The sequence below is a fragment of the Lycium ferocissimum genome, chromosome 2 (assembly GCF_029784015.1).
Source record: "Lycium ferocissimum isolate CSIRO_LF1 chromosome 2, AGI_CSIRO_Lferr_CH_V1, whole genome shotgun sequence".
Taxonomy (NCBI): Eukaryota; Viridiplantae; Streptophyta; class Magnoliopsida; order Solanales; family Solanaceae; genus Lycium; species Lycium ferocissimum.
This window is the reverse complement of record NC_081343.1, coordinates 57,077,325-57,148,718: the sequence shown is the minus strand read 5'-3', so window position 1 is coordinate 57,148,718 and position 71,394 is coordinate 57,077,325. Positions and strand designations below refer to the sequence as shown.

Genomic DNA, 71,394 nt, shown 5'->3' with positions numbered 1-71,394 from the left:
AGAAAGTCAATTCAGTTTATTTGTACATCAATTGAAAGATAAATAAAATCTCTCGCCCTCCCTCAGCTTCTTTGGCTATATCTTTTGTTGTTATGTACTTTTTAATATTATTTCATTACACGTTATCAGCACAAGACTCTGTCATTTTGAGCACTTACTTTGAGATTGATTTCTATTTCGTGAATAGGGTAGAAAGGAGAATCGCTCCAAAGACATTAAAACTCATGAGCACTTCTTGGGCTTACAGTTGAGATGATAAATTGTAGCAACCGTAAGTATTGATAACATCGTAGCTTTATGCGAGTGTTTCAGGTAAGCTTATTGCCATATTTGTTTATATCTCATATGAATTCTTCAAATTTGATTACTTGACTTTAATTATGAGCAAATCAATATATGTGGCTATTAATGAAAAGGATGGCCTCACAAAGAGTATATATGGCTATCACAAGTTGTTAGATTTATCGGGTCCATGGGAACCTAATTGGTTTTGGATCATTTATACCTCAAATTTGTTCCTGAAGAACAATAATGTTAAAAGGGATTATAATGTTAATTTCATATCCCTTAATGGCTAAATGAGAATTTGCAAGAAATATATGATCACCAGACGTGACAATATTTTTTATGTGTTGTTGTGGCAACGATTGAAGATTTGTTAGACGAAAATTCTCTACATCATATGTATACCTCGAATTGCTCCTGAAGTAGAAATATCTTAAAAGAGGTTTTAAGATATCACGATTTGATATGCTTAAGGCACATTCAAATGATTGTGTTCTATTCCTGAAGAATGAGAACTTTTGATAAAAGCTAAAAATATAGATCTATTCCTTGAAGTGAATGTGATAATATTTTGTAAAGCTTATCAATACAGACATGTACTTGGTTGTGAAGATATCATGACTGACCTCCGGAAGAGTTATTTGAGAAGAAATATTATGAATATTTTATGCTTTACTCTACGAAGTAGTAAGGCTTTAAAACTTACTCCTGAAGTAGTAAAACTCTGCAACTTACTCACGAAATAGTAAGACTCTGGATTCTACTCCTGAAGCAGTAGAACTCTTGAAATCTACTCCTGAAGTAGTAGATATATGAAATTGAAGTCTCTTGAAGAGGTTATATATGATAGCACCATTTATCCTAGATCATAATAGTTAGGATCGGAATACAATTATAGTAAACTTCAAGTTTGCTAGCGATAAAAAGGGTTATCATATCGAAACTACAAATGATTGGAAGATTGAATATCTTCAAGTTCCGAGGGGTACAAAATATGTATGTGATACGTTACCCGAGCATGATGGGATCACATGTCACAATAAACCAAAAGTTTATGACATAAAATCTCATGCAATAGTAAACCAGAAGTTTACTAAAATAAATAGCACACGTCATGGTAAACTTAAAGTTTAGGCGTACAGATAATTTTATCAGTTGATAAGACCATTTTGGTTGTCCTGATTTAAATCTGATGTGCTAATTGAGTATTTGAAATACATTGAAGAACTAGGAGATTCTTCAAGAATTTGTTTGTGTTGCTTCTTCTCATGACAAGTTGATTACACCAGGTAATCTTGAGATTGAATCCCCTAATTATGAAAAATATAAAAGGTGAATGTGGGCCCCTTCACTTGCAACGTGATGTCTTATATAGATGCATCTATGAGGCAGTAACATATACATTTATTGTCAACTGGCAGTTTGACATTTACGAAGTTGCTTGCTGAAAATAATTGAATTGGAAGCACAATTTTTAGAATATGTAATCAAGACAAGTCATCTTGATAATTCTGGTTTATATCTAAGCTGGTTTGGCATTGGATGCCTCCGTAATATAGCTAAACCATTGCTTATGTGAACAAAGCTTTAGGTGTTGGTATGAGATATGATATATTGCATACAACGACACTTATATGTGCCAGACCAATAAATTATGATAAATTCTTCCCATACAAATGGTTCAGGGTTAGGAACCAAATATTTCCATCTAATAGCTTTTGTTGTGCGGTATATGCTTAATGGATCTACCACGATGCACACCAATGGATTCTCCAAATAAGGTGGGGATATATGTTAGTTCTTCTAACATAAGAGGGTGAGATATAAGCAGGTAAGAAATATGTTGTGAATTATCATCAGTATGATCCTCAGATAATTCAAGTCAAATGCTGGAAGCATTTGCTGACCCAACGATTTCTTAATTCACTGCAAAATACTCCTATTGAATGTCCCTGAAGGACAAGTCTATAGCATACATGAAGCATGGTAGACGAATCGGTTCCAAATGCAATAACCCTTGAAAAGGGTGAGGAGCAAATGATTTAAGATCATAATAAAGAGGCAATGTGCTCTTGAAGAGCCTACGACATAACACTTCATGAAACCATATGGGAGGTTCATGTACCTGAAAATAATGAAGTGATTAGATCTTAGTAAGTTATGTCGAATTGCGACCCGATACAAAATGATATCTGGGTGTGATATCTTTGATACAATATGGTGTATGATATTGTATAAGATTGTGAGGATCTGAGTTATACGTCTTTTAAAGCATGCTGACGTAGAAATAATTACCAAGTGATATTATACATCTTGGTAAGCGTAAACCTTATTGGACCTGCAGTCCAGACATTACAAGTTCTTGGGGAACTTGTTCATAATCCTTATATGGATTAAATCAGGTAAGGTGAATGTAATTTAATCACCTTAGTGAATATTCATTGACGAAGGGAACAAAGATGATCTTGTTTACCCTTGTCTCTTTATGATAATCAGAACATTTCATATTATTATGCAAGTTGATGACTTGAATATTATTGGAGCTCTTGAAGAGTTTCCAAAAGCAGTAGATTATCTACTGAAAGAAGTTGAAATGAGAAATTAGATTGCTTCTAAAGTACCATACATTTGTGCAATTGCTGCGTTTATCTATCTTGTTGTAACTATAAGCATGATAGAATCTCTCTCTTATATAGAAATGTTGAAATAGGATCAATTGCATATTGCAAATGAAAGGCTTGACTTGAATGTATTTATCCTAACAAAAACTGTTAATATTTTTTGGGTATACATGGCATTCATTTGATCGATGTAAGAGTTTGATCTAGATATATTATCTATTCCCATGGGAGGTTTTTGTCATGCTATGTTGTTCTACATGACATTCAAATTATACAAAGATAAGAGTTAAAGCAAGCCAGGAATGTACTTGGCGTTATTCCAGCAATATTATATGGTGATGATGTAACTCTATCTAAGGAATGAAGATGCAAATGATCAACCAATTCATCAAATAATCATTTGACAGATCTGATCACAAATGCTTTGCCAACCTCAAGATATGATAAATTGGTATACAAGATCGAAGTACCTCTTCTTCAAAAATTATGTGATGCTTTAATCAGAGGGGGTAAAATACGCATTGTACTCTTTTTTACTTAACCAAGGTTTTGTCTCATTTAGGTTTTCCTGGTAAAGTTTTTAATGAGGTAGCTTGTAATGCGTATTACTAGATGTGTATTCTTTTTCCTTAACTTGGATTTTTCCCATTGGGTTTTTCCAAGTAAGATTTTAACAAGGCACATTATCCATTGATGAACGTGCCTTATCCATTGATGAACATTCAAGGGGGAGTGTTATAAATACACTGTATTTTGGATGTCCATTCAAATACACAGTTTCCTGAATAAGATTATAATCAAGCAGACAACTTGCAAGTAGCTTACACAATAGCTTGCAAGTAGTTTCTTACGGATAAGCTTACAATCAAGCAGGCGAACACTTACAAGTAGCTTACACAAACCTTGCAAGTAGTTTTGCAAGTAGCTTCTCATGGATAAGCTTACAATCAAGCAGACAGCTTGCAAGTAGCTTATACAGTAGCTTACACAATAGCTTCTTTGAAGTAGCTTACAGAGCAGCTTCAATTTCTTTATAAATAGGAAGTCAATTCAGTTCATTTGTACATCAATTGAAGGAACAATAAAATATCTCTCTCTCCCTCAGCTTCTTCAGCTATATCTTTTGTTGTCGTGTAATTTTTAATATTATCTCATAACAATTATGATTTAATGTTATTTTAAACAGATTGCATGTAATCTCACAAGCTTGAGAGCGGGGGGAAGTTTCTTGCAACTTCGATTCCAAAGTAAACCTAGTGATTACCATAAGAATATTATTGAAGTTGCTAAGCGATTAGTTTGTGACAACTTGACTTTGCATGAAATAATTAATCAAGTATAGTACGCAAATGGAAATCAAAAATAAAAATAAGTCAGCAGCCAATCGGTTGAGCGAAGGAATGACAGAAGAAAGTCTGGCACAACTCAGACTTTTACCGACCTACGCCCTTCTTACTCAATATGTCGTCAAAATAAACATTCATATCAATATCATCACTTTACTTGCTGGGATTATTTCTGGAATGAAACCAATATAAGTGAGAGGAAACCAAACATAAGAACGGAGCCCGTCATCTACATTCTGAAAATTATATCGAATTTTAAAATTTTCTGAGCTGTTATTTCGGATGAAATCGGTATAAAGCAGTCAACTGAAAGATCCAGACTGAGTAAAATTTGTTGATTCCATGGAGATGCATTCATTCCCCAATTAGAAACCCAAAGAAGATTGATGATTAAACAGAGTGGACGTAGATGAAGGAACTCTATGCGGGTCGGCCAAAATCCAATTTCTTGTTTCAGGGATTTCTGAGTTCCAAATCCAATTTCTTCATTCTTGATATAGTTTTGGGTCAAAAGATGTTTGAGAAACACACCTAATAGTGAGAGAGGAGAAGTATTTGAAAGTATACGTGTTTCGTAAATACAATATGCACGCCTCTGGAAAGTATTAGTTCAGGGCTATTTTAAAATTTGAACACCCTTCCATACAACTAATACTGCCTTATGTACAACTCATTAGAGCTGTGTTGGTACGCAGCCTTGTTGGCTTCTAACTATTGTAAATATGATAATCAGACATATACTTGTTAAGAAAATAATTAAAAATGTAAACGGATTATCATCTTTATTTAAGAAATACGTGAAAACATTTATTGACTTTAGTTGAAGAACACTAGAGGGAAAATTAGAGAAGGATAAACTTAGTCCCGCAAAACCTTTTACTAGCCATTATGACTAATACTTAATTAAGATGGGGAATGGCCTAAGGACATTATATTTTGGCGATTCAACGTTTTTCTTCAAGGGGTCAATATGAGTTTGCGAAGCACAGATGATACATACATCCCTTTTGAGAAAATGTTTCCTGGAGTTTCTTAACTAATTAAAATAAGAAGTCTACTCTCAAGAGCAGCTCCAGTTTCAAAAGTCTAATAATACTACTAATACTCATTAATTAAGAGTATTAACATAAATCATAGGGTCTGTATGAAAGAAAAATGCTGAAATAAGACAGCTTCTCGGCAATCAATTTGTCAATATCATGGCTAACCTAATAAAGAAAACTAGGAGTTTAAGTTGCGTGCACGAACAAGGCAATACATGCAGTGTGTGTGTACACACACATACATTTCAGTAGGTACAGAAGTTATAGCATATTACAACTATCCAGTAATGACTGTTATATATATATATATATAGGTTTTTGCACTATAAGGTCAGGGTGACGTGCTTTAAAATAACAAGTAGCTTGTCAAAGCAAGCTTGATATAATAACTTGAAATATTAAGTAATAATTTGATATAACCAATTATATATATATATATATATATATATATATATATATATATATATATATATATATATATATATATATATATTAAGTTTATAGCATATTACAGCTGTCCAATAAAATAACAAGTAGCTTGTCAAAGCAAGCTTGATATAATAACTTGAAATATTAAGTAATAATTTGATATAACCAATTAAATAAACAATGGATAATATAATAGGTACAGAAGTTTATAACATATTACAACTGTCCAATAAAATAACAAGTAGCTTGTCAAAGCAAGCTTGATATAATAACTTGAAATATTAAGTAATAATTTGATATAACCAATTAAATAAACAATGGATAATATAACTTAAATCTAAAAGGAATTGGCACACAAATCTTGGACCAAACTTCTCCTGATTCCATTTTGGGCACCGTTGCATCTGACCCAATTCTATTGAATGGGCCTTGGCCCAGATATTCGCAAAATACAGATCCTTTGCTTATTCTTCCTTTTCTGGGCTGATACATGTAAATGTACCTTTTAGGCCATCATTTAGTTTTGTCTTTATTTTTAAAGGGAAAACTACGTATATATACATGTTAAGGAGAAATATTTGGGAAAGGTGACGATAGTTTTCCTTATTTACAAAACATAACGATATAATACGAAACATGACGGATTTTCATAAATTTTTCATTTTTTTTTTCAGAAAATATATATTTTTTATAAAAAAAAATTAAAAAAATATTTTAATTTTTTTAAAAAAATAATTTTTATATTTTTTAAATTTTTTTTTTTTTTTTTTTTTGCTCAAAGGCTTAAAAAATTACCTCAAATTTTTTTGTATGAAAAATGTATGAAATGTGTATGTGTGAGCGAAATTTTTAATATAATTTTCATACACAAAATTGTGAACGAAAACTTTTAGCCTTGAATATTGTATGAAGTTGTTACAATGTTGTTGTAGTGGTATTAATTTTCCAGAATCCTAATATGAACTTTATATACGAAAAATGTGAATGAAATTCTAAGTCTTGAGCGAGATATACAAATTTCATACGTTCTTCATACATAAAATTTGAGCGAAATTTTTAAGCCTTGGGCAAGATATACACATTTCATGCACAAAAATTTGAGCGATTATTTTAAGTCTTGAATGTTGTATCAAAGTTGTATACAATGTTGTTGTGATTGTATTAATTTTACAGAAATCTAACATGAACTTTATACACGAATATGTGACCGAAATTTTAAGACTTGAGCGAGATACAAATTTCATATTGTTTTCATACACACAATTTTGAGCGGATTTTTTAAGCCTTGAACGAGATATACACATTTCATACACTAAATTTTGAGCGAACTTTTTAAGCCTTGAGCGAGATATACACATTTCATACAACTTTCATACATAAATTTTTGAGCGAAAAAAATATTTTAAAAAAATAGTATATATTTAAAAAAAAAAAAAAAAATTAAAAAAAAAAAAATATTTTTTAAAAAAATAAAAAATAATTTTTAATTTTTTTTTTTAAAAGCATATTTTGTATAGGGTTTGTAATGTTATGTTTTATAAATATAAAACTATCGTCACGTTTCGTAAATATTTCTCCTTAAGATGTATATATATGTAGTTGTCCCATTTTTAAAAGTAGTGCAAATATAGTTCTTGAAATTGACAAAGCATTAGACAATTGTCTAACATTTACTACATTTTAGATCGTTGTCTAATGTTTTTTTCATAATATTTTCAGTTTGCTCAAAAGAGATTTTCAATCGTGATTTAAAAGGTTCATAAATTGCAAGAAAAATAAAAAGAGATCATTTATTAAATAGTTTCCGCGAAAAAGGAAAAAATGGCGAAATTTCTATCTTTTCTTTACGTATCCACGTACAGAGGAAAAAAATTGATTGCGCCAGCCATTTTTTAGTTTGATATTCAAAGTTTAGCTCTTATTTAAAATGTAATAGAAAATTAATCTTTTTAATGTGCAAATAAATTTGGACAAAAATACCCCTAACTAAAATATGGAAACATTTAGAATATTTTAAAATATTAATTTAAGTTATATACTATTGTCACATCCCAAATCTAGAGAGGTGTAAGCGGCTCCCGGTGCCACACTCGGCTCGAGTGAACCACTATGACTCTGGAGGGATAACCCCCAGCTTAGGCCTACCTGCAAATAGATAATACTAACAAGGACGACAAGGCCGCATTCTGAAACATCTATGAAGACTAACTATCATATCCGAGAGGGCGCAGACACCCAAAACATATATACATAACTGTGCAGGCCGACGAGGCCGCCATGGGCGCCTACAATCAACAATATCAAAATAGACATATACAAAGGGCCGACAGTGCCGACATACTGATATACTGAACTGACAACACAAGTTTTCAAGCCTCTACAAAAGTGTAATTGTAACCTGGTTAGGACAGGGCCCCGGCCTACCCATGTTGTATCTACACAAAACTCTGAGCCTAGTAACTCCGAATGACATGGAGCTTACCACGGCCCAGGGCGGTACTCGGCGTATCCTACCGGTGCGATCCTCCCGCCCATGTCGAACTCGCGGGCATGAACACAGCGTCCCCAGGTGTAACGACCCTCCCGGTCGTTATGGAAAATTTAGGATCCCCCGACCAAATAGAACCTTTTCAAGGGTAGAACGAACTAATAGAAACTCAAACGTAGAAGTCTAAGAACTGAAAACTTGGCTTGTTTGTGATTATTGTTTTGTGGTTTCGAGTCCATTGGGGGGTGACGTAGGAAATTAGACTTCCATTGGGGATTCCGAGGCCACGGGTGAGTCTGTATGGTGTTTCTACATTAATGTGCATATTTTGTTTGTATTTGTGAGGACTCGGATGAAGTGTAGGGTGGTATGGTGAAAAACTGTGGAAATTAGCGAGCTTACTGGCTCAGTGGTACCGCTACGGCGGACGAAGTAAAGTTGCGGCGGGGCCGCTATGGCGGCGGATCTCTCGCCGTAGCGGCCAGGCGGGAATTGGGGTGTTCGCTATGGCGCGCACTGGACCGCTATAGCGGGACCATGCTCGCCACAACGGAGGAAAGCTTTTAGTTAGGTCCGCTACAGCGGGCACTTGCCCGCTATAGCGAGACCGCTGCAGTGATGGAATGACCGTTGCAGCGATCGACGGGGACAGAATCCCGGGTTTTAAACACTTAGTTCCGAATTCTTTATTCATAAAACTCCAAAACAGTTCCCAAGGATCACGTAGGGCGAAATTCTAAGTAGGGCAAGAATATTCTTGAGAGGTAAGTCTCAACCATTTCTTCCTTCTTTATGCTTTCATCTCTAAAATTATCATCATTCTAATGGGTCTATAATGGTGAATTGAGAATAGTAACCCTAGAACTTAATAGACCTTCAATAGTTGGTGGGTTATGAATATTATTGTGTGATTATCATCTAAAGGCTTGGGTTATCACTTTCTAATCAAGTATTGAACCATTAGAGACATGAACTAAGTGAATTGAGATTTAGGGTTTCATAAAAATGGTAGCTTGACTATAGAAACTGCTTGTAAGAGATAACTTGATTGAATAACTTTATATATTGATAGTTTGTGGTTGCTAAGGCCAATGTGAGGATGATTTACAGCTAGTAAGCATTCACCCATTAGAAAGGGGTAAAGTGGAAGGGTGTTCATTGTATTGATATTGTTGACTAGAGTGTTTGTGACTTGTTTAGCATCTTAATTACTAGACTTTGAGCGTTCCGAGGCATTACGGAAGGGAAAGGCTATAGTGGAGTGATTCACATTGTTCCAGCTCTGTAGTTGAGGTAGGTTACGGTCTACTTGAGTTAGACTTTGATTAGTTGATTGTCTGTGTTATGAGATTGATAGGAGAAAGCATGTCAAGTCTTCGGGCATAATGTGGGGTTAGAATTTCTATATGCTATTGATTGAGTGATAATGTGGGCTTAATGCCATTATTCGATGTGTTGTGATCTACATTTTCATGACGATTGTGGTGAGAAGTTAATATGATCTTCTTGATGAAATTAAGATACTACTTGATAACCGATCATTGAAAGTGATGTGACAATATATATGTATATATGAAAAGGCACATTTGACCAGGGGTGAGGATGTGACCTAGCTATGAAAAGGCACATTTGACAGGGGATGAGGATGTGGCCTAGTTGTGAGCTCGTTGTCCGAGGTTCATTCCGGAATGAGTGGTACATGGACACCATGGGTCTTCTGCAGGTCATGGCTATTGGGCAAAGACACCAATTAGCATGTATGTACATGAGTGATCAGTGGCTGAGTAAGTGAGACTATTGTTGAGAGGTTTATTCCATTGCTTGTTTCCGTTGACTTTATTGTTAATATCATTGATTTACTTGGTGTTGGCTATTTGATTATATGTTGTTGACTGGTCTGTCTATTTTATTGATTTTATGATTCATGCATGATACTAATCTTACTCGGCCTATAATATCTACCGGTACATAGTGTTTGTACTGATACTACCTTGCTGCATTCTTTTGGGTGCAGGTTGTGATCCAGAGACTGCTACCTGACCTCACATTTAGCGTTAAGGCCCTTTGCGACAGATTGAGGGTGAGCTTCTATACATGTCAGGCGACCCGAGGATCTTTCTTTATCTAATGTCTATTTTCACTCCAGACATTGATGTTTTTTTACTTCAGACAGTATGAATTCCTTAGACATGTTTTCGATTAGAGTCCTTGTACGGTGACTTTCGGATTTTGAGGTTGTAATAGTTAGGACTTCAGCATTTACCTTATTGTTTTATGGCATGACCACTTTTGATTAATCTTGTGTTTAATTTTTTGTGAACTGAATGAATTGGCTAAGTAAAAATGGACTTTAAATGAGTAGATGGTTAAGCGTATTGGTTCGCCCACTAGGAGTTAGTGTGGGTGCCAGTCATGGTGGGTTGGGTCGTGACACCAGGCAAAGGGAAGTCAGTATGAAATAATGTACTGAGTATGTAAAGCGACAGAAATTGATACTGAGATGAAATGTAAAGTAACTGGACAAAAACTGAAGAGTCAATAAAGAATCCAGCTGTACTTACTTGCATCTGACACCTAATAACCCTTTAATATGATAACAAGCTACTTAGCCTCATACAAGATGTCTAGACATGCATGATTAGCCCCGAAGGCACTCATTGTAGCCCCGAAGGCAACCTGTATGTATAATCATAGCCCCAAAGGCAAACGCGCATTTATATAGCCGCGAAGGCAGTCTGTCTGACCAGTAGCCCCGAAGGCAACCATCACAACCCGAAGGCGCAACCATCATAGCCCCGAAGGCAACTATCATAGCCCGAAGGCAAACATTATAGCCCCGAAGACAACCATAACTTCATACACCCTAAGTCATGCTTTTTATCGGTTTACTTCTTAGCTAAACATGGCTGTCTACCAGTCATTCCTGACGAGGGTGAACTACTAGAATAGGTCATGGTAACCTAAGTATAACCTTTACGAATAACACATCTTTGTGCGAATAGTCGAAGGTGGCTCGACAAAGGAAATCATGCCAAAAATGACAAAAAGGGGATACCTTCACATATCTCTTGCCGTCAAAATGAATGCAAAAATGAACTCGGCTCGAATAATACTTCAACCTATAACATCAACAATACGCTCATCAACTTATATGACACTAGTATATGATGTATATCGAATGATAATTCATCCCTAAAATGAACCGAACAACTTTCCTGCTAAACTCATTCAACAGGATCAACAACAATAATTACAACCTCTTTTAATCCTTCTTGAGCTCAAATCATCAACACCTAAGAATATACACCAAGATAGCCTAATATACGCTTCGTATACAATACCTTATACACTTCCTTCTTCCAAATTCATGAGGAACATCACCAACAACATCAACAACTATTCATATACAAGAAACTACCTTAATATCACGACAATAACATGCTCCTAAAACAGATAACAAATCCAACATAAGTCATAGCACAATTTGAATCTTCCTTCCACAATTTCCACCTTCAACAAGTTGTTTAAAGACTAAATGAACTTCATTGTTTAAAGACTAAATGAACTTAAGACCATGTAAATGAGATGAAACCTTACCTCAAGGACTCAAGAACTCTTCAAGACAGAGGTTACTTCACCGTGAAGTATCTCCCAAAACTTCCACAAGAAGAGAACCTAGAACTCCACAAACAATCTGGAAAATCTCACTTATAATTCTTGATTTCACCTTAGGGTTAGCTTAGATATAATGGAGAGGGTTTTTCGGGATGTGAGAGGTCTGGAGAAGTGTGGAAATGAACCAAATTGAAAGGAGTCGAAATATATATAAAAGGAAGTCTCCATCGCCTGTGTTATACGGTCCGTATAATTGCCCTTAAAGTCCACTTTTCGTCGAAACGTATTGTCGTCGATTTATTAAGTCTCTAAACCTTCCAATACTTACTAAAAATGGTTATAATCTCTCATATACCTAAGATGGACATGTCTAAGCTCATATGACCTCGAAGATAGGCCCGCTCTCCAAGTCTACGACCACTAACTTACGGCGAAACTCGACGTATAGTACTTTGTGCTTGACTAAATTTCAAAAGTGCGTTTAGATAAAAGAATATTTTTTAGCTTCTGAAAAAATCTTTTGTTACTACTCAAAATTGCTTATTTTTTCCGTAAAAGTTGGTCAAACGCCTCAATTTTCTACGATAAGTGCTCTTTTTTTCAAAAAATAATCGCCAAACAGGCTATAAACGTTTTAAGTGACTTATAAAAAACAGTGTTATGTGAACTTGGAATAGAGTTTGAGTTTTTTCCTGTTTATAGGGCATAAAAAATTGAGAATTATATAGAATTCTTTATATTATAGATAAGAGTAGAAGAGGACAAGTGTTGAACAGAAAACACAAAAGGGAAAAAGGAAGAAAAACTTAAACAGCGCAAGATTAAAACAACAGTTGTCGGTCTGGCTAGGCTAGATTTGGTCCCGTGAACCGAATCCAGATTCATCCTCTGCCTTCTCTTTCTCTGCTCAGTGAAGAAAAAATAACTGATCTTTCTTGGCAGAGAAAGTAAGAGATTTGTGATTCATCATATTATAGAGAGGTGATGGCAAAGAAGAAAGCAACCATGACTCTCAAAGACTTCCATGGTGGTTCTATCCCTTCAGATCTTCACCTTCCTTCTGCTCCTGGCGTGTTAGTTTCCATTTTTACCCCTCTTCTTCTTTCTGTGGTTTTATTCAGATTTATGCAAATCATGGGTTTCTATTTTTGTGTGAATTCAGTTAAATGACCCATTTCTTGATGAGAGTTATGATCTATTTTCCTGTTTAAATGAAATTTGGCCTTTAGTTGATTGGTACCCATAAATCGAGGTCAAAATTTTGTTGGGTGCAAGAATCTGTGATCTGGCGCTTAAGTATATATACTGTTTGTGATTTCCATTAAACTCATATTGGCTTTTAAGATCTGGGTATAGGAGATGTCTATTGATTTTGGGAATCTTGAAGTTTTGTAGAGTTAAATTGGGGCATCAAATCTTGAAATACCTATTACCTGATTATTTAAATGTTTGCACAAGTTGCAATAACAAATGACTTGCTGTTAGGAACGTGCGAAAGGTTGTTCCCTTGATATGTGTTAAACTTAGTGACTTGCTCACCTTTTGGAAAGTTTTTGGAACATTGAAAACAAAGTAAAATCATCAAATGTGGATGTCTCAATTTCAAACTACTTGGACTGATCTGCTATTGCATTTCTACTCTATTTGGACTCATTTCATTCCAAAACTACTTTGTAACCGTATGAAAAAATAAAATTACTTGAATGCAGCTACTTAAATTTGTGTATTTATTTGTATTACTCACTCTTTTGGGTAGAAAATTCCTAATGCTCATATTTGAATGTTTTCCTTCTGATTGGTAGAACGGTTAGGCCATTAGATCGTGGTGGTTTTGATCGCCAAGCATCATGGGGAAATCCCATGGGAAGGCCAGAGCATCGTTTACGTCCAGGATCAGCTGGTGCGACCAGAAACTTTGATGAGAAGACTCCTTTCTTAAGTCAAAATGCACCAATAGGCCGTAATTTTGATGAGGATGAAAGGAAGCCATTGGATGGATCATCTGGACCTCGTCGAACTGTTAGTGATGAGAGCATCCGCGCATTGCCAAGTCGTGTGGAACCTAAGGCCGAATATCCCGTTACTGGGATGGTAGGTAGCGGGCAAGTATCAGCTCCTCCGTCACAAAATTTTAGAGGTGCAGCAAGTGTTACACATGGGGCTTGGTTTAATGAGAGTGCTAAAAGTTCTGCTGGTGGTAGTGCCAGGAGCGCGAGTTCTCTGGATGTGTCTGCAAGTGGTGCTCAAGTGGTTACTGGGTCATACCCAAATGCGTGGGGCCTAAGGAAGGAGGTGGCAAGTGCAAAGGAATCAGTTTCTGCTCCATGGTCGGCTCCCGATGCTGAGACAAAGTTGGCCCATGCCAGTGCCCTTGAGAAGGTCACATCTGGCAGGTGGCATTCAAAGCAGCATATTCAATCTCAAATGGATGCTGAGGTCATTAAACATCAAGACCCAGAGAAAGAATTCTATTACCATGGAAGTACTACAGTCAACAATAATGTCTACAACATGACAGATGTTTCGGGAGGACCCGAATATAGTGATCAGGTGCTAGCGGTTCATGCTGAAAGAAATCATTCTCTCGCAGATGGGATTCGTGGGTTTAACAAGGAGTTACCAGCACAGGAGAGGGCCAGGTCCCCTTTATTTATGGAGGCAAATGAGAGAAAAACTCCTGCTTCTGTCACTGGGTTTCTGCCTCATAATATTGTTAGCTCTGGTGGATATGATAATAAGGAGTTACCAGCACGGGAGAGGGCCAGGTCCCCTTTATTTATGGAGGCAAATGAGAGAAAAACTTCTTCTAATGTCACTGGGATTCTGCCCCATAATGTTGTTAGCTCTGGTGGATATGAGATGCAGTCACCTGCATCTCCTGAACCATCGGAACGGCCAAAGTTAAAGTTGCTACCAAGATCCAAACCATTGGAGAATCTGAAGCAGTCCATAGATTATAAGCAGGTTTGTGACAGTGCTCTCTATGGAGGGTTTGTCTATGTACTTGAATCTCAGTTTGTTCTCTTACTGTAGGTCAACCAGCATCCTAGTAATCCTGTTCGTATTGAGAAATCGGCCGATGCATATTCCAGTGTAGATATCAAGACTGGATTTGTTGAACCTGAAAGAAGCAATCAAGCAATTGATCGCCCAAAATTGAACTTGAAGCCTCGATCACAGCTTCTTGAACAATCGGAGGGAAACGTTGAAAATAAAAGGTATACCTAATATTTCTGCTCCCCTCCTGCATCTGTTTATTGCTTCAATTCCATGGTCTGGGTCTATCTTTGTTAACTTGGAAGTATTATGCCATATCCAAAAAAAATAAAACATAAAAAATAAAATTGGAAGTAGTATGAAAAGATAAAATGTGCTTATCAGGGCCTTTTAGTGGATATGGTTAGTAATGTTAAAATATAGTTGAATTTCAGTAATGAAGTCGTAAAGATACTGTCAAGTATTTTCTCCCTGCTGCAATACCAACTTATCAAGAGATTCTGTATTCTGAGGATTTATCAGAAATTGATTAGTTTTATGCCTATTGCAACCCTGTTCTATTTGGGCTTAGTACTGGGCTACTGGCAATGTGTGCAAGTTCTCACAGGAAGAGCTAAAAGATCCATATAGATGATTCCAATTAGTTGTGATTATCCTTTGTTTCTCTAGGATTTTTTAGTCTTGTTAGAAATATGTATGCTAGTAGAAAATACAAAAGAACTTCTATTGTTAGAGAATACAAATCTTTAAATATGATTTATATGATTCTAAATGTGAAGCGATATGGTTTGTGCGAATTCCGACAGCGATTCAAACTAACTTGGTATTGGGGCATAATAGTAGTTGTATTACCAAGTGATTTCCCTGTGCAAACCATCTGTGATTTCACTGTCCTGTTCCTGCTGCATCTCTTCCTCGATAAGTGCATTATAAGGTTTGTCTTAACAACGGTATAAATGAACTATGCTGACTGTTCTAATGCGTTAGGGAGTTGTTGATTGTGGTGATCTTGAGGAAGAATAGTAAGAGTTGGTGGACTAGGTTTGGGGAAATGATGAGAGCTGAGTCACAAGAAATTAATGCCTTTTGATCATTAAAGTTCTTATTATGGTACGATGGGAAGCTCTTCTTCTTCTTAAAACTTTCATAACTTAGTATGACTTTCTTATTTAGATAGCAAACTGGCCGCTGTTTTCCTTTTCTTTTTCTTTTTCCTGTTGGGGAGTAGTAGGGGACTGATAGTTGATTCATGGATCTATGCAATATCAGCTCTAATAACAAAATAATGATGATGTTCGGGGTATCATACCTTGGCAAATTAGAAGTTTTACCTGTGTTTTCTCTCTGTGAGATCCAACAACTAATATTTGGTACACTGCTCTTTCTTTCTTTTTTTTTTTTTCCTTGGGGGTGAAGCAATTAAATAGTATTAGAAAGGCATCAAGAAGATGCAAAGTTACAGGAAAGATAAGTAGCTGCTTCAAAACAAAATAAATATGAAGCTAGCTGAACAAAAATCTGTAAACAGCGAAAAAAGTTATCTGCAAAACCCTACTGTGTTAGAGTTAGGGAACTAACAAAATCCCAAAAGTTATCCACACTGTTTACAGGGGAATGAAAGTGCCAACTGAAAAGAGTGGTTAGACATCTAGCCTTAAGTGTGCTAGTGGAAGTTGAGATTCCATCAAAGCATCTGCAATTCCTTTCTTTCCAAATACTCCAAAAAAATAACTGCTGGGATACTTTCCAGCCTATCCAGCTAGCAAATGCATCCTTAATGGAAAGGGGCATAACCCATTGAAGACCAAACAGACTGTGAAAGAGATTGCTGTGGGGCAGTGCAAAAAGAGATGGTTGACAGTTTCATTGTCCTGCTTGAAGAAGAAACATCTGTTGGTGAGGATGAGTCCTTTCTTTTTGAGGTTATCTTGAGTTAGACAAGCCTTACGTAAGTCTGTCCAGTAAAACAGGAAACCATTAGAGGTTGTCTGGTTCTTCAGATATGTTTCCTTCACAGTATAAATCCCTTCCTTGGTGTTGCCCCAGAGTAGTCGGTCTGGGATTTGTTCATCAAGGTTGCATTCCTCCAGTGTAAGTGGTAATGAGAGGAGTTCATTGATTTCCCAGTCCTGCAAGTTCTTCTGAATATTGGGGTCCCAGTGTTGTCTGCTCTGTATAGGGCAATTGTAGCATCCTTGTTAGTAGCTATCTGGTATAGCATAGGGAAGGACTCCTTCAGTGTAGTGTCACCAAGCCATTTGTCATGCCAAAATCTTATCTTAAGTCCATTTCCAGCTTTAAAAGAAACTTTCTGGAAAAACTCGTCCCGGAGACTGCTGATGTGTTTCCAGACACCTACTGCATGTGGATCCCTGCTCCTCATTGCTCCAATGATCAAGAATGCCATGCTTAGCTTTGATTACATCTCTCCAGGATCCTGCCTCATTCTGCCCAAACCTCCATAGCCACTTCAAAAGCAGAGTTTTGTTGTGTAGCTTTAGGTTCCTGATTCCCAATCCCCCTTGAAGCTTGGGTTGAGTGACTTTCTGCCATTCCACCAGAGGGAACTTATGAGTTTGACTGTTTCCTTTCCAAAGGAATCTTCTACTTAGACTGTCTAGTTGTTTCAGAGCTGAGATTGGCATGGGAAAAGGAGACATACAGTAGGTAGGATGCTATCCAGAACACTGTTGATAAGAGTTACTCTTCCTCCCATAGATAGATATTGAAGCTGCCATGTAGCTAATCTCTCTTCCATCGTTTCAATTACTCCATTCCAAATCTCAGGTGATTTGAATTTTGCACCTAGTGGTAGACCCAAGTAAGTGGTAGGAAAGGAGCCCATGTTGCAACTGAGGATGTCAGCTAGTTCCTCCAGGTTGGGAACCTCATTGGCAGGATATATTGTGCTCTTGATCATGTTGATATGAAGCCCAGAAATAGACTCAAAGACCATAAGAGTAGTATTGAGGTTGTAGACTTGCTGACAATCTGCTCCACAAAAAATCAGAGTATCATCTGCATATAGCAAATGAGATACAGTTACTGAGGTTTGGTGGCTGGGGAATAAAAAAGGAGTGTTCAAAGTTAGTTCAGCCTACAGGATGATGAATCAATCAATTCAACAGATTACCAACTGGCCAACTGGCCCTGGAAACACATTTGGAGATCCAAAATCCCACATAAAGTTAGCTGCTTTGTGTGGCTTTTAGCTAAAGAAGCAGTTCTTACACAGGATAATTTGATGAAAAGGGGGATAATTTTATGCTCTAGATGTTTCCTACTTTTCTCTGTGGAGAAACAGCAGAGACAGTTAACCATCTGTTTCTACACTGTAAGTTTACACAACAGCTTTGGAGAATATTTTTAAATCTCAAAGGCATAGCCTGGACCATGCCTAGCAAGGTTTCAGAGGCTCTAAAGAGTTGGGAAGAGGCAGGATTGCAGGCAAAGAACAGAAATAGATGGAGAATTGTCCCTGCCAGCATATGGTGGGCAATATGGAAGGAGAGAAACTCCAGATGTTTTGCGAGTATAGAGAATGGAGTGCAGAAGGTCAAGTTGAATTGTATTTTATTGCTTTGTTTTTGGTGTAATCAGGCTTACTCAGATGATACTATTTCCATTATTGATGTATTAGATTCAATATAGGATTAGAATAGTAGAGTCTTGGAGTACTTTTGTAGATATGGTTTCAGTACAACCTATGTACTGTTTTGTTCATATGGAATACAATACAGTTACCAGTTTCAAAAAAAAAGATACAGTTACTGAGGTGGCAGGATCCCTGCCCACCTGGAACCCTTGGATCCATTGAAGTTCTTTTGCCTTTGCCAGCATTTGAGGGAGGCCCTGCATGGCTAGAATAAAGAGGAAAGGAGAGAGTGGATCTCCCTGCCTTAGCCCCATTTGAGAGGAGAAAACCCCACTGGACTTCTGTTTATTAGGACTGTGAACTTCATTGTTGAGATGCAGAAAAAAAAACCCATCTATCCACCCATCACCAAAACCCATATTTGGTACACTGCTCTATCGTCTTTGTAATCTCCATCTTTTCAGAGCAGATTTTACTGATACACAAAATTGATGCACATGGTAGATGAATGCAGACCACTCATGCATCAATCAGTAGCGTACACATCTCTTTCTTTTCTCATGTCATATTGAAGTAGATAGAAATTCAGAGGGTGATGATCTTTCTATGCTTTATCATGACTTGAAGTAATGTACTCAGACATTTGGGTTCTTTAAGCTTCTCAAACTTGAAGGAAAATTTGCAGCTTATGTCTCCGAGTTGTGGTTTATAATTGTTATCATCTGCTTTTTGCTGTGAATCAGCGGTTAATCTTTCTTGATGATTATCTAGCTTAATAAAGCGTACCTGTCTGTGTCCCTTTGCCTCTACTTTATCTTCCACTCTTCTTTCCTTACCTTGGCAGTATCTACTGGGCTTCCTTTATGATGTGATTGAGGACATCTGTTCTAGGTAAAGCTGACAATTGTTTTGTGCTTATGATTTGTTGGCACAGGAAACCATTATTTGGTGGTGCTCGTCCACGTGAAATGGTAAGTTATTAATCTTGTGTATGCAAAAGAAAAGTAATATTTTCCAAAGATTAATGTTTCTTCTTCTGCTGTTGTTGAAAAGAAACATAATCTGTTCATTCTGCACCTTTTGGACTTGCTTGATGAATCACCTTAAAGATAATTAAGATTGTACTGCCCTCTCTCAGTTTCTTGTTCCCTAATGTTTGAGGTTTTCTCTTTTCTGTTAACCCTACTGTTCAATTATGGGTGGTCGCCACCAGGTTCTGCAGAATCGCGGGATTGATGATGTTACGGGTAATCATGATCTTCATCAACCTCATCCAAGGTAGTAAATGAATTGATTCTGCAATCTGTTTCTATCACTCAGAAGTTTCCTCGTTTGACAAACTAAGTGGTCATTGTCTGAAGGAGCAAACAACATGCTGGCAAAGCAGATACAGTTGTGCATGCGTCCAGGCATAATGAGAAAGCCGAGAGTATCCCCATTGACCATAGGATGGCGAAGAACACAGATAGGCGAGATCACAGGATAGATGTCGAGAAAGGAGATGGGCAGTGGAGGAATTGGAGAAGCGACAGTTGGAGGAACAACAAGGAGACCGAAAGGCACCATCAGCCGCAGCAACACGCACAGGAGAGGCCGCCCTCGCCAGAAACATGGCGCAAGCCTGTTGAACCACCAAGACCTGCTTCTGCTGATGCTTCTGGTGTGCGATATGGAAAAGCAGCCTCTGCAGTCGAGCTGGCTACAGCCTTCTCAAAATCAGTCTCTGATCCAGCAACAACTGATCGTTTTTCTGGCCAGAAAAGCCTTCCTAATCGGGGTCAAATCCCTTTTTCTCGATTGACAGGCCCTCCGCAGAGGCCTCAGATTAACGGGTACTAAGCACCAGGAAATGATCTATACATTAGCAAATGAAAATGTCTTATCATTGCTAATTTCTTAGTCGGCTGCAACAAAGATTGTTTGCAGCAGGAACACCAAGATGGGGGTAGTAATTGTTCTTCGTGCTATAGGCTAGCAACAAGATCTTATGCTCTTGCTCCTGAAAATCTAGAACCTGATTCTTCTCCCTTGAAACCTAACACCTTCAACCTTGAGAAATCCGGTCCTTTTTTCGTTTTTCTCTTTTTATCTTTGTAGTTTGATAATAATCATCGGGGATGTTGTTTGTTCCCATTATAGATGATTTGTTGCTCAGAATGAATTTCTGATTGAAGCCTAATGGCATAAGCTAATGACGTATCCTTTGGAGGTGTTTGACATTTCATGGCTTATCCTATTGATGGTCTAGTTTAGAAACAGAATTGCTCTATTTATTGAGCTTCTGCCAATGTGTGCTGCAGTATCACAATCACTGAATCACATTTTCACATAGCCCCTTTGATGAATCTGATTTAAGACTATGAAATTAGCGACCGTGTAATTTTGCCTTGAGGTCTTGTGGTTTACAAATGCACACAACTGCACATGCAGATGCAGTATGTGTTTGTTTTCCTTTTCAGTGATAAAAGAGCAGCGCACAACATAGTGGATCCATTATTAACCGAATTTTAAATTGTGCGCCAAATTGTCCCTTGGGATTTCTTGAGTGTCAAAAGAAAATCGGAAAAGGCTCAAATATGCCATCGAACTATCGGAAATGGCTCATTTATGCCATTCGTCGATAGTTTGGCTCATTTATGTCATCGAACTATCAGAAATGGCTCATTCATGCCATTTTTCATAAACGCGGGTTTTACAATACCGGATATGAAGCTTGACCTCACGATTAGAGGTCCATGTCGTTAATTAAACTAGCACGATTTGTGGGTCGGGTTTTAGCTTAATTTAGGATTTAATTTGTGCTGGTTTAATTAAACGACGTGGACCTCTAATTGATGACTAAGTGTCATATCTGGTATTGTAAAACCGACTTTATTGAAAAATGCATGGATGAACCATTCTTGATAGTTCGATGGCATAAATGAGCCAAACTATTGATGAGTGGCATAAATAAGTCATTTTCGATAGTTCGATGGCATATTTGAGCCTTTTCCGAAAGAAAATATTAGTATGTAGTAATTGTTTTCCTGGCAATGTTTACATTACCCCTAGGTCCTGGTAAATGGCCGACGCCTTGGACTTCATGCCTTCTCTTCGTGATTCTATCACTAGGCATGCATTAGGGAGCATTTGATTGGCATCAGCTCATGATTTTGTTGCTTTCTGGTAAGTTTACTCATCAATGGCTGATCTTGCATTATGTAGTGGCTCCTCTGGTTTTAATCAGATGATAATAATAATAATAATAATAATAATAATAATAATAATAATAATAATAATAATAATAATAATTGCTCTCTGGCTGCTTCTATAAACTGAAGGACAATGCAATATATTACATTCATTGAAGACATGTAGTATCGTGACTAATGTGGTTCCCCACAAGCACGCGAACTTTTCAAAAGATATGAAAAGAGTAACTAGAAAAGGCAATCAAAACAAGAAGGTTGCTGCCGATAGTGCCATAATACTTGTCTGAAACTGAGCTTGTACCCTACGAGCCAAAATTACATGTCAACTATTAATCAATGATTTGGATACCCGAAAAATAAGAACCACAACTGCATTTTGGTTACCCGTGTTTCCCAAATACGAGTTTCTGATTGGAGAGGCAGAGGCGAATTTAAGTTTGCAGAGTTGGTGAGTTCTGAATAACAAATATATATATATATAATATGTATATATTTTATTTCATTTTTCTAATAGTTTACGTTAAAAACAACAAGGTTAGCTGAACTCATGGTAACATGCCCTAGACCACCTATGATTTCAAGCAGGGATGGAGCTAGGAGGCGCAAGGGGTCCTCCGAACATTACATAGGTCTAATATTATGTTTTTAGGTCTGTATAGTGCATGTTGAATCCCTTGATCATTTGGTGTGTTTATTTTTTTATTTTTTTTATATATACATTTTGAATTTCTTTAGTGAAAACTCTAGCTCCGCCGCTTATAATTTCAAGCAGTGGTTATTTCATGTTAACGAAAAGTAGCTGCTTACCTCAGATCATTGTAATAAACACAAGGTTGAGAATTGGGTTTTGGTCTATAAGTTTTCATCTTCTTGGTCCTGGCCGCTTTGATCCGTTCTTGTGCTTTGATGGTTTCATTTTCCGATATGGTGTATAGCGATGGCTGCCACAATCCCTTTGATGATGAATTTCTACGAGCTAATTTGCGACCCCTGGTAATGTTTTCCTCTAGGCATGTCACTTGAACAAGAGAACATGACTCGATTTTGGGACTATTATCACTAACAGAACCACTATAACAGGACAGAAAATCAGCTAAGACCTTCATAGTTCTTACAATTTTGTAGTCCCTAGCTATGTTGGGCTTTTCTAGTGTTGTTGAATGTTTATAACAAGTTAGCAGAGAACTATTTAGGTCAATTTGGTTATGGCTGCAAGTGAGGTGTGATGATAGTGAAAGGCTACCTTTTTAATAATATGGATGACAAATAATTGGTGATAAAATAAAGATATCTTGGATTGCATTTAATGACGAGATTATCAAAATCGAAATGCATGTCAAATGCGTGAAGCTATACTTTCTTTAGTCCCAATTATCAGCTTTTTTCCTTATTTATATATGACAATAGTATTCAGATCAACTTGCGCGCATCTCGATTATTCCATTGGATTCCTATTAATCTCCTACTATCATAGTTTCCGGATAACCATGTCAACCATGGCTTAGATAAATTTTAAAAATTTACCTAATTGAAATAGTTTTTCCCGCTTGAGTGACTGTTAAACCTCACCTTGGGTGCAACTTATTTTTTCGAGTCTCTGACCAAATGCCAAAAATATGAGGTCACTGAGAATCATTCAATTGAAAATTTTGGTTGTAAAAACTGTATATACTAATTTAGATCATCCTTTTTCTAATAGATTTTTCTAATTGAGCTCAAAAGGTTATGGAAAATAATGGAATCTTTTATTTTCTCTGATGTCAAGATTCAAAAAGAGCTGAATTAATTTTCGTTTAATCAAAGCTTTTCTGGAGTTCTTATTAAATTATTATTTGATTGGCATCGTGGACGTGCCGGCTTTAGCATTTAATACTTGAAAACGGGATATGTTATTGCAAGTTGCAACGAGATTCAGATTTTGTAAAATCTATTATTGATGAAAAGTTTCTACCTTTTGTTGTATTTTACTGCTTTTAAAAAAGTGTGCATGCTTTTCACCCCTTAAAATTTGCCTTTATCATCCGTGTTCTCGATTGACTCTTTTTCTTTTTCATTTTCCTGGGTGTCGTTTGTATAGTCACATAAGATATATACTTATTTTGCAGTTCTTAAATTCTTTTATACCATTCGGTATAATTCGCTGACTCGAGTAATTCGAATTCGCGTCACATAAGACTCATTAAAGGGGAAAGCATTCCTTACCAGCAATTTCTTCATTTCCAAAAATACAAATTTGTTATTTTGGGACATTTATCATGGACCAATTATAGATAGTTCATAATAGGCAATCTGCATAAACATTTGAATAGCGTTAGGGTTGAATGATATGTCAAATGTAAAAATAGAAGCAAAAGAGCAGACAGAAGTTTCACTAAATTAAATTTAAAAAGAACTGTGTAATATGATGCTTTTATTGGATAAAACGTGCAATATGATGTTTCTCATTACTCAAAATAGAGCTTTTTCCCACCAATATTCAGTAAAAATTTGTGCTATAAAACATGATTTTTCTACCTCATTAGCACTGAACCAGCGTGGGAAACAGATTCCCGTTGAAACGCTGGGAAATTTCATTATTTTTCCGTGTGAGAGCACTACTATTTAAGTTTTTTCCACCAACATTCAGTGGGAAAATGCCATTAAACATTTTTCAGTGGGAAAATAGAGATTTTTTAGTAGTGTATGTACAAAAAAACCGATTTTGGGTTCCATTGTCCCCTTAAAATATCAACAGAATTCTATTTGCGCACCACATTATTCGGTAAAGGGCAAAGGTGCAAATATACCCCTTAACTTTGCGATTTAGAGCAGATATATCCTTCGTTACAAAAGTGGTGTATATATACCCCTGCCATTAATAAAATGGTGCAAATATACCCCTGCCGTTACAAAATGGTGCAAATATACCCTTTTCGCTGACGGGGTTTTTAAAAAAAATCATTTAGGTTATTTTTTAATTTAAAAAAATGACACGTGACTTTTAAAAAAAAAGTCTACCCATTTTTTAAACGAACCAAACCCGACCCATCAAAAAAAAATTACTATGTGGCTTTAGAAAAGTATGTCTGCTCAAAAAAAAAAAAAAAAAAAAAAAGGGGTAGACTTTTTTTTAATTAAAAAATAACTTAAATGATTTTAATTTTTTTTAAAAAAAACCCGTCAGCAAAAAGGGTATATTTGCACTATTTTGTAACGGCAGAGGTATATTTGCACCACAATTTTGTAACGGCAGGGGTATATATACACCACTTTTGTAACGAGGGGCATATCTGCTCCAAATCTCAAAGTTGAGTGGTACATTCGCACCTATGCCCTTTGGTAAATATTATAATTTGACTTGAAGCTAATGGTCTTCCGTTAAGTAATTTTCTGCAATACCTCATCTCTCTATATTAACAATTGTCACTAATAATTTTTTTTTAAAGAAAATATTAACTTTATTTCTCTCCCCTTCTGCTGAAAAGTGAACTGTCCACTTGTTTAATATTTGCAGCTCACTGGAAATTTATGTGAACTAAAAAGCTCCAAATAAAGGTTCACACTAGCTACCTGTATGAACAACACCAAGACAATCACTAATATTTGGAATTTGCAGTACTTTCCTTGCAAGTGAAACAAGTTCTTAGTCAAACAAATTATGTTATAGTAAAAAGGAAATTAACTCAAAGTCAGCTTATCCCACTATCCAAAATTGACGGGAAAAAGTAGAAAAATCATCAACTGCTACGTATAAGGACTTTAAATTGTGGAGGGTCTGGATGATAACAATTCTTCAGAACTAACAGAATGACAATAATTGGTATAAGAAAGTCAACATATTTAATTTTGTAGTGAATTTGGACGTCTGGTTTTTAAATTTTGACATATTAGTAAAAGAATTTCACAAGAGGTGCTATACATAAATAATGGAGTAGTAACTTATTAGCGTTAATTTTTTTTATTTTTTTTTAAAAGATATTCAGAAAAATCACGGTCAAAGAAAATATTTTGGCTCTCTAAATAGTAGTAATAATATAATCATTCTATACGGAAGTATAGATAGTACTAATATAAAGGAAAATAAGTAAAGAATTCTCATTTTTGTCTTTAATTTTCAGGATTTTCTTGTATTGCAGTTTTAATGAAGCCCTGACTATTTTTTTGGATGCTTCTAATTCCTAAATTTTCTATGCTTCCATTGACATACCAAATTTCACAAATGTCGAGAAACCTTCCCAATAAACTACATGGTTTTAAAACTCGAAGTAGAAATCAGTGTTGGACCTTCTTTTATCTTCCATCTCTCAGCATTTTGTTTGTTCCTTCTTAATATCATTCTAGAGCTTTGACATCCCATAGTTAATGGTATATTTGGACATTCATTTCCCTGTCTTTTAGCTCTTGGAACCATCCTTTGACTATGGAAAATTTCTGTCTTCTTGAGGTAGATGTCAATGGCCAAGAAATATTCTTGGTTGACAAGGTACATACATTTTACTATGATGTCCTCTTTCCTAATGTCAATTCTTGATCATTGTCATTGAGTTTTATTAAATCCAAGTTCTTGTATGAGTATAATATTTTGCCATTTCCATTGAGAAAAAAATTCTTAGGGACTAAATATAATTTTTTGCCATTTCCATTGAGAAAAAAGATTCTTAGGGACTAACATGCAGCCTTTTGAAAATCTTGACTGACCATCTTTATATCTATGTTTTTTTTGTCTTCTGCAGACTATTCTTACATCTTTCTCAGGGAGATTAAGAAAATTATTCAGTAAGTTGACGGGGAAGACAATAAGGCTGAAATTAATTTTCGACAAGTTTCCAGGAGGTGCTGAGTGTTTTGAACTCGTTGTTAAGTTTTGCTATAATGGTGGTAGGATAAAGATAACTCCTTTTAACATGTTTCAACTGCATTGTGCTGCCAATTACCTGGAAATGAATCAAAAAATGCAGGGAAAACCAAATTTAGTCGAGCAAACGATTTCTTTTTTTCAAGAGACTCATTACATGACATGGTCTGAGCTAATAATAGGCTTGGAAAATTGCCAAGAATTGATCTTTTTCAAGCCATCTTCATCTTTACTTCAAGAGTTCTTGGATTGTGTGGTAGGAAGGCTTGAATTTCATTACATTTCTAGCCCATTTGCATCTTCTTCCGACAATTCGTCCATGCAGTTTTCGGGGGATATTAGTACAGAAAGCAGGGGAATTTACACTTCTCAAGCAACCTGGTGGTTTGCAGATCTTGGGTTCTTGAACCTTAATATGTTCAAAAAGATTATTGAGACAATGATTCGTAATAAATTGGATCATTCTGTGATTTCTTCTTTCTTGTTTTACTACAAAAGAGTGAAGTGTTCCAGTGCTTCATTAGTTCAGAAATGCAGAATCATTGAGACAGTAACCGAATTCCTTTCTTCTCTTGATGGGAGTTTCATGTCTATCAGAGGTCTATTTGACATTCTTCAGCTGTCCTTGACTTTGAAAGTGAACAAATGTTCAATAGGGAAATTAGAACAATTAATTGGTTCCCAGATAGATAGAGCTAAACTGGATGATTTGCTTATTCCTTCACCAGCTGGTGAAAAAGTTGCTTACAATGTCAATCTAATTCTGAGGTTGCTGGACATATTCCTCTCCAATAGCCGCGAAAAAATATTAATGTATCAACTGAAGAAAGTTGCTGAGTTAATTGATCTATATATCATGGAAGTGGCCCCTGATCCTTGTCTTAAACCTTCCAAGTTTTTGGCATTGGTTATGGCAATGCCTGATATTGCTAGAGAATCAAATGACAAAATTTATCTTGCCATGGATATGTACCTCAAGGTATGACATCTTTCACTATTTTTTTCACTTTTACATTAGATGTATGTTCTGAAACTCAATTCTAATTTTGTTGTCTTTTGTTGTATAAACCTTTAGTCCTTTCACACTCAGCCTCGAAAATTGTAGAATAATGGACTAATTAAGGTTTCGTTTTAGGATTTAACTTATATACTCGGGCGCTATAATTTAACATGTTACAATAGGTTACTAATCAATTCTTATTGGAGTATGTATAGATACTTGCTATTACGCAGTACCTTTTAATTGAGTGATTTGTTTGATACTTTTTACACTATTAATGTACAGAATTTAAATTCTTGAGTTTGTAACAGGTACATAATGGTTTATCTGAAGAAGAAAAGATAAAGATGTATTCTGTGCTTAACTATGACAAGCTGAGGGAAGAAACTCTGAAGGACCTAGCTCAAAATGAAAGCTTTCCAACTTGTGCATTATTCAAAGCACAAGTCACTTTGCAGAACAGGCCCAGATATTCAGTCACAAGGACATCAAATTTTTTCTAAATATTCTATGATCATTTGAATCAATGTAGTCTTAGAATCACAAGCAGTGGCGATGTATATATTAGTCTTTAAAGAGCTAATGTAATCAGCTAGGAAAGTCAATTTTCTTAGCATACGACCTTTTTCATCTTTCAGCAAGGTGCTTGTCATTTTCACTTTATCTTCCAGGTGAAAAGAACAAAATCAACCAAAGTTTTTTAACAATTTAAGACTGTGAGGACTATTTTTGGAATACAGTGAAAATTCTTATGCACTTGTCATGAATGCTAGTTAATTAGGATATGTAAATTAGAAGAGGCGGATCCAAATATCTTGTGAAAATGGGTGTGGCTATATACATTACATACTTAATAGTAATATTTTTAAATAGTTACGACATATAGAGTTTGAGCTGAAGGTAATGGGTGCGCTCATACTCAATATTACTCATTACCAATAACATGTGTATTTATACAAGGACCTTTAAACTTGAACGTTTTTAAGAGAATTTTAGATATGCTTGGAGCAGTGGCGGAGCCTTCCTTGTCTAAGGGATATTTCGTTGAAAAATTATACTCTGCATATAGGTAAAATTTCACTCACACACATAAAATATGTTGAATCCCCTTGATATTTTTATATGTTAACTTCTTTATATTTTGGTTCTCCTTATTGAAAACTCTAGTTCCACCACTAACTTGATATTGGTCTTGCTTACAATGGTGCAGGAGAATCAAACCCCCCTTCCTCGGCCAGTTTTCACTTTGTTTACTAAATATCTCCTTACTAATATTCGAACATTTCGAGAGAGAAAAAACAGAAGAATATTGAAAAGTGTCTTTGTCAAGTTTTCATGAAGCTTTTCTTTGACAGTTAGACCCCTACTGATATAGAGGAGTGATTACTAACAGCTGAAGAAACAAATGGAAGAAAAACAGTTATCTAAGTATAATATTTTTGTCTTTTTGTCATTGTCTTTGTCTAATCTTGGAGCCAGAGAAGCTGATTAATATATTTAATGGATGTTTCTAAAGAATATTTACACAGAGTAGTGAGCCAAGACTTTTCTAACACAGAATCTCCCAGCGACTAATGCGGCTTGTTACAAGCACATTTTTGGGGCTCGCTAACACAATGCTGCCATATGGTGTTGTTTGTATATGTGTTACAGTTTCTAGGTGTATGGAAAATTCCAATTTTTAATTCTGGGCATAAATTTCTTTTGAGAAAACGTGTGTTGTACTTGAATTTAGATGAAGTTTCTTCATCATTAACAGTTGAAAAGTTTGCCATAAGAACTCATCATCATCTCCCCATTGTATACATAACAATATCAAGATGAAAAATTGGAGAAAAGTTGTAACTTGTAAGCTATGGCCACAGATTTATTTAATTAGGAATAAAGCTAAACTTTTCTATTAGAAAAAGAGTTACTCCTTGCATTCCAACTCATGTAAAATAATTTGAATCAACACATAATTTAAGAAACAATTTTTTTTTTTTTTTGAAACTTATATGATCTCAAATATAATATGTCATAGCATTTATGCGGCTAAATTTTTTTTGAAAAGTGTTGCCTTAAACATGTCATAATATTTCTGTAGCTATAATTAATTCTCATTAATCTGTAATGATACCATTTCATGCATAAGACTTTTTTTTTTTTTTTTAAATCAAATCTAAAAACGTAAGCCAAAAATTAATCATGATTAGGCAACAAAAAATCTAAAACTTAGAAGTGTCACATTGTTGGAACTAATAGCTTCGTGTAGTCAAGAAGCTGCAGCACAGGCAAACAAAACAAGTTGCCATGCAGGTTGAAGAAGAAAATACAAACATGAAATAGTAGATAGTAATGATTGGTACCCAAAAAGGTTTCGATCTTAGAGAAAGAAATTTTATTTTTAAAAAAAATAGTTACATTTTCAATAGGACATTTCTTGTGGAGAAGGGAGGCTATTAAATGAAAAGGGAACTTCAAATATCAAACCCTAGGAGGACCAACATCCTTGAACTCAACCAAGAATGCATCTTGATTTTGGCTTAGGAAGTTTCCAACGACAAACATCTTTGATAATTGAGATTGCCTTTTTAGGCTTCCCATCCATCGGACCCAGTGTGCATTTATGAGTCAACAAAGTGAAAACCCTTTTGATATATATAGTACTGTACGATTGGCGCCAATGGCAAATCTTATCTAATTAGATGAAGCTAATTGTTTTTACTAGACTAGATTTGATAGTAAAGCAAAAACAAATGGAGTAAAGCAATTTAGAGCCCGTTTGGATTGGGCATAAGTTGGCTTATAAAAAATTTGTTTTTTTTGAGTGTTTGGTTTGGCCAGAAACTTTAAAGTCATTTTGTCTTAAAATAAGTTAAAAAAATAATTGGACCCATTTAACTTAGTTTATCTAAAGCGACTTATAAGGTAAAACGACTTATAAGCCAAAAAAAATAAGTTGGACTACCCCAAACTTATTTTTTTCGATAACATAAGTATAGCTTGAAAACGAAAAGCTATAAGCCAATCCAAACGGGCTCTTACTATAGGCCTAGGGAACTAACAATGGAGACAATATTTATCCAATTAAAACCAGACTATGATTTAATGCAATAAATCAAACATCTTATAAGAAATATAATAATTTAGTGAATATTATAGACCATATTATAATCTTTGCATCATATATAATCTCATAGGCAGAGCCAGGATTAAAACTTTATAGGTTCTAAACTCTAGAAAAGCGACTTCAGGTGTTAGTAACTGGATTCTAAATTTAATTTCTATACATTTTTAATGAATTTCTTAATACAAATACAGAGTTGCAACTAAAACTATTGAGTTCGGCCGAACCCGTACGTCGGCTCCTAGCTCTGATCCGCCGCTAATAATCCTTGCAAAAAATTGTCTAACCAAATTCCTCCACTATTATTAACTAGGAGTATATAACAATTGTACATTATAATCCATGCATAACTGGTACTTGAGTCATCTCACCTGTGGGACTATACTGGGTATGTTGTTATAACTAGTACTTGAGTCAAAAGTTCATGTAAGAAATATTTTCCTTGCCTCCTTTCATTACTTGAATTGGTTTATATACAAACTAGGAGAATAATATTCTAACCTAAAATAGGAGATTACACAATATACAAAATATGCTAATCCTAAAATAGTAGACTACAAAATCTTCTAATTAATATTTACATATTCTATCACACCCCCGCAGTCGAAACGGGAGGTTTACGAACGGCGAGAGGCGTCCCGAAAATCTTCAAATAAGACTTGGTAGTCCGCTTGTGAAAATATCGGCAATGCGATAGCGGGAAGGAACATGAAGCACGAACCTGTCCGTGCGCAACTTTCTCACGAACAAAGTGAATGTCCATTTCAATGTGTTTGGTGCGCTGATGTTGCACCGGATTTCCCGAAAGATAAATGGCACTCACATTGTCACAATATACCATAGTGGCCTTATGAATAGGACAATGTAATTCCAAGAGAAGATTGCGAAGCGACGGGACTCGGAGACAACATTCGCAACTCCCCTATACTCCGCCTCGGCAAGACGAGCGAGAGAGGGTAGGTTGGCGTTTCGAAGACCACGATATCAAGTTATCCCCAAGAAAAACACGGTAACCGGACGTTGACCGACGTGTGTCGGGCCCCCCCAATCCGCGTCGGTGTAAGAAAGAAGATTCGTAATCGAGGACGGATAAAGATGCAAACCATAGTCGAGTGTACCCCCGAATGTAGCGGATGATACACTTAACTGCATGCATATGAACCTGTCGCGGTGCATGCATGTGTAAGCATACCTGTTGAACAGCATAAGAGATATCCGGCCTCGTGAAAGTAAGATATTGAAGGGCACCTGCGAGACTGCGATAGTGAGTCAGGTCATCATAAGGAGCACCCGATGTGCCGCTCACCTTCGGTTTAGTATCAACCGGAGTAGAAGTAGCCTTACACGAAGACATCCCAGCTCTATCAATGATTTCCCTGGCATACTTGCGTTGCGACAGAAACATCACATCCTTATGTCGAGTGACATGAATGCCAAGAAAATAATTCAAAGGACCCAGATCCTTCATAGCAAATTCCGAGGCAAGAAGAGCCATAATGGAGCATCGGAGAGAATCTGAGGAAGCAGTAAGAATAATATCATCAACATAAAGTAGCGAGGTATGCCATCTCGGACCCTTTTTGTAGATGAACAAAGAATTGTCGGATCTGCTGTTTGAAAAACCAAGAGAAGAGACATAATACGCAAAACGCTTGTACCATGCTCTCGGGGCCTGCTTAAGCCCATATAAGGACTTACGGAGTAAACATACATAATCCGGATGAGTAGGATCTCTGAAACCCAGAGGTTGATGCATATACACCGTTTCCTGGAGCTCACCGTGTAAGAAAGCATTCTTGACATCTAGTTGATGAATAGGCCAACTCTTTGATAGGGAAAGACTGAGAACTGTACGGATCGTAGCCGTCTTGACCACTGGACTGAAGGTCTCTCCACAATCAATGCCAACCTGTTGAGTCTTACCATCACCTACAAGACGGGCTTTATGCCTCTCAAAGTCACCATTAGATTTTTCTTTATGAGTGAAAATCCATATAGAACGAATAACATTCACATTAGGTGGACCGGGCACCAAATCCCACGTCTTATTTTTAATAAGAGCATCAAATTCATCATTCATAGCCATTTTCCAATTCGGGTCGCGAAGGGCGGTCAGAGGGTTACGAGGAAGAGGGGATTTCGTAACCATGGTATTTAAGTTAAAGAGGCGTTTTGGCTTAAAATACCATGCGACTCGGTCACCATTCGGGAAGGATTGGGAGAAGGGGAAGAGCCGGGGGCGACGGTGGGAGGGGCCCCGCCGGCGGAGGGGATAGGGGCGGCTGGGGCCGGTGCGGTGGGAGGGTGGGCGGCGGGGGCCGGGTCACGGTGGGAGGGCAGCGAGCTGGGTCACGATGGGACTGGGCAGCGGGCGGGGTCACGGTGGGAGGGGCGATAGGAGAAGCCAAGTGATGCAACCACAATGGGGAAATGCCATCGTCCAAAAACTCATAAGCAATAGAAGTGGGAGAATGTAATTTGGAAAAGGGGAAGACATTCTCATCAAAAATCACGTGACGAGAAATAATGATTTTATGGGACGATAAATCATAACACTTATACCCTCTATGATTCGTAGGATACCCCAAAAAAAGACACACGGTGTAGACCGGGCTTTTGTGGATAGTTGGAGAAGGAAAGAGGGGATAGCATAAACACCCAAAAACCCGAAGATGAGAGTAAGATGGTTTTCGTTGGTAGAGCACTTGAAGAGGAGACACGTGACCTAATAATTTACTTGGTAAAATATTAAGAAGATATGTTTCCATTTGTAAGGCGTGATGTCGGAACGAAGGAGGGAGAGAAGCATGTGCAAGAAGAGTCCGAGTGATATTATTGATAGAGCGGATTTTTCTTTCGGCTTTCCCATTTTGTGAAGACGTATGTGGACAAGAAAGACGAAATGACATCCCATTAGACTCACAAAATTTTCCGAATTGATCATTATCATATTCCCTCCCATTATCACATTGGACATTTTTAATAGGACGTTCAAATTGAGTGTGAATGTGGGTTTTTAAAGCTAAGAATTTCGGATAAACATCGGATTTCTTAGCCAACGGAAAAGTCCATAAAAATTTCAAAAAATCATCCATAAACAGAACATAATATCGATGACCCAATGAACTTAACACGGGAGAGGTCCACAAATTACTATGAATAATATCAAATGGCATCAAAGTCTCGGAAATAGAAGAATCAAACGACAACTTAATGTGTTTACCAAGAACACAAGAACGACAAATACTAGAAAGACTAGATTTATTACATTCAATGCTTTTACGAACCCTAAGACAATCTAAGATAGAATTTCCCGGATGACCCAAGCGAGCATGCCAAAAAGGAGAAGACAACGCCGCAAAGTTTGATGGAGTGGTGGTTGGATATTTGATGGTGGTAACCGGATAAAGATCTCCCCGACTATCACACCGCATTAGTGGCATCCCCGTCTGAAAATCCTTCACAAAAAACCATATGGATCGAAATCAACGAGACACGTAATTATCGGTAGTAAACTTCCGACCGAGATTAAATTTTTAATGAGTTTAGGAGCATGTAAGACATTTCGTAAGGATAAAGGGGGTTTGGGGGAGGCAAACTAGTGTGACCACAACCACGAATTGGAATCGAATGACTATTTCCCACAACAATACCATTATTTCGGCGCTCAAATTAAAATAAGACGAGAGATTACCGTCCGAGGATGTCATATGAGAAGTGGCTCCGGTGTCCATGTACCAATTTTGGTCGGGCAAGTTCAAGGTCATGGTGTGCATTGTGGACTCAATGTCGGTTGGAACATACGACTCGGGAGAAGCCACCGCTGCCGTGTAGAGCTGCTGAGCTGGAGGAGGGCCCAAAATACCCTGCTGCCGTGGTGGGACTGGCGGCGGACGAGCCCAAGAGGCTGTTGGGTACGGGCAGGGAGGAGGAGGGCGCCGCCGGGGCCGTGGGGACCCACGCCGGTGGCCAAACTGCCGACCACCACCGCCGTAGTCCACCGCTGGCGACCGCCGGCTGCCGGGCGGGGCACTACCGCGGCCACCGGTGATTTTGCCGCTGCCTGAGCCGCGGCCCGAGCCCCTTCGGCCGGTTCCGCACTTTTGGCCACGAGAATTTTTTGATTTCCCTCGGCGTGAGCTTGAGTTATCCGAGGGGAGTGGGGCGTCGTCGACTGAGGCCACCATAGCCGAGCCAGACCCGTGAGATACCATAGCCGCAAGTGAACGTTCTTCCAAAACAAGAGAAGGCCGAGCCTCAGTGAATGGTGGGAGCGGCTTTGCATAGCGAATTTATGTCCCAACCCCTTTGTATGCATCAGTGAGACCCGAGACTAGTTGAAGGACCAGGCGGTTATTCGTCACGGGAGCCCCAACGTTTTTCAGTTGATCGGCAAGGCTCTTGAGACGTTGACAATAGGCGGAGGCATTGGAAAAATCCTCCATACAAGTCGTCGTGAATTCTTGGTCAAGAGTCACCGCACGAGAAGTTTGATAATCTTGGAAGATATCACGTAAGCGGTCCCAAGCCTCCATGGCAGTAGCATCCGGTTCGAGGATAGTGTTTAACAGATCTTTCGAAATCGTCGAATAAATCCATTGAATCACGGTGGCGTCAATGGTGGTCCATAATTCAATTTCCTCGTCGCATTGGGAGCGAAGCTTCTCCTTACCCTTAGGTGGAGGAATGATGTGATGAAGGACCTTGTGAGAACGAGCATGAATTTTGAAAAGCTCGGCCCATGTACCATATTGTGAGTTTTCCATCTCAAGAGTATCAGAGATGTGATTCTTGATATTGGAGACCGCGAGGGCCGGGTGGAACATTGGTGCGTCGGCCATGGAAAAGAAAGGAAGGGGGTGGGGGTGGTTTATATACAAACTAGGAGAATAATATTCTAACCTAAAATAGGAGATTACACGATATACAAAATATGCTAATCCTAAAATAGTAGACTACAAAATCTTCTAATTAATAGTTACATATTCTATCAGTTCATTTTATATAGAAATAAATAAGTTTAGTAGAGATTATTAAAATTAACAACCGAAAGGAAGTATGACATTTCCATGCTCAATTTTGTCACATTACATCCTCGATCGGGAACAAACCCCATCCTGTATTATGAGATAATGGAAAGTGGAAAAGAAGAGAAAAGGACACAAATAGCCATCCGGGTGAAACTATTGACACCCGGTGCCCAAGAATTTTAAAAGTCATTTTTCAGCCTTTTCAAAATAATTTCATATTCTAGTCATTTTTTAACTAATTCCACCAAATGTATATAAACTGTATCATTGTTATATATGTATCATTATATATGCATAGAAAATGTGTATCATTATATATGCATAGAAAATGTATCATACGTATAGAAGTTATATATGTATCATTATATATGCATAGAAAATGTATCATACGTATAGAAACTATATCATTGTTGTATAGAATATGTAACACAACTGTATATGTATAGAAAAAATGTATCATACGTATAGAAAGTGTATCATTATCGTATAGAATATGTATCCGTAAAGTATATGTATAGAAAATATATCATTGGTGTATAGTTTCTGTTTAATGAAAATATAATTAATGTATATTTACTAATTATACACATATTATGCATGTTTTGGGACATTTTTTGAAGGTTCAATATGAATTTTTTTCTTCGATCTTTAGTAGCGACTTTAGTCGCCACAAATAGTCCTGTTCTTTTTGTAGCGAACTTTTACTGACGACTATTCGCTTTTTTGTGGCAACTAAAGTCTGATTCTTTTTTTATAGTGAATGGGCCGCTGGGCTAGCGCTTGCCATTAATTTGAGCCGAACGACCAACTCGGGTCATTTGCTTAAAATGGGACATTTTTGGGTCTTTTTTTTTTCCTCTAGTGGTCACACAATGTACTTTTCCCAAAGGAAAGGGAAACCCCCAAAAGGTTTGGGTTTTGCAAATGACTGGGCCAAGGCCCTTACAATGAAATTGGTTCAGATGAAACAGTGTCCAAAATAGAGCATTTTTTTGCGCGGATTGCCCTTCTTTTGGGGTGGTCTTTAAATTTTGCCCCTCAAATTTGTGGTCTTTAAATTTTGCCCCTCATATTTGTGGTCTTTAAGTTGTGCCCTTCGCTTGGAAAGGTGGGCGAATACATGAAGTTTTGGGTTCGAACCCCCGCTCAAGCATAAAATAAAAAAATAATTTCGCAAGGCAGGACTGGGGGAGTGTATGCCGGATCCGGCATACAATCTTTAAGGAAAAGCTAAAGTTATGCCGGATCCGGCATAACTAAAAGTCTGCCCCATAAGGCAGAATTTTTCCTAAGACATAGTTTAGTTATGCCTTATGGGGCAGAATTTTAGTTAAGGCATAACAAAATTATGCCCCATAAGGCAAGAACTTTCCTTAAGGCATAGACTTTGCCTTATAAGGCAAAGTTTAAGTTATGCCTTAAGGAAAAGTTCCGTCTTATGAGCATACTTTTGGTTATGTCTTTGGGGCATACTTTTTAGTTAAGGCATAACTAAAAGTTTACCTTGAAAAGTAAAATAAAATAATATATATATATATATATATATATATATAAGGCAAGTACGCCCCTCCCGGCGGACTTTTAGTTAAACATAACTAAAAGTCGTAAAGGGGCATAAGCAAAATTTAAACTTTGCCTTATAAGACAAACTTTTAGTTATGTCTTAAGGAAAAGTTCTTGCCTTATGGGGCATACTTTTAGTTATGTTTTATGGGCACACTTTTAGTTAAGGCATAACTAAAAGTTTACCTTGAAAAGTAAAAAAAAAAATATATATATATATATATATATATATATATATATATATATATATGCTTCAAGGCAAAAGTACGCCCCCTCAGGCGTACTTTTAGTTAAACATAACTAAAAGTCTATCATAGCGAAATTTAAACTCTGCTTTGCAAATTTTTTTAAAATTTTTGACTGAGCGGGGGTTCGAACCCGAAACCTATGGGTTTTAGCCGAAGGGCAAAATTTAAAGACCACAAATATGAGGGGCAAAATTTAAATACCACCCCAAAAGAAGGGCAATTCGCAGAATTGCCCAAAATAGAGTAATCTGAAGAAGTTTGGTCCAAGTATTTTGTGCCAGTTCCTTTTAGGATTTAAGAAGGATTTAAGATTTGAGTTTTATTTTTAGGGAAAATGACCTAATAATACTATTTAAAATTTTATATTACAAAATATAAGGATACTTTTCCTTATTTACAAAATATAATGGATCTTCATCTTTCATACTTTTTTTTTTAATTAATTTTCTTTTAAAATTTATTCCTTTCTAAATTTTGAAAAAATATTTTATATATTTTAATTTTTTTCGTTGAAAGCTTAAAAAATTCACTGAAATTTTTGTGTTACAAAAAATTTATGAAATGTGTATATGTGAGCGAAACTTTTAATACAATTTTTATACAAAAATTTGTGAGTGAAATTTTTAATATAGTGTTCATACACAAAATTGTGAGCGAAATTTTAAGCCTTGAATATTGTATGAAAATTGAATACAATGTTGTTGTAGTTGTATTAACACAAAAAATGTGAGCGAAACTATAAGCCTTGAGCGAGATATACATAATTCATACCATTTTCATACACAAAATTTTTAGCCAACTTTTTAAGCCTTGAATGTGATATATATATTTCATACACTAAATTTTGAGCGAATTTTTTAAGTCTTGAGTGAGATATGCACATTTCGTACATTTTTCATACAACTTTCATACACAAAGTTTTGAGTGATTTTTTTAAGTCTTGAGCGAAAAAAGAAAATATATTTTAGAAAAAAAAAAAAAAGTAACTTCAGCAAAAAATTCGGATATGTTTTGTAAGAAATCTATTGGTATGTATTGTAAACTGAAAATTATCATCCTGTAAATATACCCCATTCTTTTGTATATATAGGTCATTCTCCTAGTGGTGGGCATGGTACGGTATTTGAAACTTCAGTATGGTAATTTTGATTTTCGGTTTCTAAAAATACTATACCATAACCATACCCAATTAATCGGTATGATTCAGTATTTTTAAGTTCGGTTTCGATATTTTGCAGTACGGTAAATAGGTACCATAATTTGTTCGACTTCAACTTACGTATACTCATATCATACAGAATTATGACTTCGGCTATTCAAAAAACTCTCAATTATATTGTACAAGAAATTCTCAATTATAACACCTTACACATGTAAAAATATTTAAAAGAAAGTACAAGCAATCTCCTTCGTAAATCAATTACAAAAAGACATTTAAATCAAGATAGAGTAGTCAAAGTTCCAATGTTTAAACAATTAATTTTCTAGTAATACTAGTTTATATATTTGTTAGTATTATAATACTAAGATATATGAATTGTATATGTAACTATATACTTCGGTATGGTATTCGGTATTTCAATATTTTCTTTATGAATACTAAATACCAAATTTTTTTAAAATGCATACCAAATACCATAATACCGAAACCGCGATATAAAAAATTTCGATTTCGATATGATAATCGATATACTATATCGTGCCTGCCCCTACATGCTCCCTTATTTTTAACACACACACCACCATCTGATAATTATGTGCAACCGTATTTTCATAGGCTGCTTCTTATGAGAAACACTCATAAAAATCAAGATAACGTAAGATCATAATATCCTGGAAAATAAAGTTTCTATTAATAAATTGATTATTATGTGTAAGCAATAATACGTTATTTTTCCTAAATAGTCATAGTTTAAATTAAAAGTTATTACTATCTCTAAAGTAAAGATTGTTGTTTTTCTAAGTAAAGGTTTAAGGCATCGCACATCTTCATTATGCATATTGCATAATAGTGTCTCCGACTCTCTCCACCTTATAAATTCTCTTATTCTTAATATTAAATGAGCGAGGATTATTGAAGAAATTAGCATTTTAATATTAAAATAATATTATATTAAACTACATTATTTCTTATAACGGTTAAGAAGATTAGAAATGACCATAATATCTTGGAATTGCCTGTCTCACGATCTCTAGGAAGTGGACATAATTTCTATTCATCCATGCAAGTAAAAATGAGGTTAGTGTTGGGGGGAAAAAATTGCGAGAAAGGAAAAAAGTTTAATTTCCCAACTTATTTACTAAAAAAGAGAGTATTATTTATTGAAGAAATGTGTTCTAAGTGGTGGAGCTTTGAACTGAACATTTAATCCAAGGTTTGTTTGAGTTATACGACTTAGTTAGGTTATTATACATTGGAGGGAACAAGTCAAAATTGTTATTATCACTAGACTAATGAAAATTCCGCTGTAGTAAATTTGAACCTTTTTAAAAAGATCAAGATATCCTCGCACCAACTGAAGAATTACTTCGTTTTTCTTCATATTTTCATTTGTATATATATCATTTAGTTTAATAACCTTAAATTGTTATGAAAATATTAATGTGTGGATGTCTATTACTCCTCTACATATAACTCTCACTACTTCATGTTCATAACTCTTGTGGAAGTAACCCCCATTACTTTATGACTACTACTCCCACACTTTATTTCTATAACCCCCAAATAGTTACTACCCGTGTTTATGATACACCTTTTGGTGTTCTCAATGTATTCCTATATATAGTTGGGTTGTATGTAATAGTTGTACACACTTGAACAATACGTGGAAGGATGAATAAAGTTCTCTCTTGCTCTCTACATTTCTTGTCTACCTTCTTATTTCATATCATTATTCTTTTAGCTTGATTTTACAATACATTATCAACACGAATTGCTCATTCTTCGTCAAGAATTGGCGATATATGATTTAATTGCTCCACCATAAAGCACAAATGATAGGTCCCCAAATAAGATTGGGAGGTAAATCTTAGATTTCCTAACATCAGGGGGAGGGATGATAAGCGGCTGAAAAATGTGGTATATGTAATGAATTATCACTGCTATTATCCTCGTTGAAAAGATAATTCAGGTTAACTGCCAGACGGATTTGCTGACCTAAAATTGAATATTATATTCCAGCTTGCAAATGCTCCAAATTTAATTTGAATTAAAGTCCTTGAAGGACAGAGTGTATGGCGATAGACCGGTCGGTTCCAAAGATAAAAATCCTTGAAGAAGGAGAGGAGCAAATGATCAAGATGGTCAAAGAGCGACATATAAATGATTGGCCAAATAAATACGCAATTCAAGTATATTTTGTTTCACTTGAAAAAGTGATATTTTAGATCTATAGTCCAAGGACCTCAAGATATAATGTCAGTGGGGGTACAAATAAATTATTGTGTGAAAAGTAAAATGAAAAATAAAGTCATAAGATATAAAGTACGGCTTGTGCCTTGTGGCATAAATGGTTTTCGCGAAAATCCTAGCATTATTGTATGGAGATAAGTTCTCCTGTGGTGGATGCAATGAGGTTTCTTATTAATCTGACAATACATGAAAAATTTGAATGCGTATAATGAATTGTTGTCATGTCTAGCTAGACAATGAAGTTTATATGAAAATCCTTGAAGGATTTAAAAGGTTTTAAAGCGATTCTATTGAGTACCCCCAACGGCCATGACATCGCTTAACATTAAGAAAGATCAATTTCGATCTCACAAAAATGGTCAAAAAGTACCATGTATGTGTGTAATTGGTGCACCTATATTTCTTACTCTTATAATTCGTGAGATAATATTTTTATTAATGTGCTGGCAAGATATAATTTTACTTCTACGTGGAGATACTCGAGTAAAATCAAATATTGGTTTAGATTTATTATTTCTAACCATATTGTCAAGGATTTGTTGGTTATGCGAATGCAGGAAGATTATATGCTTTATGTAACATTCGATGGCACACAAGTTATTTATTTGCATATGGGTGCTGCCATATTTATTGTTACATCCCGTATTCTCGTGCGTTGAGTTGCATCATAGGTTAGTCACATAAGCTCAAAGGACAAGATTATGTTTGAAGTTATAAGTGTTTATGTTATGTTCAACAAGTGATAAGTAAGTGCCGCGAAGGTTGGAGGTTAAACGAATCGGAAAAAAATAAAATAAGTTTTGCTAAGTTTGGGATGTTGAATAAGTTATACAGACTGTATGGAGTTTTGGACATATCCAAGTATGCAAATAAAGAAATCGGTGTATAAAAGTTTTAGGTCTCGACTTTGGCACCTATATAAGGGGCAAAAACCCCATTTTTCTGCACTAAAATTCCCTCAAATATTCCAGAAAATTCAGCAACAAAGAGAGAGTAAATATATATCATAAAAGTGAGGATTTTGAGTAATTTCAAGTGACGGAGTATTAATCGAGGTCCGGGTAGCGTGCAGTTGCGATTGTAGTATGGTCTTGCCGTGGAATTAGCTTGGATTCAAAGTGAATATTGAAGATATTGCTGCTCTATCAAGAAGAAGGTATGAATTTCTCCTTATTAATATTAATTTCAGTTTATCTACGGAGATAAAGTTCTGAAATGATCGCATAATGAACTGTTGATGGAGAAATTGAATAAACATCGTGTGGGATGTTATGGAGCATCTTGGTGTTAATATTATTGTTGTTGATGTTGGTATTGTTGCTATTGTTGTTGGTTATTGGATTGTAATTTCGGGCTAGGCATATAAACAGGGGAGATGCTGCCCGAATTTCGGCAGATTCTAAATGGATTTAAATTAAGGGTTTAAGACGAGTATATGACGATGAGCCTAACAATAGTATGAATGGTCGTATATGTAGATTACGAGGCTATGAATGATCTTAAGTGAATTGCAAGACCGGAAGTAAGTTGGAAGTCGAGAAATTATCTTCCAGGTATGTTAAGGCTAGCCCCTTTCTTCTATTGGCATGAATCCTTCCTTATGAATTCAATTAGTACATAAACACGAGCGTTCCATAACAAATTCCATTTCATTCTTATGCTTTGTATTTGAAATCTTAAGGTTTGTCGTTTGATTGGTTTTAAGACATTATCTCACTCATCGTCATCGATTAATCCTTTGGACTCGATATGAATTCCATAAACTATTCGGGGGTTAACGACCTTATGTCACCCCGAAAGGCCAAGAATCCGATCCTTGATTTCTCATTCAAAACCAGCCTCAGAACATTGCGGCGAAAGGAAAAACAGAGTTTTGCGCAGAAAGCTTCAGGACATTGCGCTTTCCTTCCACATCGCGGAAGGAAAGCGGAAGCCCTCAGAACCTTGCGCAGTTCCTTTGTTTTCAGTTCAGCCCAATAATGGTCTCATGATCCCTTATGTGAATCCATAAATGTTTTCCAAAAATATGTTTATTCCTAAAAACTAGAAATTCATTATTCATAGAGTTCATGATTCAAGGCCTGACTTCTTTCTTGATAATCCATAAATATTTTCCAAAATGTCCCTATGTTCCGAATCGAAGATTTATGATTCTATAAGCTTTTATGACAACAACAATGGACATGTTTTTACAATATTAATGACGATGCTAAAGAGGAGAATATTTCTATGATGACTACGACGATAATGATGATAACACCGAGCCTTAATGGCCGGCATGATACTATATATATGATAACACCGAGCCTCAATGGCCGGGCATGATACTATATATATGACACCGAGCCTTAATGGCCGGGCATGGTACTATGTATATGTACAAAAATGTTTTTTTTTTTAAAGGCTAAGAATGCATGACATCCGCCTTATAAGGCATCCAGATGCACAGGTTATCTCTCTTATTCCATGTTACCTTCCATATCTATATTATGTTGTTATCCATGCCTTACATACTCGACATTATTCGTGCGACGTCCCTTCTTATGGACGCCGCGTTTTATGCCACGCAGTGTATACGTATGAGTAGAGGATGTTAGCGAAGATGTTCCAGCGGGGGATTGGCGAGCTCCATTTCCTTCCGGAGTGTTGCCGAGTCGAGTATCTATGTTATGGTATCTTGATTTATGTTAGAGACTTTGCAGACAGAGTCACGTATATAACATGTCAGTCTTGTAAGCGGCTCTGTAAGCCGATGTATCATTATGCCTTATGTTACAAATTTCCTATGATTACAGTTTTTACTTGATTTGAGAAAGACGAAAAGCATGTTTTTTTGAACAGCTTACATTATGCACTCATCTCGTGATTTAAGAGTCCAGTATGATTATGAGTATCACGAGAATCAGCGGGTTCGCTCGGCCCTAAGTAAGGGTCGGGTGCCCATCATGCCCTATCAAAAGTTGGGGTGTGACATTTATATTGTTCTGCTAAAAGTTAATTATTTGCTATTTACGCAAATCATGCAAAGATAACAATGATCGTGAAGCAAGCAAATGACATATTGATATCAGGATCAGCTCAAGGATGTAACATCTTTGTGGAAGTGAGTTGGTCACAAAGACATGACCAATAACAACACTTGGAAAGCTAGTATATAAGATCATTGGAAGGCATCATCTACAAAAATTGATACGTTGAAGGTGGAATAGGATAAAACACGTCTCGCTGAAAGTTATTTTCACACATGATCTTCAAAGGAATGGTGAAAAGATATTCAGGATATTCAAGTGACAATTTAGCAGATTTTTAACGACAGCATGGTCAACCTCAACATTTGAGAAGCTGATATACAAGATTTGAATGTGTCATCTTCGAAATATCAAATGATGTTATTATCAGGGGGAGTAAAATGCACGCTGCACTCTTTTTTCCTTAGTCGAGGTTTTTTCCAATTGAGTTTTCCTGGCAAGGTTTTTAACGATGGAGCAGATAATGCATATTACAAGATATGTGTACTCTTTTTCCTTCACTAGGATTTTTTCCACTGGGTTTTTCTTAGTAAGGTTTTAACGAGGCATATTATCCAACAACAGACATCCAAGGGGGAGTGTTATGAAAATATTAATGTGTGGATGTCTATTACTCTTCTACATATAACTCTCACTACTTTATGTTCATAACTCTTGTGAAAGTACCCCTCATTACTTTATGACTACTACTCTCATACTTTATTTCTATAACCGCCAGATAGTTACTACCCATGTTTATGACACACCTTTTAGTGTTCTCAATGTATTCCTATATATAGTTGGGTTGTATGTAATAGTTATACACACTTGAACACATTTGGATGAATAAGAAATCTCTCCTCTCTTGTCTCTCTATTTCTATGATTTTCATCCTTTAGTATTGTTACTCTTTTAGCTTAATTTTACGACATAAATATAATAGTTTTTCTAAACTATCTCATTAAGAATTTACTTAATTAACGTTTTATTAATTGATATATAGTAAGAATATTTGAAAAAAGAAGTGTTATAAATATCTTTTTCTTAAAACGTCAGTATTTTGAAATAAATTAAGTTTGCCAAAACACTGATATTTGAGAATAAAAAATATCAACATAGAAATCAGATGCATACTTATTAAATCTAAACTTAAAAACTTATCTCAACCTGTCCAACCCCTCATCAAACCAAAGCTTTATTGGCAAGAAGGATCACGATTTCTTCTTAGGTATTATCCGTATTAAAATAATACTCCCTCCCAATTTAAATGTATTACTTCCTTTTTTTATCTGTCCCAAAAATAGCGTCTCTTTTTATATTTAGTAAGTTGACAATTCAAAATATCCCACCTGATAAGTTTAAAACCACTATATTCAAATGACATTTTACTATATTACATACATCTTTAACTTAGGACTATAAAATTTAAAAGTCATCTTTTATTCCTAAAACTGTGTGTCCACTCAAAATAAGTAGGCGTTTGGCCATGAAGATCAAATATTTTTCAATTTGTAGAATTTTAAAGTTGGAGTTGAAGAAGGAGTTACGTTTGATTATAGTTTTTACAAAGAGTATTTGATTGTTTGAACATATTGAAAGTGAAAAAGTAAAAAAAAAAAAAAATGAAAACGGGATTTTAGGTGTTTTTCAGATTTCAAATACAACTTGAAGTTATATTTGAAATTTTCATAACCAAACATTGATTTTCAAATAAATTAAAAAAAAATTCCGGAAAAAGGTGAAAAGTTGTCATGGACAATGGGCCGTAAGACACTTAAATTGAAGCGGAGGAAATAATAAATAAATGAATAAAAAGATTGACCTTTTGCCTTCCGTATTTGATTTATTTTCTTTTTCTTACTTTCGCCGAAACATCACTTAAATAGACGTCGTCGTTTGGTTAGCTGCACTCGATGTCCTTCGCTTTTACCAAGCCGAAAACATTAGAAAAAAGAGAGTCACCGAACCCCTCTGAGGATTCTTGATTTTTATTTTTCAAAGCTAAAGATTGGAAAAAAATGTTGGAGAAGATCGGATTACCTTCAAAACCATCACTGAGAGGGAATATTTGGGTAGTTGATGCTTCTCATTGTCAAGCATGTTCTTCTCAGTTCACTTTCATCAATCGCAAGGTTTGAGATTTCTCTACTTTTTCTTGATACCCTTTATGAAAAATATGATTTTTATTAATACCCATTAGGAGAATTCTCATGGTTTTCAGTTTTGATCATTCTGGAGTTTGATTCTTGAATAATCACATGTTAGATCCTAAATATTTTGTCAATATAAGGTTTTGATTGAATTCATATGTTATTTCCTTTTTACTTTTCCCCTTGACTTAATTGGATTGTCCTTTGATTTATGCTACTATTTGTTGTTTGTTGTACTTCGATTATCGGATTAATTTGTGGTAGTTTCTGCCTCTTTTTTAAGACTACTCTATCCTGCTTTTTATGGTATATGGCTTATTTGCTCCCGTTATTTCTGTCTTAGTACTGCTTGTCCTTGTGTCGAGGGTCTACAGGAAACAACCTCTCTAACTCCCAAGTTAGGGGTAAGGTCTGCGTGCACTCTACCCTCCCCAGAAGTGGACTCCACTTCGTGGGATTTCACTGGGTATGTTGTTGTGTTGACTTAATTGGAATATGCTGTCAAGTTTTATTTGGGGTACTCTATAGCGGAGTTATAGCAAAAATCCCATCTTTTGATAATAATTCACAAGTGAGACAGCCACCCCACCCCCCCTCCCCCTGCAAAAATAAAAAATAAAAAAAATATCATTACAACTTAACCAAACAGAAATAAGGGAATCATATGGTGATTTTTTCTTATTTTGCAGAAAAGGGGAACAAAATAGGAGGGTAAAAATCATCTTTTTAGTGCATTGGCTCATAAACCTAAAGAGGAACAAAGTAGAAGGTTGGAGTCATCAGCAAATGCACAACCTACTACCTTTAAACTCAGACTTATCTTTATATTGCCACAGGACATTTAAGGCTGGAAATTAAACCTTGAGATCACAATTTTCACCAAAAACAAAACTGAATTTACTGAAAGGAACCTTACTGAAATTTTCACCAAAGAACTAAAGGAACCTTACTGAAATTTAACAACACGAACACAGAGGGGAATGCTTACATGATACCTTTGAAAGCGAGGAAAATTGTTAAGTCGAATTAAATTTTTATCGCTTGTAATAAACTTGAAAACATAAATTTTGAATTTAAAAGGAATGCTGGAAGTAAACATGTGATGCCTAAATGAAATGATTATGGCAGTCAGAACTATTATGTCAGATATGGATGTGAAGTGGAGCTAAAACTGTTATGTCATAGTTGAGGATATTTTAGTCAAGCCCCTTTTAGTATTTAGGAGTAAGTGAATTCCTTAATCCATGTGCTCAAGCCCAAAATATGAATTATTATGAACAGGAGGGAATAGGATCTAATGATTGCTATATTATGGGAAAATGATAAAGTTACCCAGTAAAGGTGACATTTAAGTTTAGAGAATTTGTTGCATCCTACTCTTTACTGAGTCAACCCAAATTATTGCTATATTATGAGAAACCGGAAAATGATAAAGTTACCCAGTAAAGGTGACTTGTAGGTTTACAGAATTTGTTGCATCATATTCCCTCCAGTTCAAAATAATTGATGTTTTAGGCTTGAGCACATAGATTAAGGAATTCACTTACTTCTAAAAATTAAAAGGGGTTTGACTAAAGATATCCTTAATAGTTATAGCTCCTGGACTTTACATCCATATCTGGCATGATAGTTTTGATTCCCATAAGCATTTCATTTAGGCATCACATGTTCATACTAATGGGAGTAATATGTGCATTCTCAACAGTTGATTTGCCCTGCAGCAATTTTTTTTTTTTTAATCACGTCTTCTTACTGGTTTACTGACTTCATGAAAATTCTTATCTGTCCAAGGTCCAGTCATACATCAAAATGTCTCTAATTTTGTATCTTACTCCAGTATGTTGCGAGGTGTTTCATATTGTTGAAGAACTCTTGTAAACATTATTCTCGACGGAATGACCTTATGTTGAATTCGAATTAAATAGCTGATCCTCCCAAATTTACTCCTGAATGGTGTGGCAATTGAAGTACTTTCTCCGTGAACATGTTTATTGAGAAAAAAATGGGGAAGACGCCGCGGGATTCATTTTTAGGTTTAGTGGCAAGACTGAAGTGCTCAGGTGCTCTAGATTTCTGAATCCTCTCACTTGGATTTGTGTATAATTTTGGATGTGAACAAGCTTTCTCAGTACATCTTTATTTTTGTTCCAGTTCGACCACTTACTTGGATTTGTGTATAATTTTGGATGTGAACAAGCTTTCTCAGTACATCTTTATCTTTGTTCCAGCTCAAGATGAAAATAATAATACCTGCAGTATGCTACTGCTTCGATTGTACTCTACCATCTGTTCAGGATGCTCGAAAAAACATCTGAGACCTTCAGAGGTAGTAAAGTCACCTAACAGAAAGAATAAGGCAAACCCAATAGCTCATTGTTCTCCTATTTCAAGGGAGCAAGAACCTCTTTCTACAACGAATTGGGAACAATAAATTACAATTTCATTCATATTTTATTGTACTTTTACTCTAGCTGGGGACATCTTTAATAGATTTCTAGATATCCTTTAGACCAGCTCAATGAGCTGATAATATTATACTTTCTTCACCTCCTCAACTAGCTAATGCATGTCCTTTTGACTTTAAGTGCTTAGTAATGTATCTTGTAGAGAACTCTTTTGTATTCTAAATATAGAGGAATCACCTGACATGCCACGTTAGTGGGTGTTGTTTCATGGTAGTCCTCCTTCAGTAGAAGAGCCAATTTTGTAGAGTTGAATTGGTATGCCGTAAACACAATAAGTTCATCTGATAATCAATCTATTTTATCCTGGGTGAAAACAGTTTATGCATTTCTATTTCATTGTTATATAAATTGGAACGGTGTTTGGACAAGAATAGTTGCAATCCATCTTCTTTAATGTTACGAAAAAGTAATCATTGTTGGTTTTAGGATGGGAATCTAGGGTTCTTTCCTCCCTCCCCTCTTTCTCCCCTCATTATCTCCAATATACAATTCATCCACTTGTGCTCTTATCCACAATTATAGTTATTGGAGAAGAGTTTCTTCATTTGCTTGAATTTCTTGACAACAAAGATGCTATATAGATGTGTTATCTCCACAGTAGTAGTTGGTTTTTAAAGTGTTTATAACTTCTAGTAGTTGAGTTTAAAGTGTTTATAACTTTCTCATAGCTAGTAACCCAAAAATATAGACATTTTTGTGTGCTATTCATACTCCCAAACGATTTGTCCCAGATATTATTGATTTTTCCCCAGTTTCCTCCTTCTCGCGAATATCTGAGTTATGATTATCTTCTCAAACTATTCAGTAGTGGTTCAGCTTCTCTCTCTAAACAACGTTCACACTTGTGGCCTGGAACTTTTGTTGACCTGGAAATTGTCTTGCTGCTCCCAAACAAGTGTTTGCGGATCGCTTACTTAGGAATCTTGCTTTTTGTGTGAAGCATCTGAACTTTTTGAATATTGCTGCCTAAAAACCAATCCTCTTCAGTAGCGGGCTGTAGCAGAATAGGTTGCATTGCATTAGGTAGAAATTGACGGGAGTAGTTAACAGACCTGCTTTTCTGGCTTGCCTAAAATGATCCTCCCTTTTTTCTAAGAAGTAACATGTTGAAGTTTCTAGTAATGATTATTTAGGGGCTGCTGCGACTTCTCTTTTCTGCCTTAGTGGTGTTTTTCCAATAACAGTATTTTTTCCATTAGTATCGGTGTCATCTTTTATCTCCTTCCTACCAAGGCTATAGATATGATTTTATTTCCCCTCTCCTGTTTCCTTGCTGCTTGTTTAAATGGAAATATGAATACCGTATGTGTGTGGTTTTCTTTCACTTATGTTGTGATTCACACGTATGAAATTTCAGCATCATTGCCGGAGGTGCGGGGGCATTTTTTGTAATAGCTGTACCCAGCAAAGAATGGTGCTACGCGGACAAGGTGATTCACCGGTGCGTATATGTGAACCATGCAAAAGATTAGAAGAGGCTGCACGTTTTGAAATGCGATATGGTCACAAAAATAGAGCATCAAAAGGTACCGTATAAATAACTGGTTATACTCACAGTGCTAACAGAGAGAAATAAACTACTTTCTTGTTCTAAAATACAAGTGTTGTCTCTCATAGGGGCCTCAAGACTTCCATCAAAGAGTGAGGATGAAGTTTTAAATGAGCTTCTGGGTAAAGAAAGGACCTCAGATGTTCTTTCCTGTGATCAAGACTCAGCAAGCACTTCATCAGGTTCAAATGTTCAAGATGAGGCTGGAGATGGAAGCATTAATCAGACTGAACAGCAGGCTGAGATGGGATCCACTACTCCTGAAGAATTACGTCAGCAAGCCATGGAAGAAAAAAAGAATCATCGAACTCTAAAAGCTGCAGGTAAACCTGAAGAAGCTCTAAGGGCTTTTAAGAGAGGCAAAGAACTTGAAAGGCAGGCTGCTGCTTTGGAGATCTCTCTGAGGAAAAATCGTAAAAGAGCATTGTCTTCCAGTAACGTCACTGAGGTCCAGCAAGATAATGATGATGGCAAAGCGTCTGGGCGGAAAACTAAGCTTTGTCCTCAAATTACCAAAGAGAAGGATGATCTTGCGTCTGAACTCAGAGAACTGGGATGGTCAGATATGGATCTTCGTACTGCTGACAAAAAGCCAGCAACGATGAGCCTTGAGGGTGAACTTTCCGCACTTCTTGGAGAAGTTTCTGGAAAGACCATTACTGAAAAGAAAATTCATGGAACTGACAAGTCACAGGTCATTGCTCATAAGAAAAAAGCACTCCAGTTGAAGCGGGAAGGAAAACTTGCTGAAGCCAAAGAAGAATTGAAGAAGGCTAAAATTCTTGAAAAGCAAATAGAAGAGCAGGAACTGTTGGGTGGTGATGAAGATTCTGATGATGAGCTTTCCTCTTTAATACGTGGCCTGGATGCTGATAAATTTGATGATTTATCTGCTAGATATAAACCAGATTCTAGTCATGATTTTGACAACCATCTGGGAATTACTGATGATCTTGGAGATGGTAATTTTGAAGTAACTGATGATGACATGTATGACCCAGAAATAGCAGCTGCCTTGAAGTCAATGGGCTGGACTGAAGATGCCGCTGAATCTGAAGTTTCAGAAAAGCAAATCCAGCCGGTTGATAGGGAAGTGTTACTAAGTGAAATTCAGTCACTGAAAAGAGAAGCCCTTAGCCAGAAAAGGGCTGGTAATACTAAGGAGGCAATGGAACTTTTAAAGAGGGCAAAAACACTGGAGACTGAGGTTGAAGAACAACTAAATAATGGTGAAGAGGATGTTAGAAAGTTCGTTGAAAGGAAGGATAAAGAACACAAAGTAGCACCAAAGAGTAAGTCAGTGATCCAGAGAGAGCTTCTTGGTATTAAAAAGAAGGCTCTTGCTTTAAGAAGGGAAGGAAGGTTGGATGAGGCTGAAGAAGAATTGGAAAAAGGCAAGATTCTTGAGAAGCAACTTGAAGATATTGATAATCCACCAAAATTCGTGCAGCCTGTTGCTGGGAATAAGCTGGATGAAAGTATTGCAGATATTGATGCTGGAGATGAAGAGGCAGAGGTTACAGATCAAGACCTCCATGACCCAACTTATCTTTCACTGCTTAATAATTTGGGCTGGCAGGATGATGAAAAAGCTAATGGTCCATCTGCGTCATTTCAAGGGGAAAATAATGTTTCTCATCTTAGTGAGTCCCTAACTAAGGAAGCTACGAGTAACATCCAACCTCGAGCATCTAGAAAGAGTAAAGGTGAAATCCAGAGGGAACTTCTGGGCTTGAAACGAAAGGTCCTCACATTGAGACGCCAAGGAGAGATTGAGGAGGCAGAGGAAGTGATGAAAGCGGCTAAAGTGTTAGAAGAGCAATTGGCTGAAATTGAAGAATCTATGTCTAACAGGGTTCCAACTGAGTCAAATGAGCAGAAAGAACGTGAAGCTATTGGTTCTCCCCTTGAGAACCCACAGCTTCCTCCATCTGATTTGCGAAAGAGCCCAATTGAGGACATGGCAAACAAAGCCACTCTTACTCATGATAAACCAAAAGAGGTCACTCAATCAGATGGGAAACCAAGCATCTCCGAGTCAAAAACTGCCCAGGAAGCTAATTCGCAGCTTGATCAAGATTCCCTTCGTCAAGATATACTGGCTCGCAAGAGGAAAGCAGTTGCCTTGAAGCGAGAAGGGAAAGTGGCAGAAGCCAAGGAGGAACTTCGACAGGCAAAACTTTTAGAGAAGCGCCTTGAGGAGGAAAAGACTCCGGGTACCAGTAGTACCACAGTCTCGGCACATCCTAATACCCCGCATGTTGGACAAAAGGAAGTTAGTCCGCACAAAGTTCCAAATATATCTCAAGTTGGACAGAAAGAAGTAAGTCCAAGCTCAGGTCCAAAGCCATTGTCTGGACGTGATCGGTTTAAGTTGCAGCAGCAGTCTCTCAGCCACAAACGACAAGCACTTAAGTTGCGAAGGGAAGGTAGGACCGAAGAAGCTGATGCTGAATTTGAATTGGCAAAAGCTATTGAGAGCCAGTTGGAAGATGCGTCTTCGCAAGATACAACGATGTCTTCTGACCCCACAGCTGAATCAGCAGAGGATGTGAGTGTTGAGGATTTTCTTGATCCTCAGCTTTTCTCTGCTTTAAAAGCAATTGGAATTGCAGATACCACTATTGTATCCCGAGGCCCTGAACGACAGGAAACAAAAAAACCTATAACTGGCAATACTGATAAGACTAGCACTATTGCCTCTCCAATTGTTCAAAGACCAGAGCCAAAACTATCTGAAGCAGGTATATCTGACGAGTCTTCCAATGAGAGAAAACATTTGGAAGAGCGGATAAAGGCAGAGAAAGTAAAGGCGTTAAACTTGAAACGTTCTGGAAAGCAGGCAGAGGCCTTGGACGCCCTTCGGCGGGCTAAGATGTTTGAAAAGAAGTTGAACGCTTTAGCTTCATAACAATGAAGCTGGTACATTGTGTTTGTTTGGACAGGATTTTTACACGGTATAAACCAATAATAAGCATGACAGGACTTGGGATGATGGACTAGGTACTTGCCTCATGTATGCTGGTTAAGTCATTCCAATAGATGAGCTCAACAAGTGAATGATCAGAAGAACCGGAAACATTATAAACCATTTGCATACCCTGATGATGTGCATTCTATGGGGACATGTACAATTATTTTTTTAAACTATTTTCTTGAGAATGAGGTTGGGGATCCTTGTATTTTACTTTGTTCTTGTAGCTTTTTTCATCTTTCATTGCTATGTAATGTTGGAAATTCGTGACAATGTCGGTAACTATTTCTTGCAATACCATGCTCTTCCAAAGCCTTATTTACTGCAGGGCATCATACAAGTTTCAGGATATGGAAAATAGATGTTCTTTTATATTTTTATTTCTTTTACATTGAGCTTCATGCATAAACAGGAAAATTGAAGTATGGCATTTCATGAAAGAGGAATGGGTTCAAAGAACAAGGAGAGTATCCGATCCTTTGTCTCACAATCTGGAATACCAAATCCATCTCCGTGCTGGTACATGCATTGAGCAATCCTAGCAAGATTCATTGCAGTTCTTCTAAAATCCTGTGAGAAGGATTGGTCCCTTAGTATGTCTCTGTTCATCTTCTTCCAGGTTTGATCAATTAAGTTCTTTATATAGTTTCGAGCATTTTCTTCAGAACTCTTAGACTCATGCATGTAACATTGGATTGATTTAAGATGATCCCCTTTCTTGATTTCATCCTGAATAAAGGTAAAAAATGGAACAACTTTTAACTTGGTACTATCAGAGATTATTAAGGAACTTATGATCAGGCATATATATGTGTGTGTATATATATATATATATATTTTTTTTTTTTAATTAGCATAACTTACAGGTGAAGTTGCCAAGTCATTTACAAGTCGAAGAATTAGCGAAGGCGAGTAAATGATGGCAGGATAATGCTTTAAGCATTCCAATTCCTCCTCCTTGATGGGGTTTGTGATGCAAAAATAAGCATGCATTATTAGTACAGGACCAGTGTTTGTTATCCAGGCATTTCTTAGGAACTCATTCAAGCTTGGTGTATATCCTCTCTGGTTCCACTTTACTTCCAGTAAGTAGGCTTTACACAGGTTAGCCCACTGAAATATGTGGTAAAGAACATGTCAATATATAATTAGGTAAGAATGAAAAGAAGACATGGGAAATTCAAGAGAGATTAAATGGAAGGAAAAATTATTACCTGCTTCCTTATATGTGAAATTATGCTGAACCCCTGTTCTTTGAGAATGTCATAAGCCAGTTCATTCAAGGAGTTGAAGAGAGCTAGGAAGCAGATTTGCATGTATGCTGGTAGTTGCTCTATTGCATTGATGTCCCATCTTCAGAACATGTAACCACAATAAGTATATGCCCCTCTCATAAATATTGAATTTGAGATTCTACTCCACCCCACCCCCGTCACCATCCAAATAAAGGTGAAAGGAAAAGGATTTTAACTTATAAACACAGATAATGTGACGATATTTTTACAATATTAGTGTATTTGGAACTGCTGTTGCTCTTTTCAAGGACCTACATGTGAGGAGTGTACCAAATGTGAGCAGCTTGCCTTTTTTGTTGCTGGTAACCTATCTCATTTTCTCGATTATCTCACTTATTATGGAGGGGTAGCTATAGTTATCTTTTAGGTGACATGATAAATAAAAAGATTGAAAAGAAGAAAAGGCATAAAGGGTGTATACAAACCTGTCAACGATATCAGTGAAGAGCTCAAGTTCATCCAAGGTACCATAAACATCATACATGTCATCGATTGTAGTGAGAAGTACAGAGAGTTTTGTTGAAAACATTCTGCAGTATCCAAACTGAGGATTAGGAGTGAAACCAACAGCCCAGAAGAAGCCCTCCACTAATCTGTCCCTCACAAAGCTCATCTTTTTAACAAGTTTAATCTTCTTATCCCACCTGCATTTTAACCAGATTACTAAAACATACCCTCAAATAAAATTCTCAATATTGAAAGGATCTTATAATCAAATTAATGTGTTTGGTATGCCATAGTCAAATTTCGGGGTTATTTCGTGAGGAAGTCATTTTCTGGATTCAAGTCACTTGAAAATGTTTTCCATCAAAAGGAAAAAGATGTCTTTCCTTACTTTAGGGGCGAAACTCATTTTCTCTTATAACTATCTTAACTTCTAACTTCATATACTTGCTCCAACTAACATTTTAGACATCATTAGTATTTCGTTAGTACTCAAAATTTTCATCAAAGCACTTATCGACTTGCTACTAATAATCTTGAATATATACATATTCTTTGCGGAAATTATTTTTTCACTCACCAACCAGACACAAAAATAATTAATAATGTTTTCATTTTCATATGTCATATATGAAATGAATCACCTCTCTCACCTTGACATTTGTTTTAGTTCCTCCATGTATGTAGCTTGTACCATATTGTAGTCCAACTTTGCAAGTTCAAAGAGAAGAGGATTCATGTTCTCTTCTTTGTGATAAACTTCTATAAACCATCTTGCTTCTAGTCTCTTCATTCTCCAATGCAGAGGCATTTCTAGAGCATGTCTTACTTGCTCAGCAAGATTCTGATCCATCTTCTTCTTAAGGCTTTCCCTGAGATAATGGGTGGCAAAATCTCGAGCCGTTTCCATAATGTTTTCACCTTCCATAGAAAGATAGGAAGCTTCATACAAACTCAGCAGCCCTTTACTATCCTCAACAAGGGTTGTTTTGAACTTCCCGTCCTCGTTCATGAAACTGCAGAATATCTCTGCAAAAGAGAAAATTAGGGATAGGGAAACTGCATAAGAATAAACATAGAAGCATGGATTTAAGTATCAGGTAACTACGTATGACATAGGAATGGGATTAGCAACTTGAAAAACAAGGCAAGTAACCTGCTATGATATATCAATGAAAAATATTGCAGTCTAGAACTATTTTTGTTGTTTCCTATTGGGTGTGTGGTATCCGTTTTGTCGTCTGGATAGTCCGAATTCGTGTATGAAAGTACCACTTTGAGGGTAAAACGCTCCCTACTAAAGACGATTATATTCCCATGGCTTTGGACCAGTTGAGACTTTTGGTTACAGATGGAGAGATACTTACCATCCAAGACTTCGGTTTTGAGCAAGCTGCTATGTGTTAAAAAACCTTTAGACTTGCCACAATAAAAAAGAAAAGGAAAATGTCAAGTACCTTGAGGAGCATGATAGCCCTGTTGTCTAAGCAGTCGAAATTCTAAAGCTGTAGCATACAACTCTTCATTCTTCTGCCCATTGTGGTGATCTCTATTATTATAATTAATGTATATTTGCTTCAATACTCTATCAATTTCTTCCTCAAAGTGATAGTATATGCCAAGTCTTTGCAAAATGTCAATAAGCTCAAGCTGTTCCAATGAGTTTGTCATTGTTTTCTCCAACATCCTCCTCACTTCTTCTTTTAGTTTTTCAGCTCGTTCACAATATTTCTCTTCCTGCATGACAAAAATGTTAGTCATCAATTTTTTTTTCTGACAAGAACAAAAAGTAAAAGAAAAAGAAAAGAGAGAAAAAAAAATGTTTGTCATTATTTTTTTTTCTGACAAGAAAAAAAAAGAAAAAGAAAAAGAAAAGAAAGAAAAATTAACACACTAAAGAAAAGGTCATCGACCATACTCGATTTGATATTTACGATAGTTCAAAAGAAAACTGATGTAAATTAAGTTTGAAATATCGAAAATGAAAAAAAAAAATCATTATTTTTGAAGTACATTATGGACGACGGATTTTTATTTGGACTTACGGCGTACAAATTAGGTCGTGATTGCACATATGCATCCTCCCAAATGCTAGGTTTGTAGTTTCCTGACCTCCTAAAATCCATTATTAACTTCAACCATGTCTACAGTATGAAAAGTGAGCCACACATTCAGCTTTTGTAGAACAAGACAAGTAAAGTAACTGTACGGACGAGACTTCATATTGAGATTAGAATATTGAACCCTACATTCAAAAAGTAATTAATCGCATTCGGTGTTTACATTAACTCAAGCAATACAACTATAAGAGAAAAAGTAAAACTAGAATGTATATCACTATAGAGACGGATCCAGAATTGAAATTTTATGATTGAGTTTGAAATTTTATTGCAACTTATTTGATTTACAAGATCCAAAATCAATTTTTTATACATATTTAATACGAGTAAATTTTTTGACATACATACATGATCTAAACTAAAGCTATTTGCTTAGGATCAACCCATACTTATAACTTTATCACCCATGTAAGTGAAACATTATAGATATAAGTCGCATGTTTTATTTTCATTTGCTTGGTGTACCGTAAAGATCCTTTCCCTGCTTTCTATATTTATTAATAACTAGATCTACCAGCTATAGTACCTCCATATTCATATTGTACCCGATACTTTCTCTATTTTGGATTCTAACATATTTGACTTAATTCTACTAACAATATATTTCTATACAACATTCACAACTTCTGAAAATTCAAAATTCTGAAAATTCAAACCCATTCGATACCATTATATTCTACTAACTAACTTTTCTTTATAACATTCGTAACTTCAGAAAACTTAATTTACTCATATACTATTCACATTTTAAAGTTTGGTGTGGTGTGCTCTCATACATGATTATTAAATATTTTGTTCAATCCATCTCAAATAACTTACCGTGCCAATTATAATAGTTACTATTATTATTAGTCAAAAGAATCAGTTGAGAATCTTCAAGATAGTGGAAAGTTGATATCGTGTCCAGTAGCAGGATTTTGTTAATGCTATATTATACAAGTCAACCGACAAAGAGAATTAATTGGTACTTGAGCACAATATTACTTAGTACTATTTACCAAGTATCCTCTCAAATACCCATAGTCTCAACTCTCTACCAGCATCTATGGGTTCTTCTGAATTTAAGGTATTACCAACTTCCTATTTTTGCAAGGTTAAACTCGAGCAGAGTAGATATAGTGTTATTCTATGAATAATACTGCTTTTGATCTAAAATATGAGTCCTTTTATCAATAATTAAATATGTCTCGAAATATTTAATTTTTTTAAAGAAAGTAATAAACCACACTTATTGCTTTTTTTCTTCCTCAAATCTACCCTATTCGATTAGTAGAATTAATTAATCAGGATGTTTAAGGAGAAAAAAATGATAATTTAGATAAATACTCTAATTATAGTTATTAAATAACTTTCTTAAAGCGTGTGCGAAAATCTTAAACATATATAATATGCGCACATTGAGTACTGGATACTTCATTATTTGTCACATTTTAACTGTTGCTTTAAGGAAAACAATAAATATAAAGTATATTTCTATTTAATTAAAGTAAATTATTTTTACTTTTAAATACTTTGCATTCTTCTTTAATATTAAGAGTATAGTAGGAAAAAATTGCCAACTTTAATTTTGAATTTCTAAAGTGACATTTACTTTGAATATTTTTTAAGCTAAAGTAATTGTTAATCTGAGATGAAGTATTACTCCCTCTGGATAAAAAAGAGTGTTCACTTAACTTTTTTTCCTTGAGTCAAAAAGAGTGTCCACTTATAAAATCAAAAAACAATTTACCTTATTTTTTCAGATTTGCCCCTATTAAGTGCTATGTGATCAAATCCTAATACCTATTTAATTAGGGGTAGTTTAGTCAAATTATCTCTTTTTATTTAGGAGTTTATATTTTCTTAAGAGGTATGCAAATGGCTAAGTGGATAACTTTTTTGATTCGGAGGGAGTACTAAATTACATCTTTCACAAATTCATGTGCATTTGTTAACTTATTGTTGCAACAATTTCCATTGTAAATTTTTTAAAGATATCCTATAGCAAGATAACAGGTGGCCAGGACTGGTGACTTCCAAAAAAATTGGACTGTGACATGTCATCCCAGATAAGGTATAATACGAGGTTAAGCAATTAAGAGAGTTCAATGAATTCATTGAACTTCTCTCTCATATAACCCGAAGTGCAATTAATTATATATATGGAGTAAAAAAACTCGCCGTACTACTCAAGTTGCACAGCACTCAAAGCACGAGTCATAAAGCCAGGTTGGTTTACAATTTTCTAAGCAATTAATTAAATAACTAGTCCAAGAAAGATTCATGAATAGATCCGAAATGTCTTCACTTTGCATAGCTCTTTCTTATGGAATACGTTAAGAATAACCAGTTCTATCATGGGTACATTCATTTCACAAAATTGCTGCAAAAAACAAAATAAAAGAAAAAAAAAATAAAGGTTTTTACAATTGCACATATCTTTGAAGTAACTCGATCCCTTCAAGATCAACGAAAGTATTTCGCATTCAAACAATTACTAGAACCTTTCAAAAGTTTGTAGTGGGTTCGTCGTCTAATTGTCACTCCATCTATTCCATATTAAGTGATTTTTTAGACTTTTTATTTTGTTTCAAAATAAGTGACATTTTAGGATTTCAAGAATATTTTGAACATATTCTTCCAAAATTGCCCTTGTTTAAATAATTAAGATTCATTAATTACTACTCAATACCCAATGTTAACTTAAAATATAATTAGGGGTAAGTTGGTAAAAACACTCCTAATTTTCTAGGAGTAAGCAATTTCTTAAGAGGTGTCATGGTAAAAAAGAGTCACTTATTATGGAATGGAGGAAATACTTAATTTTTTCTGTAATGCAGTATTTAGATTTCTGTTTCAGAAAAGTATGTATACAAACTTTTCTTTTCATCTCTGCGAAAGAGTAGGAGTAATAGTTTAAGGGGAGAAATGAGAATTTTCAAATTTAGACCAGTTGATCATAAGTCATAACATGCGTCGTAGTATGGACAAAATATACTTAAATCCTCCAAATTTTTCTACTATTGTTTATTTGTGTGATAATTATTTCCTCCATCTTAAAAGTCTCCATTAGCGAGACCAGCCCCGGTTAAAAGCATGGATAATATTATAATGCGGAGGGTTTAACATTGTCTAAAGTTTTAAATAGATCTATTCAATGATATATTTGAATCTCGCTCAACTCAGATGGTTTATTTGGGATGTACTTCAAGAAGTTTAAGTGATGAGTGTCTAGTAAGAAATATGATACATTTCATTAGTAATGGTTCGAATTTCACAGTATATTCTTCTACCAATTTGGTTCTTTGCCTCAAATTACGAAACATGATGAAAATATTTTTATATAATTATCAGGAAATAAAATATATTTAAGAGGCAAAATTATATATACGATAAGTGGAGGGGTCAAAGTGAATATATTAATAATTGAAGAGGGCTAATGGAAATATGAAAATTTTAGGAGTAAAAGTGACAAGATTAAAAATTAAAGGACAAGAATGGAAATATAGAAAAATAAATGGACATAATGTTACCAATAGATTTAAATTCTATACGATGATAGTGCAAAAAATATTTATACAATCAGGTCATTTAAAATTTAATTCTATGTTGTTCTATTTAATAAGCATTCATTTTCTCATTTAAAGGCTTTAGGCTGATTTATTCTTCTAAGGATTCTTATTCTTATTCTTATATACACACTAGTAAATTTGTCCGCGCTTCTTGCGGTTATAGAAGATTTCATTAAATTTATAAAAAAAAATTTGCTGATATCACATACTAAAAGTATTGTAACAAATTATATTTGTGAAATCTAAAGTATTTATTAATTTCTTTTTTCATGTATAATATAAACTAAACATACAAATTTAGAAATTCATCCCTTATGTATATGTAAAAACTTAAATATTTAAAAACAAAATTAAAAGGAAAACAAATAAAAAATATCACAAACTTTCAGAGATTGAGGAAATTTTGACAAACCAAAATTAAATCTAAAAACCATAGATATTTTTTTACATTGCATATACAAATTCATGGTGTTCTAATAGTAGAGGAACAGGGTTGAAACTTATGTGGAAGTTAAAACAAATAAACATCATGAACTTAAACACGTAAAAATGATATTGTTGTCCCCTATCCGCAATAGTGTATCATAAACCTCAACTTGACTGCAATATTTTTACGAACAACTGTTACTAGAGTTGTTCTATATTAAGGAATTTTCTCATCAATCTAGTATTACGTTCTCCCTTCTCTTCTCTAGCTTCTCTTCTCTTCTCTTCTTGGCCTGTCGTTTAAAGTTTCATTATTCAAAAAATTTCACCCACGCCTCTAAAACACAAGGTAACTGGTAAGTCCTCTTTTGTCTCTCTATACATATATAACTATTTGAATAGCAGAAAACCAAAACTTCACTAAATAAGCATTATTGTTGCCATCACCGTTGCTTAATTCAATATTGATAGTTGGTTGTGTGTACAACACTAAATTCTACTTCCACATGATTAAAATCTTTTCACCCTTTATATTTTCATCATTTGGTCTGTTTTGAATTTCCATTAACTCATCCGGGTGCACGACTGCAACATTATAAAAAATCACACGTTTACAATCATTAGCACATTAAAAAAAATTTAACAAAAAACTGACAAAACACTCTTTTATTTTGACGAAAAACAATATAGAGAGCCAAAACATTATCATAAGAAGTGCTCTCACATGTAATAAAAGAAAAAACAAATTAAGAAATAACGAATTCATTATCTGTATAAGAGATAAAATAGGGATTTCATCACCCAAAATATATATATGATACAATAAGTTCAAATATATATATATATATATATATATATATATATATGATACAGTAAGTTTTCTTTTCTTTTTGTCTTTAAAATAACTAGACGGACTTCTAAAATGATAACTCATAATATTTCATAGTCGTTGAGTCGTAGTTTTACTTATATTAGCCAAGAAACGTTAGTTTATATCGCGTCCAAATAATTATTTTAAAATGAATCAAGAATATAATTAAAGGAGTAAAATGGGAAGACAATGTTAGTATACAAATTAAAATTACGGGGGAAGGGGAGAGGTTGAATGATAATGAAAGGAAATGACAAAAGAAGAAGGAAAAAGATAAATATATTGAGAAGATAACATTACCAAAAATACGTTGTTAATTATGTGATGATCATCTTAATCTTGCTGTCTAGTATCCAGGAAATTTTTGTGCTTCATATATGCTTGTTTCCTCTCTTTTTCCCACAAGCCATTATATAGTCCACCTCCAAACTCACAAATCACAAATCTTCATTTTTATAACTCCACAATAGTTAATGGTTTATTATTATTAAAGCTATAATAAAGCCTCTGTCCGTTTCTTTCCTATTGTAACCTCTCTACCATTTATATATATATATATGTAACTTTGGGTTGATCATAAGCTGCATGACCTCCCAGTCAGTTACGTATTTATGATCAATTTTCTTTACAGAAGACTGATCATTGTGATCATCTCCGTTATTATTGCTAAGAGAGGATATAGCAATGTGGGAGTGGAAAAGGTGGAAGAACACATAAATGCATATTAAGATACCTATTAAAGAAGAAAAAAGTGGGAGGTGAAGTTGATTGATTGAATCAAAAGATTTTTTGGGCTATTAAAGATAAAAATAAAGAGATAAATGAAGGGGAAAATGTCAAAAAAAGGAGAAAAAAGATAAATGGCTTTCTAGGCCATAGAAAGGTGCCACAACACCTTATTTATGCGTAGCTTTATATTAAATATAGATTGTATAAATCTTATTTTTCCACTTCAGAATAAAATTGAACTATTTCAAATGTATGAGACTATTTTGGCATGTCCATAGCTATAATTTTTAAATTCCAAATAAGTCTCTACTTATCAAATTTGAAGGTTTGAAGTTTGGGAAAAATAACACATCTAAGGAGTACTTCAAATTCTTTATTTTAAGTTTTCATTCACATAATTTTCATTTTTTTAAGTGATTATTTTCAAACATAGCTTCAACTTCCAAATAACTTTTATAAGCTGCAACATATTTTTTATTTTTTTTTAAAACTTCAACTAAATCATGTCCAGATGGCTACTTAGTGACAGATATTTGAGATGATTAGACAATTAGAATTTCAAAAAGCACTGCTTTAACTTTGAATATTTCCTTAAAATATTATTAAATTTGGATGAGCAAAGTTAGCGGATACCTCCTTTGGTAGAAGCTAAGGTAGTCAATGATAGTCCACATAATGTGCAAGATGGCTCCAACAGCTACGTTACAAAAGTTCTACCTAAAAACAAAAAAAATGTGTTAAATACATTTCAGGCCTCTTATAGATATTTAACTTTAGGCCACATAGTTGAGCCGCCCCTGTCAGAATTGTTCATTTTACGTACAAACAAATACGATGAACTGTATGATCTAGCATTATTTCTGGAAGAGTACAATGATTCTAAAATACATCAAAAAAAAAAAATGTGCCAAAAATAAACCTACGTACATCTCTTTCAACTTAAACATTACGTTGTTCAGGTGGTGTCGACCACACATTGATTAAATAGTATCTTTTTTAACACTTCTAACTTCCTATAAATTGGAATGCCAGAGATTATTTTATTTCAACAGCTAAACAAATAGTACCACTTATTTCCCATAAAACAAAGTTCTGCAATACAATGTCGCCTGTTTTCAACAATCCAAATGTCCTTAAGGAGAAGGTATATTAGATCAAACTAAAATTGTGTATCCCTGGTATTGTTTATGAAAATTATTGTATATTTCTCTTTACGAGTTAGTTTAAGTTACATACTCTCATCGAGTAAAAAGTTACTACAACAATATCAGTGCAATTTGGCTTGTTCTAGTAGACTATTACTTTATTTTTTCAAATTATTGTATCAATTTAGCATGAAAAGTACACACTATTGCAGATCAATTAAACTCGATAGTGTACAAATTATTTAAAGTCGCTACAGGGGGATACAATGTTGCGGTACCAAGTTTATTTGAACTCATTACTTTCAACTAAGGCCTAAGGGCATAGGTCTATGTGTAAAAATTCACTAAAATCACAACCAAATAATATATCTAACTCATGATTTTCAAATACTATGAAATCAGTACTGAAAACCTTAAAAATTACCGTAGAGTTTAAATCCCAAATCTGCTTCTAATCATCACTACCCTGATGACAGGACTTGAAATATGCAAAGAAGGTCGAGCAAGTTGAGAAATATCTAGACATCGTCAAAAAACAAAATCAATTACAAGCTTTGGTGATCATAGATGTCATTCAGCAACTTGCCTTCGACCAGCTTTTCCTCCAAAGAAATTCAATTGATTCTTGAGCAACAATGTTTGAAAACTAAAACCGCTCATTTCGATCGTCATTCTGATCTTTATGAGGTTTCACTTCGTTTTCGACTATTAAGATAGGAGGGTTACAATGTCCCAAAGAGATTATGTTTCAACCTTTTGTCATGCTTTAATTACTTTTCAAAGTTCCTCTCAAAAGAACTTTTAAGTATATTTATTTAGATTTAAATTGTATACACTGATAGTGTCAAAAAAAGTTCTTGTGATAGTTTGTTAGTTATTCTTTTATCAGGCTACCAATTAGTAATGTTCATCATAAGAATTTACTCCTAAATACCTTATAAGTGACTTGATTTTGAAAATGTTTTTTTACCCATCAATGTTTAGAAATTAAATTCTTATTTAAGAATGTAAGTTACATATATACACAAATTGTGTAAAAAAAATTACACCACTATATTTTTCTAGTTACCATATCAGATTTTATATAATGAGTTGCACCTTGTTGTACATCAACACAATCTAATTATGTGAAAAATCTATACACGATCGGTGTGCAAATTGTTGACTGAGGTGTTCAACAACTTCAAAGGAGAGAATGAATCTTTTCAAGATGAATTAAGACAAGATTTGAAGGGATTGATGGCCTTGCATGAAGCCACTCATCTCAGTATTAAAGGAAAAGGCATACTAGTTGAAGCTGCTCAATTTAGTGGTGAGTGTCTAATAAGAAATATGGTGCACTTAGATGATAATCAATCCAAAATGGCTCGTCAAACATTGCAACATCCTATCCACAAAACTTGCCAAGGTATTCTTTAAGGAGCTCTCTTGAAGAATTTCAAGTGGGAGATGAATGGGAAGCTATGCTCAAAGATCTTGCATTCATCGAATTTGGGAAACTGCAATCCGTTTACAAAGAAGAAAAACGTCAAGTTCTGAAGTTAGTTTGATGTGTTTTTTCTTTTTAACTTGCTGTCAGCTCGTAAAAGAATCTTTTAAAACTTTTTTAAAGCCAACTTGTAATAACGGACCAATATTGCTTATACAAAATTCTGCGTGGACAGTGTGTTGTCGCTTGTTATCAGGGACGAGCTATAACAAGTACTCTTGTCTAAGGGGAGTCAATTGACACTCATTCATCCAAAAATTATATTGCGTAGATATGACAAATTTTTTTTTGGAAAGTAGCTACAATATATCCTATCCACATCCCTTTATCATGTGTGTTCGTGGGAGCAGTTTGTGCTAGCGTTTTGACGCTCGCCTTATGGTTCTCAGTCCTCATTCGCCGAGATGCCTTTTAAATACATATAACTAGTATATATATGTTGAGTCTTCTTGACTTGTATCTTTGTCAATATTAGATGGTGGAAGGAACTTTCGGTGGCACAAAACTTGAAGCTTGCTAGAAGCCAACCACTTAATTGGTACATGTCGGGTCCAAGAATGTCGAAGGAACGAATGGAGCTAATAAAACCAATCTCTCTTGTCTATTTAGTAGATGATATTTTTGATGTTTATGGTACACTCCCCGAACTCACACTATTCACTGAAGTTGTTAATAGGTACACCTCAAAACTATCTTAAACATAATGTTCTTTATTTGTTTAGTTAAATAAAATAGATTTGCGAATTCCATTTTCATTTTCCTCCTTTTTTTCTCCCTTAGGTGGGAAATCTCTGCTGTTGAGCAACTACCGAACTACATGAGGACGTGTTTCATGACTTTATATGAGACCACAGAAAATATTGGGTGTGTACTGTATAAAGAGCATGGATGGAACCCTATCGACCACTTGAGAAAAGCTGTATGACACTAGTAGTACTGTACTAATTGTGTTGAAAGCTTAATTTCTATACACTAATATTGTACATGATCTGTTTGTACTATATATCAAGGCAAATAACTGGCATACTACAAGAAGTTAAACTACAACATAAAAAAGTTACATTGTCAATGTATGTGAGCTAAATCTAATAGAATTCAACTTGATTTATTTATTGTCACAGTGGGCAAATTTGTGCAATGCTTTTCTGGAGGAAGCAAAATGGTTCAATAGTGGAGATATGCCTGTGGCTGAGGAGTACTTGAAGAATGGGATAGTAAGTTCAGGGGTGCCTATGGTGCTTATCAACCTTTACTTTCTCTTGGGTCATGGAGCAACTAAAGATTCTTCATCATCAGATGTCTTCGCTGATATTGAAGGCATTATATCTTCCATTGCCCAAATTCTTCGTCTTTTGGATGACCTCGGAAATGCTGAGGTAAAATGATATTAATGGTTTACGATTTGAAAAGATTGTTTTGCGGTTCTTCACTTCCACGTAATTTGAACTTCGGATATACCGATCATTAAGTGTAATGGCGTAAGCAGGATTTATGTCACCGGTAGTATATATTGTCACGATTCGACTTATAAGTTAGTTTAAGTCTAAATGCCTAGAATTATATTTGTTTTGATGCTCTACTTCCTGTCGCAAATTTATACTTAATATCTACTTCTATTATTTTTAAACCCTATTGTAAATGTACATATCGTTTTCTAGGAAAGTAATAATGTATACACACATACATAGAGGAAAATCTTTTTGTCAAGGGGTCTCTGCTAGTACTGATTAAGTGGAGGCATCTCACCAACTGAGTCAGTTATGGGTTAACCATCCAATAGTGTTCTCCAACTTTTATTCTAATACGTAGTTTTAATTTTTGGTAGGATGAACAGCAAGAAGGGCAGGATGGATCCTATGTAGAGTACTTGATGGAAGAACAACAGGGCTTAACTTATGAAGATGCAAGGCAACATGTTTTGGACATGGTTTCAAACGCATGGAAAGATGTCAATAAACAGTGCCTCACACCAAGCGCAATTCCATTGTCTTTTCAAAAGGCTTGTCTCAACGTGGCCAGAATGGTTCCTATGATGTATATTTATGATGAGAATCATTGTCTTCCTGTCCTAGAAAAGCATATCAAGTCAATATTTTGTGACATGGACTGAGACTCGCGATTGGGCACATCATTGAGTTCTATGGCTGCATGAAAAATCTTATCTATAGGAGTATCTATTTTTTATTTTTATTTTTAAACTGGTAAAGTTGAAAAAACATTAGGGCATCTATTTTCCTCAAGTATAGCACGAATAATCGACACTACCATTTGGTTTTCACTTTAGTTAGTTTTATTCACATAATGCTTGAGGCATATGTACTCTTCTGCATTCTAATAAGAATTGCAGAGGTATTGATCAAGTTTCCTTCCACTTTATTTATTTCCCTTTTCGGTACAATTTTTGACAACCCTTAGGTGATTGTTTAAAAAAAAAATTAAAAAAAAATAAGGAAGTTGAATTCTTAAGTTCTGAATTTATTAAATCAATAGAATGCGCATATATATTCACGATGAAAATCTGAATTGATGGTGAGAACTCCTCAGAACTTTTCACGACAAATTAAAAAGTATACTCCCGCCATTTCATTTTTAAGATATTAATGAAGAATAAAAGGGGTAGAACTCCAGGTATTTATATAAAGGATCATTCTTTTTGAGGCCCTTCTCCACCACTGGCAAGGTTAAAAAAGAACAGAAAAAAAGAAAAAAAAAAAGATCATAAGTTTATTATTGCTCCCTTGAAGCTAATGATGACGATGCTAGATCTACAATTAGATTTGAGCTTATATTGCTGAAAATATCACACGACCAACCCATCAGCCTACTTGCAGATTTGAACTATTGTGCTTTACTGATCCATTTTGGAAGAATGAGTCGTGATGCAACAAAATTCTTGCTTATATTAGCTTAATATAGGTTTTGATGAAGTATTAATAACTGGTGATTCTAACAGCAGGCAATTTTATGCAGTGCACACTAACAAGAGGTCTACCTCTGGTCTGGAATGCCAGATACTTTGAAGAGTGAACCTATAAGTTCAAGGGTGCCTACTGTGTTATAACTTATAACCAACTATCTATCTTTAGTTAATAAATGTGTTGTTGGGACTTGGTCAGTAGCAGGAAACCTATGGAATTAGTCAAAGTGCGCATAAGCTGGTCTAAATTAGGCTCTCATGATATTGATATACCTCATATGCCCAGAATGAGATTATTTAAATAGCCTAATTTCATAAGACTAGTAAATTCGTTTTGATACATTTTGGTAGTCAACATGTCATAATGGACCTCAATTTCCTAGAAGCAAAATATTAAGACATTCAATTGAAACATCCCTTAGACCTTAAAATTTCTTAAATCTTTAAGCGCAATTCATAAAATACAATAATAATTCCTAAAAAAATAGTTTAGCCAAAACAATAATGCAAGTAATTAACTACCACATAAAATGCATACCTATTGAAGCGAAGGCAACGAAAGTATATACCGGTATCCCTTATATGATTTGGCCAGTTTCACCAGCTCCTTTGCTTCTTCAAGCTTAGAATGCTCAGCCAAGACATTGACTACCCTCTGCATTGTTGCATTGCGAACAGTAACTTTTGAATCCAAAGCTTTCTTACACAATTCAAGTGCAAAATCAAGATTATCCTTGTCATAAGCGAAATGAATGAGCATCTCAAATGTTGCATTATCTGAAAACTCGGTACAGTCAAACCTCTCTATAACAGCATCCACTACAAGAAAACAGGCTATTAGCTAGAGACCGAATCCCTAGCTAACTTATAAAAATCCTTAGCTAAAGTCATTTTAGCTAGGAAAATGACCCTAGCTGGATTCCGTAGCTAAAACGCGCCTAGCTAAATTTAGCTAGGAATATTAGTCATCCCTAGCTAAATATAGCTTGGACTCTTGCTAGGCAGCCATCCGTAGCAAATGTTAGCTATGGACTAGCCCTAGTTAAACTCCTAGCTGAATTTGTTTAGAGGATGGGAATTATCTTTACAATTAGCTAGGAATATCCCAAGCTAAAATGTTTGTCACTCCCTAGCCATTCTCAAACTAATTTGGTACAGTTTCCGTAAGCTTATAAAGAACGCAATTGTTGTTTTCTGTATAATTTGAATATGATAAGAATGATAACATAAGTCATTCAAGTTGCAACAAATCATTGGTAACTGATATTTATATATAAATCTTGTACAAATGTCTCAAACTGTACCATTCATCTCAAAAAGATGAAGAATGTGTTTACAAATGAGATAATACACGTCTAAAAACATTAATTCTCAATATATTAAGGTTGATCCGAAGGGAAACCACAACCATTGTCTCCATTTATTGTCGTAGTCTTTCCATCTTTACCTCCTTGACTTCAACACTATCTTCATTTCCTTGGTGTACAATTCAAACCCGCCTCCTTTTATTCTTTACAATAAATCTGCAAACAAAACTAAGGTAATTAATTATTATATCAACTAATAAAAATAAAGTTAACAGTGCTTGAATACAACATGGCTTAATATTAAACAGTTTCTAAGAGCACCTTTATATGAACCATCACTTGCACCCACTTATTATTCATAAAGAGATATCGAACCCATTTGAGAGGCAAAAATCAGGGGAAAGAGAGCAACACAGGTCAATTAAGTAAAGAAAAATAAGCTTTTCTACAAAACATAGCAGACAAGGAAGTAACACCAGTATGATATCTTTGATTATCCAACGACTTTGGAGCATCAACAGGAGCTCTAGATCTGGCTCTGCTGAGCGTTTAACTGAAATGACTGGTAAAACTTGAATTAATAATTCAGAGATCACATGTTTGGCTGGAATTGACAGATGACTACTAGATTCTGATTATTTTTACACTTTTTCTCCGGTAGAAGCCCTTGGAAAACAGAACAAGGATTGTTTCATGATAGATCATCATCTATGGGTAATTGTAACTAGTTCATTTCAGAACAAAACCAGCAAACAACCGAAATAAGTGACAGTGGGGAAATATTGAAGCCAATGAAACATTTAATTACAAACCTAAAGGTACTTTGCTCCAAGTATACTGAAGAATTAACAAGAAGCTCAACACTAATAACTTAATGTGAGAAATAACTACTACAACAAATGTGCCTCGGTACCAAACTAATTAGGTCCAGAAGCAAGCAAATATAATCCAGTGAGCACTTCACAATCATATTGTGGAGCAGATCTAGTATTCTCAAGGTTCAGTACTTAAGTTCTTACCGACTTCAGTGACATACTTTAGTTGTAGGCTAAATCACCAGATACACAGCATACAGAAACCCAATTCATACACAACATATGGAGGCAACAATGGATCCATTCTTTTCCCCAAGCACGTTGAAATTTTAAGCATAAATCATATCTAAAAACAACCCATCGCTAAAATGACATCAGTAATTTGGAACAAAATTCTTCTGATTGACAAAATGTGTGTTAACTTAGCTGACTGCTTTGGTATAATAACTTATATTAAAGTCAGAAAGCCCAAAATCAATAGCTTTGTATCAACATTTTCATTTTTAGGGGTGAAAGGGGCGGGCACTTGTAAAAGCATTGTTAACCACAGTATCAAAATGAAATAGAAAGCAAGTAGTCTTTACAGAGAGTAAGAAGTTTCCTATAAACTCGTGCTTCAAGTCATGTTCGAGCATACATTGAAAATGATAAAATGCCACTACACTTAGAATTTGAACAACAATAAGTTTCGCATCATCCTTCAGATATTTACCATCTCTGCAATAGATATAAGACAATGAAATACAAATTGCAAGCACCGGAAGAAGTTTACTTAATTTATTAAAAGCATTCCATTTACCTTGACAATATTCACTCTAGTAATTTTCCTCCTTCACACAATCTGCAGATTCAAAAGTTTAAGGACCATAAGGCACAAAACTATCCTACTGGAGGAGAATACTTCTGCCCATTACTAAATCAAAATATTGACAATCTTGAAGAAAAGTCTAAATAGTGTAGATACGGAACTATGTTAACCCGATTCTGCAACATGGAGTAATCCCAAATAGTAGAATGATACTTCCATTGTTAACTTAGTACAAAACTTTGCTAACCAGGAACAAATCAAAATAATAGCAAAAGCTTTTCCAAATTCATTATTTCCTTAAAGAGGTGATAGGAAAACCACTCTATACTAAGGAAAAAGGCACTGTGAAGGAACCAAAAGCATAAAAAATGTGTCTCTTTTTGTGTTTCTTGGAATGCAATATTATAACAATACAAACTAGATATCTGAGAGCAAGCATGCTTCAAGTAAAAGTAATATGTATGACTTATTTTAAGGAAATACTTCACAATCACTTGACACTAGTTAAAAAGTATAATAACAATT

General features: G+C 35.3%; 6 protein-coding genes, 1 long non-coding RNA gene and 1 pseudogene across 8 annotated transcripts; 4 read left to right on the top strand and 4 right to left on the bottom strand.

Moving 5' to 3' along the window:
* Positions 1-12,590: 12,590 nt before the first annotated feature.
* Positions 12,591-20,707, top strand: LOC132046276 (uncharacterized). Its single transcript, XM_059436865.1, has 6 exons — positions 12,591-12,900; positions 13,630-14,791; positions 14,861-15,045; positions 19,354-19,390; positions 19,633-19,697; positions 19,781-20,707. The coding sequence occupies exons 1-6, from the start codon at positions 12,812-12,814 to the stop codon at positions 20,256-20,258; spliced, it is 2,016 nt and encodes a 671-aa protein (XP_059292848.1). The 5' UTR covers positions 12,591-12,811; the 3' UTR covers positions 20,259-20,707.
* Positions 20,708-21,697: 990 nt separating this feature from the next.
* Positions 21,698-22,818, bottom strand: LOC132048243 (uncharacterized). The gene is made up of 2 exons (XM_059439147.1): positions 22,418-22,818; positions 21,698-21,912 (listed from the first exon to the last, which is right to left on the bottom strand). The coding sequence occupies exons 1-2, from the start codon at positions 22,714-22,716 to the stop codon at positions 21,852-21,854; spliced, it is 360 nt and encodes a 119-aa protein (XP_059295130.1). The 5' UTR covers positions 22,717-22,818; the 3' UTR covers positions 21,698-21,851.
* Positions 22,819-25,683: 2,865 nt separating this feature from the next.
* Positions 25,684-28,157, top strand: LOC132048241 (BTB/POZ domain-containing protein At3g22104-like). Its single transcript, XM_059439146.1, has 3 exons — positions 25,684-26,072; positions 26,323-27,423; positions 27,756-28,157. Exons 1-3 carry the CDS (start codon positions 26,010-26,012, stop codon positions 27,945-27,947), a joined length of 1,356 nt encoding a protein of 451 aa, XP_059295129.1. The 5' UTR covers positions 25,684-26,009; the 3' UTR covers positions 27,948-28,157.
* A 5,588-nt stretch (positions 28,158-33,745) lies between these two features.
* LOC132048240 (uncharacterized) lies at positions 33,746-34,495 on the bottom strand. Its single transcript, XR_009412933.1, has 2 exons — positions 34,248-34,495; positions 33,746-34,011 (listed from the first exon to the last, which is right to left on the bottom strand). It is a non-coding gene; the product is annotated as an uncharacterized LOC132048240 (long non-coding RNA).
* Positions 34,496-34,641: 146 nt separating this feature from the next.
* Positions 34,642-35,348, bottom strand: LOC132047786 (uncharacterized; annotated as a pseudogene).
* A 10,344-nt stretch (positions 35,349-45,692) lies between these two features.
* Positions 45,693-53,274, top strand: LOC132046274 (uncharacterized). Of its 2 annotated transcripts, none has more exons than XM_059436861.1 (3): positions 45,693-45,946; positions 49,787-49,955; positions 50,047-53,274. In XM_059436861.1, the coding sequence occupies exons 1-3, from the start codon at positions 45,833-45,835 to the stop codon at positions 52,887-52,889; spliced, it is 3,126 nt and encodes a 1,041-aa protein (XP_059292844.1). In that variant the 5' UTR covers positions 45,693-45,832; the 3' UTR covers positions 52,890-53,274. The 2 variants fall into 2 exon arrangements, with proteins under 2 accessions (XP_059292844.1, XP_059292845.1); XM_059436862.1 differs by lacking the exon at positions 45,693-45,946 and adding an exon at positions 47,859-48,024.
* A 19-nt stretch (positions 53,275-53,293) lies between these two features.
* LOC132046275 ((-)-alpha-terpineol synthase-like) lies at positions 53,294-56,889 on the bottom strand. The gene is made up of 7 exons (XM_059436863.1): positions 56,737-56,889; positions 56,149-56,428; positions 55,345-55,720; positions 54,673-54,891; positions 54,167-54,305; positions 53,817-54,065; positions 53,294-53,681 (listed from the first exon to the last, which is right to left on the bottom strand). Exons 1-7 carry the CDS (start codon positions 56,815-56,817, stop codon positions 53,385-53,387), a joined length of 1,641 nt encoding a protein of 546 aa, XP_059292846.1. The 5' UTR covers positions 56,818-56,889; the 3' UTR covers positions 53,294-53,384.
* Positions 56,890-64,939: 8,050 nt separating this feature from the next.
* Positions 64,940-67,382, top strand: LOC132046273 ((3S,6E)-nerolidol synthase 1-like). The gene is made up of 5 exons (XM_059436860.1): positions 64,940-65,073; positions 65,498-65,698; positions 65,803-65,941; positions 66,144-66,398; positions 66,848-67,382. Exons 1-5 carry the CDS (start codon positions 64,997-64,999, stop codon positions 67,130-67,132), a joined length of 957 nt encoding a protein of 318 aa, XP_059292843.1. The 5' UTR covers positions 64,940-64,996; the 3' UTR covers positions 67,133-67,382.
* The last annotated feature ends 4,012 nt before the right edge of the window (positions 67,383-71,394 follow it).

Bases quoted from the DNA above. Each gene is read 5' to 3' on its own strand.
- LOC132046276 (XM_059436865.1), top strand. From the start codon at position 12,812: ATGGCAAAGAAGAAAGCAACCATGACTCTCAAAGACTTCCATGGTGGT. The intron at 14,792-14,860 runs GTTTGTGACAGT...CTCTTACTGTAG, and splicing joins AGTCCATAGATTATAAGCAG to GTCAACCAGCATCCTAGTAA. The intron at 19,391-19,632 runs GTAAGTTATTAA...GGTCGCCACCAG, and splicing joins GTGCTCGTCCACGTGAAATG to GTTCTGCAGAATCGCGGGAT.
- LOC132048243 (XM_059439147.1), bottom strand. From the start codon at position 22,716: ATGAAGGTCTTAGCTGATTTTCTGTCCTGTTATAGTGGTTCTGTTAGT. The intron at 21,913-22,417 runs GTAAGCAGCTAC...TTTGGCTCGTAG, and splicing joins GTTTATTACAATGATCTGAG to GGTACAAGCTCAGTTTCAGA.
- LOC132048241 (XM_059439146.1), top strand. From the start codon at position 26,010: ATGGAAAATTTCTGTCTTCTTGAGGTAGATGTCAATGGCCAAGAAATA. The intron at 26,073-26,322 runs GTACATACATTT...TGTCTTCTGCAG, and splicing joins AAATATTCTTGGTTGACAAG to ACTATTCTTACATCTTTCTC. The intron at 27,424-27,755 runs GTATGACATCTT...AGTTTGTAACAG, and splicing joins CCATGGATATGTACCTCAAG to GTACATAATGGTTTATCTGA.
- LOC132046274 (XM_059436861.1), top strand. From the start codon at position 45,833: ATGTTGGAGAAGATCGGATTACCTTCAAAACCATCACTGAGAGGGAAT. The intron at 45,947-49,786 runs GTTTGAGATTTC...ATGAAATTTCAG, and splicing joins TCACTTTCATCAATCGCAAG to CATCATTGCCGGAGGTGCGG. The intron at 49,956-50,046 runs GTACCGTATAAA...TGTCTCTCATAG, and splicing joins CAAAAATAGAGCATCAAAAG to GGGCCTCAAGACTTCCATCA.
- LOC132046275 (XM_059436863.1), bottom strand. From the start codon at position 56,817: ATGGATTTTAGGAGGTCAGGAAACTACAAACCTAGCATTTGGGAGGAT. The intron at 54,066-54,166 runs GTAATAATTTTT...CACATATTTCAG, and splicing joins TTTCACATATAAGGAAGCAG to TGGGCTAACCTGTGTAAAGC. The intron at 53,682-53,816 runs GTAAGTTATGCT...ACCTTTATTCAG, and splicing joins ATGACTTGGCAACTTCACCT to GATGAAATCAAGAAAGGGGA.
- LOC132046273 (XM_059436860.1), top strand. From the start codon at position 64,997: ATGCTCAAAGATCTTGCATTCATCGAATTTGGGAAACTGCAATCCGTT. The intron at 65,074-65,497 runs GTTAGTTTGATG...TGTCAATATTAG, and splicing joins GAAAAACGTCAAGTTCTGAA to ATGGTGGAAGGAACTTTCGG. The intron at 65,699-65,802 runs GTACACCTCAAA...TTTCTCCCTTAG, and splicing joins TTCACTGAAGTTGTTAATAG to GTGGGAAATCTCTGCTGTTG.